Source organism: Diabrotica undecimpunctata, chromosome 8 (genome assembly GCF_040954645.1).
Source record: "Diabrotica undecimpunctata isolate CICGRU chromosome 8, icDiaUnde3, whole genome shotgun sequence".
NCBI classification, from domain to species: Eukaryota; Metazoa; Arthropoda; class Insecta; order Coleoptera; family Chrysomelidae; genus Diabrotica; species Diabrotica undecimpunctata.
This window is the reverse complement of record NC_092810.1, coordinates 36285173-36357261: the sequence shown is the minus strand read 5'-3', so window position 1 is coordinate 36357261 and position 72089 is coordinate 36285173.

Sequence of the window (72089 nt, the reverse complement as noted above, 5' to 3'; positions counted from 1 at the left end):
ATGTTGCCATTTTTTTTTTATCGCTGTTATTTGGAATTTCTATAGAAAACCTACATAATACAGTTGCTGCGACATGTATTTTAGAATATACAATGACCAATTTTGTTTTAAGCTCGATATAAAGCAATATAGACCAGAGATAATATTTGTATATTTAAATATACATGGTACCATAGAGGGTTAATAACTTATATGATATGCCTCTTATCTGAACACCGATTAATTTCAGTGGCAACGATTCGAAAAAACAAGAAGGAGTTGCCGCCACGTCTACTTTTTACAAAAGATTGGAGTGTGCCATCTAGTATGATTGGTTTCCAGAATGATTTATCAGTAGTGAGTTACATGGGTAAAAAAAAACAAATGTCATTCTTTTTTCGACTTTCCACCATGATTATTCCATTGATACGAACACAGGAGAATAAAAACTACATAGTTACTTTTAACCCTTTTGTAACGGGAAACTGATATATCCGCGAAATCATAACGAGTCCGATACCCGGGAGACGTATAAGTCCGCAGGGACAGAGGATGCACTTTGAGATGAAAAACGTATTAATCAGCGCATGGATAACTTGACTGTGATCATTCACGTAACAGAGCACCAGACAAATATCAATAGTGAGAATTGCAAACATCGATTCTTACTAGCTCGGATACGGGTCGATACTTGTTGATTTTGCGTCAATGAAGTCATAACTTCGTAGGCATACGCATTATATTTGCCCCTTTTTTTCACAATATTTTTCGTAAAAATGGTTTATCTGAAGAATAATTATTAGAACTTGCTTTTAACAGTGATTCAGACGAAAACTTTGATGCTGAATCAGAGAAGAGCTACGGGTGGGAAAATATTTGCGAACCGACGTGCAGTGATAGTGAGAAAAACCATGACAGTTCAGAAAGTGACATCGAACTCGTTGTTCCTGATATTCCGCAACCCAAAAGACAAAAAACAAAACAAAAAGAATCGGATCCTTTCGAGTGGCAAGAAAAAAATATTGCTCCTACAATACATAATTTTTCAAACGATGCCTCTGGATGTTGTATTGAAGCATTGTCGGACGCTCCATCTATCCTACAAGTGTTTGAAGTCTTTTTTACACAAGAGAGAATGGAAAAAGTCGTTGAACAAACCAATATATTCGGTGATAATGCCAATTCTGGAATGCCTGGCCCTTCTCACAACGGCAAAAAACTGGCAAAGCACAGATATTGATAAGATGTATGTTTTTATTGCCGTATCTTTTCTCATGCCACAACTAAAAAAGCAGAGACTGTGTGATTATTGGACCAAAGATGCTTTACTAGAAACACCAACATTTCAACAGAGTATGCCTCGAGATAGATATTTTCAGCTATTGAGAAATATCCACTTTTCGGATAACAATAACTGTAACTTTAATGACCGTCTTGTGAAAATTAGAAGCATAAGTGACTATTTTAGGAATATTTTCAAGAAAAACTTTTATCTATTTGAAAATATTTCCATATATGAAAGCGTTATGTTATTCAAAGGACATATCTCGTTTCGCCAATATCTCCCAAAAAAAGGCATCGTTTTGAAATTAAGTTTTTTGTTGCCGTTGATTGTAAAACTGGTTATATATTAGATTTCATAATATGTACCGAAGCGGATACAGATATAACTCAGTATTCTGACAATCTTGGTATATCTGGAAACATCTTTATGACACTGACCGAGCCATATTGGAATAATGGCCACAAAATTTACATGATCAACTGGTACAGCAGTCCATTACTGGCTGAAGCTTTATTCGAAAAAAGACTAATTTTTGCCGAACTGTAAAGCAGAATCGAAAACATATGCCAAAATTTAAAAATAATCTGAAAAAAGGTTCTATACAATACTTTTCTACTGACAAATCTTTGACACTCAAATGGAAAGATAAAAGAGACGTTGTAATGTTGACAACCATGCATGAAGCTAATATATCTAAAACCAAAAATAGCAGAAACCAAGAAGTTAAAAAACCTGAATGTATTATCGCGTACAATATGAATATGGGTAGAGTCGACAGAACAGACATGCTCCTAAGTTCTGAATCCGTAAGGAAAAACGTGAAATGGTACAAAAAGGTCTTTTTTCATATACTTGACCTGGTTGTACTAAATTCACATGCTATTTACAAAGTCAAAACTGGGAAAAACATTCCTCTCTTGGATTTCCAGAGGGATTTGGTGAAACAAATTTTACAAAAATATAAACAAACACTCCTCGACTGTCACAAAGTAACAGACCGAATGCTGGTGATCATCCATTACGGTTGGTAGAAAGACATTTTCCTACGCTGTATCAGTTACGAGAAAATAGGCGACTTTTGTCAAAAAGATGTGTCGTTTTTGCCAAAGTACCTGTGTCAAATGTGTAATATGCCTTTGTGTGTAGTAAGTTGTTTTGAACGATAGCATACAATTTTAAAATTTGTTTCTGTAGAGTTATGTATTGTTGAATTTGTTTCAAAATTAGAATTATTGTTTTTTTGTGCACATTTTTTTGGTTATTTTGCTTCTTTATGAATTTTTAATTCAAATAAAAATGATTTTTTTAGTAACTAACTTGTTTCTTTTTCTAATAACGCCAATACGAACAGAAAAATAAATAAAAATGAATATATGTAATTACCACCATAATATCTGATTGTGACAGGGAAGCGGATTAATCAGCAACTGCTGACTTTGCCCGTACTGGGAAACTACTACGTTTCACCTGATGCCGGCTCGAAAGGGTTAATAATCTAACAAAGGGAGGTGTAGACATTATCGATCAGCTATCAGCAACATATGATGTATCCAGAAATGCTTTTGAAGTCCATTGAAGGTTTATATAACCAATTCCTTTTTTTTTAATCAGAAATTTTAAAGAATATGATAATATTTATATTACTCAATTCTTAGTATATACTTAATTCGCAATAAACATACAGCCATATTAATATATTGTTATAAAAGCTATCGAATTACGATTAAGTTTGCACCTTGTGATTTTTTTAAAGTGGTCAAGTTTCCAATTTCTTTATTTTCTTCTCTTTGCACTACAAACTATGTCTGCCTATCAGCTATTGTTCTTAATTATCTGATTTTGGTGGCTTTAAACTGTTCCTAAACATAATTCTACCATCTTTAGTGTCATTCGTTCTCTTTCGCCATTTGTTTTAAAGAAATAAGTATTAAAACAGAAACAATAAGGTACGGTTAATCAGGAAAGCAACAAAACGGTGCTCGCCTGTGAACTCCTCCTAAATAATTAATACTTAATAAAAATGCACACTTACTCACTCGTAAGTTAGTTCCTCGAATAATTTTGGTAAACTGTAATCATAAATTTATGTTCGGGTTCCTTCCCACCGAATATTTTCAATAAATAAAACCCACTCGCCCAGACCAAGACCTCGGCCACGGGTCCTCAATAAATCCACGTATATAATCGAGGGCCGCTTCTCGATTTTGGTGACAATGTAAATAAATATGAGTATAAATAATGGCGGCAGCATAATGCAACTCTAGAATTATTATTTGCCTACCTACCTATTATTAACTTTATTTATTACCACCTGTACCTGCCCTTGTTAAGATATATGTATGTTCGCCTAACTAGCTGTGGTCATTTTAAAAATAAACATAGCAATACAATGTGTAGAAGATTTTATGGCATTTTTTCATATGTTCTCATATACATAGTTGAATTTTAAAAGCGACAACTAAATAGAAGTTCATCCTTTTTTTAGTCAAATTATGTTCAATGATTCTACGATTGTCCACAATTCTGATCTATTTCTTGCCTTTTTCTAATTGGTAATCTTTAGAGTTTTTAAGGCTACATTCAGACACTTTTTGACGATGAATAACCTTGTTCTTCACCATCCACCAGTGGCGGCTGGTGTGGTAAAATTTTGGGTAGGCCAAGCCAGCAAATTACATAGCTATGGTCACGGGGTCATGACCCCCCCAACTAATTTTTTAATGATTTCTCTGTTCATTTTAACTTCTGCGTTGTATCTAATTTTTGCGATTTTTGATTTTTCATCTAGCAAATCGCGAACAGAAAACGCCCTCTTCTGTACATCCTTAACGGACAGCAAATTACTTAAATATTCCTTGCAACTGGAATGTTTTTTTAAGGAGGCAGACATATTTTTTAAATCAAAGTATCCTTCCCAATTTTATACATATTTCTTATTAGAAAATAACAAATACGGTCAACAATATAGTCTGTTTTTCGTAATACTTCCAGATAACCATTTGTAGATATCATACCAAGAGCAATTAAAAGTACGCACCTTTTTCCCATCTTTTTGGTCAATTCGAAATGTTGGAGTAGGCCTTTCATTCATAATAATTTTTTTTTCTATCAATTTCAGTTCTTTTAGATAATGGCGATTCCAATAGTGAAACAACAATGTCCAAACACTCACTATCAACATTACTATTACTGCAACCTGGTAAAGCGTCATAAAAACTCATTTTTATGTATCAGTTATAAAACAATCTCACATATATAAGTTGCATACAATCAGGCGATATAGAAATCACGCAAATGTGATTTTTTTCTTCGAATTTTACGAATTTTTTAAATTTATTTGGGCAACCGTGCACTTGTTTGCAATTGTGTTGTTTATTTAAAAATATGTTACAATTATAGATTATGTTACATATTTTTTTATCATAATTTAAAAGAAAATTTATATTACAATTCGATAATTACGTTACAAGTGACAACGATGGTCATCGTAGGCCCGATCGTCTGGTGCCTAAACAGCAAGCATAAGCACGACAATATAAATCGTTGTCCGGCAAGCTGCTTAACTTCAAACGCTTTTTGTACGGGGATCTTATGTGAGCTGGGTCGGCCAGTTCCGATCTCAGTTAATATTTAAAATGCCTGAATACGATTCGATGCTTCTGTGGTAATATAATAACTTAGTTGTTTTAACGGACGCTAATGTATTGAGTGATTTAGTATATTTAAAAGTTATTGACATACATTAACATAATTTTTAAATATATGTTTTTCAATTTTAAAGCTCTTAAAAATTATTGGGTAGGCCCGGCCTATCCTGCCTACCCCCAAAAGCCGCCACTGCATCCACGGATGATCAAATAAATGAAAAAGGTCAAAAAATAACAAAAGAAGAAGATATTTATGCAGTAAAAGCTCAGAAGAACGGAAAAGCCACCGGTCCAGACAATATCAATGTCGAAATACTTAAATTAATTGCAGACAACGAAAGTAAAAGCCTCGACTTAATAGCAGCACTATTCAATAAGATATATGACACAGGTAAAATACCATCAATAACGGAACCAGCATAGACAACATCAGGTACGCTGATGAGACCGTCCTAATAGCAAGCAACGCACAAGAACTACAAAGTATAATAAATGCGGTAGTTCGTCATAGCGAAATGTTCGGTTTACATTTAAATGTTTCCAAAACTAAAATTTTAGTATTTCAAAGATACCAACAAACGTCCATTTGTATGCCAAGGGACAAATACTAGAACAGGTAACTTCCATAAAATATTTGGAAGCAAATATCAAGGGCTAGTGTACCCAGAACAAAAAGAAATTCTATAAAGAATCGATCAAGCGAGAAAAACACTCATGAACATGAAAACATTTTTTACAAGATCAGACCTTAGTCTAGATCTCAGAATTTGAATGATCAGATGTTACGTTTTCTCTGTTTTGCTGTATGGCTGTGAAAGTTGGACAATGGACTCTGAAAGACAAAAAAAAAAAAATAAATGCCTTAGAAATGTATATATGCAGACGGATGCTGAAAATTCCATGGGTACAAAAATTTACCAACGATGAGGTACTTCGGTGCATGTGTAAATAAACAGAATTACTCAGCATAATCAAAGAAAGGGAAATACAATACTTGGGTCATGTGTTGAGAGGCGAAAGATATGAATTACTCTAAATCATATTGGAAGGTAAAGTGCAGAGCAAAAGATCAGTTGGAAGACGCCAGAACTCGTGGCTGAAAGACCCGAGGAGATGATTTGACCGCTCATCCACAGAAATCTTTCGTGCAGCAGTTTCCAAAGCTACAAGTGTAAATATTTCGTAAAGTATAGAGGGAGCAATAAGAAAAAGAAAAGTTTTCAGATCTGTTCCACAAAACATAATGGACAAAAATATCAAATAATATTTGAAACTGCAGAGATATCAAAATTGATATATATATATATAAAAAAACTATTTGGAGAGAAAAAACTGAAACAATAAAACGAACAGGAAAAAATGGAGCTGCAATTACCAAAGGGGAAATTGTTTAAGCACTAAAACGTATAACAAATAATACAGCCATGAGACCGGATCAAATACTTACAAACATTATAAGAATACTAATAAAGAACCACGTCGATGTATTAGTAATATTTTTCAATGAAATCTACGATACTGGCGAAACTCTAATTTGTCTTACTTATTATTGGTTTCGTAGATGCGGAACCTTTTACTGAGTTAGAACTCGGCGAGGCTGTTGGACGGATGATCCGAAAGACACCTGGCATAGATAGAGTCATGCCGGAGACAGTAAGACTCGCCGCACTAAGATACCCAGAGGTTTTCCTGAGATTTCTAAACAAACTGCTTGAACAACAGCAGTTTCCAACAATGTTGAAAGAAGCTAAGGTTGTCCTTATCCCGAAAGGTAGAGGTGAAGAGAAAGAGGTACAATTTCGGCCAATTTGCCTTCTTAGTTCGATAGCTAAATTGTACGAACAGCTTGTAAAAGGCCGCCTTAAGCGAGAGCTAGAAGAAAAGCATGCGTTGACCGACCGCCAATATGGTTTTAGGACCAAAAGGTCTACCATAGATGCGGTCACAAAAGTAACCTCTTTAGTTACGCAGGATACAAAGAGATTGGTGGCTCTCATCCTGCTTGACGTCAAGAATGCCTTTAATACGGCATTATAGGAAAAATCATGTCCAGGCTGAGCGAATTGGGCATTAGTGAGTACCTGGTCAATGTAATTGACAGATATTTTACTGACAGGTCCGTAAGAGAAAAAAGATACCAGCATCACTTTGTCACAGGGTATTCCGCAGGGTTTAGTACTAGGTTCCATCCTGTGGAATGTCCTGTACGATGGGGTTTTGAGGCTACAGATCCCAAGGGGATGCACTCTTGTAGCTTATGCCGATGATCTCGCACTGGTTGTGAAGGCGAGTCAGAAAACGGACATGGCTAATGCGGCTAACACAGCCCTGCGTCGCATTAGTAGGTAGATCAGAGAGAACGATCTACAGCTAGCGCCTCAGAAAACTGAGGTTTTAGTTCTCAAAGGGAGCATGAAAAAATCATCCTTTTGTACCGGTTAAATCGAATAAGTATCTGGGAGTCTGGTTGTCGGAAGGACTAAGGTTCGGAGTACACATCTAAAAGACGGTAGAGAAGGCGAACCGAAATCTGGAGGCTCAGATAGCACCAAAAAAGGGTGCTAAATAAAGTTTTCCAGTCGGTGGTAACCTACGCTGCCCCCGTGTGGTATAGCGTACTGAACACTGCGAAATACGCTAAGCTGATGCAGACTTCGTAAAGGCGAATGGGTTTCTAGCGCATATAGGACGGTTTCAAATGAGGCTCTACATGTCATTGGAATGGTGATACCGATCGTTTTGTTGTGCAAAGAGCGAGCGAGGGTGTATACGAGGAGGATGGATGGAAATATAAATAAGAAAGAGGAGAGAGGAAGAACGATAGTAGAGTGATAGAGAGAATGAGCCAATGATAGTGGAAAGGCAAGGTGAACGAAGGAGCTTATTCCCGATCTGAGGCCGTGGGGGAAATGTAGGAAACTAGACTACTTCCTGACGCAGTTTCTGACCGGACATGGTAGTTTTGGCACCTTGACAAATAGAATAGGCAAATCTGACTCAACAAACTGTACTATTTGTGGGATACCGGACGCTCCCGCCCACATTTTTAACTACTAGTGATGAGTAAATGAGAGGGGAGATTTCGAGAGGCGAATGGATTTCGGGCTGGATGAAAGAAACGTTGTAAACATAATGTTGAGAGAAGAGAAAGAATAGAGAGAACTACACTGTCTGATTTCTAGGGCGATGAAGAAAAAGGAGCAGGAGGACAGAGAAGGAAATTGAGCCAGGGATCTGAAATTTCTGGTTAATATTATTTATTAGTTTATGGCCTAACGTCTGAAACATTTTCTGATTTACGGTAATGGGTATGGTTATTTATAAATTTTTAGTTTTTTATTTTAGTTGTTCATTGAATGTGGAATAGTGGTTAAGATTTTAGCTGGAACACGATTAACTCGGCACTACCCTGGGGTCTTCTGGTCTAGTATCCTACTCGGCCGAAAGATGCCAGGGTGTCTTGTTCCGTGACGTAGATATCCAAAAAACATTTCCCCCACCGTTGCCTGTCAGAATTCATTGGATACCTTCTTAGGTTCTTATTGGAATCTGGCAATACGGCAATTAAAAAAAAAGATTATAATTCATTGTTGATTGATTGATAAAATTAAAAATTGTCAAAGATGCATGTAAAGAGCAATAACCTGCAAATTATTTTACAACCACTAAAGACTCGTGTAAATATTATGTTATTAATATTTGCAACAAAACAGTCCTGACATTATTTGCCGATTTCAAATTACATTGGAGCTAAACCAGTATAGCTAAAGTCTGTGTATCCGTACATGAAATGTAAATAAGGTTAACACAATGTTACAGTCCCTATATAGGCTTTGGGAACGAAATTTTATTCATTCAATTATCATAAAGATGTCTATTAGGATAAATTTCCATATGCCGTAATGTTTCTTTACATAACTTCGGAGGAGAGTTGGAATTTTTACGGATTATGAATTTTAACGATGTAAAACATTCGTGTTGGTTGTATTTTGACAGTGTGCTTTGAGCATTGTGTGCAGAGGTGTTGGTAAGTTATGAAGATACGTCAACTATTATATTACTATTAGACTTACGCAAACATGCAAATCAAAAATGAAAAATATGCGCACAAATGTGCGCTGCTGTAATAAAAATTTTAGAAAATATGCACACAATAAGTTATAAAGACATAAGATATTTTGAAAGTGATACAGTGTTATTAATATCAATAAAAATCTTAACCGGCCATTGATCATAGGTTACAAATTCATAGATCTAATTTATTTTTTCTTGCACAAGACTTTGTAAGTATTGGAGATTTACTTTTTAATTTGATATCAAATTCTGATTGACTTATTTTTAGTTTACATTGTAGTATATGAAAATTAATATGAGAAACAAAGAAATATACTTCTTCTTCTTCTTCTTCTTCTTCTTCTTCTTCTTCTTCGTGCGACTAGGATTACTCCTGTTTGTCTGCCTCTTATTCTGCTTCAGTCCTTGTTGTCTGTACATTATCTTTTCACCTTTTTGGCGGCCTTCCAACGGGTCTTCCGCTATACGGCTTGTTGTTTTTACAGATTTTCGCTAATCTATCTGGTCCCATTCGGTTTATATGTTCGTTCCAGTTTTTTTTTCTTGTTTTTATCCACCTGTTAATATTTTAAATTTTGCATTGTTCGCCTATAATTCTGTTGGTTTGTCTGTCTCTTAATGATATGCCGGCTATTGATCTTACTTTCCTACTTTCATTTCGATATTGTTGATTTGTTGTTTCGTCTTTTTTGTATCGGTCCTTGTCTCCGCTGCATATGTTAGGATTGGTCTTACTGTTGTCTTGTATACTTTCATTTTGCTTTCCGTGGTCAGATATTTGTTTCTCCATATGGTTTCTCGGAGGCAACCACTTACTCTTGCCGCTTTTGATGCTTGCCTTGTGGTCTCTGTTCTTATATCCCTGTCACTAGTGACCTCTACGCCTAGGTAATTGAATTTCATTACTTATTCTACAATTTTGCCGTCTATTTCTAGTTTGCATCTACGCGGCTCTTTACTGATCACTATACATTTAGTTTTTTCTACCGATATTCTCATATTAAGTTTGTTTGCTGTGATATTGAAGGTGTGGAGCTGCCTTTGTAGGTCCTCTTCGTTATCAGAAATTAGTACTGCATCATCGGCATAGCATAGTATCATGATTTTATGCCTTTAAATAAAGAAATATACCTTTAAATAAATTTAATATTCTTTTAGAACAAAACGTTATAAATATTTTACAAAATTAGACATAATAAGCTCAGTGGAAAAAATATTTACCAACCCATGAAAAAGAAGAATATAGAGTATTAGGTACAATTGAATTGAAAAAGTCTAATAAAATTAAACATAACATAAGCAAAGGCTGTAAGAACTTAAAAAAAAATGAGGACACCATAATTATCCTACCAGCAGAAAAGGAACATGCAACTGTGATAATAGATAAGATTCAGTATGAAAACCAAATTAAAGATCAACTAACAAACGGACCTTATACGAAATTAACAAAGGATCCAACGAAGCCTTTGTAAACATAATTTATAGAACTTTATGTAAGTTTAAAGATTATTACCGAAAAAGAGATAGAGCAAAGAATCGTGAAAGGAAAAAGGGTGATAGGACCTAAACCCGATGCTATGGTCAAAAGAACTATCAAATCAAAGAAAGCATCTCCTCTTTAACTGCATCTTTAAAAGTATAGTGCTCTATGGATGCGAAACATGGCAACTTACTAAATCCCTTGAGCGACGCCTACTTGTATTGGAAATGGACTTCTGGAGAAGATCAGCTAGAAAATCAAGGCTTGATAGAATACAAAATAACCATATCAGAAATATAATGGGAGTCAAGTCAACCATCATTGACGAAATTCAAAGGAGACAACTGATCTGGTATGGTCATGTGAAAAGAATGGACGACGACAGGCTGTCAAACCAAATTTTAAAATGGACGCCAAGGGAAAGAAGGAAGAGAGGAAGGCCAAAACAATCCTGGCTGGGCGGCATTCAGAAGGCAATGTCGGAAAGAAACCTTCACCCTGGCGAATGGAATGACCGAATTTCCGAATGCTGTAAACTGGGAACCGAAAGGCGGAGAACGCTATAAAAAACCGGGGGAAAAAAAATAAAGATTATTTAACAAATTATCAATTATCAAAGAAAAATTACACCCCCTAATAGCAAGACACCTCATTTTATGGAGAACCGAAAGTTCATAAAGCGAACACACTACTTAGACCTATTTGTAGTACCATGAATTCTCCTTGTAGTGAACTGTCAACATTTTTATTAAATATTATTCAACTATTAGTCAGTCAATTTTTGACATAAATAGTTTATTTACAAATGTGCCATTAGATAAGACTCTAAAAGTAATCAAAACAAAATTAGAGAATGATAATACATTGGCAACTATAGTCTGTCCCTCCTTCACTTTACATTACACGAACATACTGCAATGCAATCCTTATGGCAGTTTTTAGCGCGGCGATGCCGATTTTCTTCCAAAGAATTTTCAATCGAACATTACTAATAGTCTCCTAAAAATGTAGGGCCCTAAAAATGTTAAATTAAAACTAACCCGTTACAGTCAATAGCACCGTAGTAAAACAATATTTTTCATTGGTTTTTGTGAGTGATAGTCATTTTCGAAAAGTAATCAGCAAATTTTATAATCGATATGCGTAATAACTGTTTTTGGTAAAGAATGTTAGAATATCCAATATTAAAAGTGGATGTTGTTCTATGGTTGTTAATTTGTATATTGACAGTATAGATAGTTCTGAAGTAGTCAAGAAAAATATAAAATAGATTGTCGGTCAAAATTAAGTAAAGTTTTATATTGTCCTACAGTTGAGAATAAATAAATTATAATTGTTGATGGTCAGTTCACCTAAATTAAATTATAATAAAGAATATCAAATAAGCTTATAATTATTACTGATTGGCTCCTAATTGCAGTTTTTTGTTATTCTTAACGACTGATTTCAAACCTGAAATTAATGTCATTTTAATGTGTTTACACCCTCATTAAAATTTAGTATGAATTCTAAACTTGAAATTAATGTTCATTCATTTTTTAGTTAGTTTATTTGATTCCTTGAAGTTCATTTATTATTGTTAGTTAGTTCAGTTAGTTAATGTTTTAGTCAGTTCTTTTGATTCGTTGAACTTCATATCGACTATAGTTATAATTGTGGTTTTTTGTGTTATAACGATTGAATTTATTAATGGAGAACAGTACTCTGAAAAATCTCCGGGTGAAGGCATTATCATAAGGGGAGAAACAAATCTTAGTCAGCATGGTGAATTATCATGTATATCAAGGATATGATTCACTTTTAAAAATAATACAAACAGTGGCAGTAGAAACCAGCATTTCCGAAAAAACAATTTACTCTGTAAGAAAAGAAAATTCTTCGGCACTTGGATTACAACCAGTAGAGAGACGCTACAAGAACAAGCTAACTTCATTAAAACTTACGATTAAGGAACAAAGAGTGGCATTCGCCGAATAGTGCATGATTTTTACAATACAACTGCAACGTTACATTCTCTATTAGCAGTAGTAAACAAAGACGAACATCTACCTAATTTTTCTAGAACTACACTGCATAAACTAATTAAGGACATGGGATTTGTGTACACAAAATGGGACAGAAAGTCAATGTGGATAGAAAAACCCGAAATTATTTCTTGGCACCATCGATATTTGCGAGAAATTCGTACATTTCGGGAACAAAACTACAACATTGTGTATATGGACGAATCATGGGTAAATATTGGTCACCGTGTTAATTATAAATGAAGGACACTTCCGTATCGTCACATAGGGATGCATTTGTTCGTGGACTCACTACAGGCTTGAAACCCTCTACTGCACGTGGCCCACGCTTCGTTTTACCAAAGAATATAGACGCTTAAGCGTCTATATTCTTTGGTTTTACTGCATGCAGGAAGTAAAGATGGTTTTATTAATGGAGCCGAACTAACTTTTTTGACAAAGAAAAATATAGCAGACTATCATGACGAAATGGGTGGACCTCTTTTCGAAAATTGGTTTAAAACTAAACTTCTTCCAAATATTCTCGAAAACTGTAATAGTAATGGAATGGACAATGCGTCGTATCACTCTAAGAAGTTGGAAAAAATTCCCGAACAATTCCGACAGGAAGAAATAAAGGAGTGGTTGCGTTCTAAAGATATTTATTTCGAAGAAGATTACTAAAAACCGAACTGTTGGTCATTGTAGCTCATTTTAAATCGCAGTATGATGAGCATATCGTAGACGAAATTGCAAAAAGTAAGAATGTTAAGTTGCTAAGATTACCTCCATATCACTGTGAACTAAATACGATAGAGCTGGTATGGAGTGAAATAAAAAGATTCGTGGCAAGACATAACACAAACTTTAAGAAGGAAACAGTAGAAAATCTAATACATGAAGCGTACTTTCAAGTTACTCCACAAAAATGGAATAATTACGCGCAACACGTAGTTAGCATAGAAAAACAGATGTGGAATATCGATAATTTACTGGACAATATCGACCCAGTTATAATAAACCTTTATGACGACAGTAGCAGTGAAAGTGAGGAAGACGGGAGTATAGAAGAAATGTAAAATACGCAGTTTAAATATATATTAATTATTTATGTAGGTACCTACGTATTTATTAAGGTTTAACATATTTACGCGCTTAAATACATTATTATACAAATGTTTTATACAAAATTATTTTTATTTTATTCACATAAAGGTATTTTTCGAAAAAAAAAAGTTTTAGAACCCCTCTCAGCAACAAAATGTTAATAATATTAATTCCCAAGTTATTTATAGTTATCCTATAGAAAAAAGTATATTTGCTTCAAACCTGTAAATTTGGCATCACTGTTGGTCATAAGAACCTGTATTGTAAAGTCAAGGTGGGACAGACTATAGAACAAGAAAAAATGTATCAGCTTTAATAAAGTTATTGACGTTATGTACTGATAATACCTATTATCAACTAACAAATGAATAATATAAACAAAATTTTGGTCTAGCAATGGGTTCTAGTTTATCTCTATTATTAGAAAATATATTTATGCAAGATTTTGAAACAACTATTATTTCTAAACAAAATTTCAAATTCACAGATATATAGATGATGTATTTTCAATACGGCCTCAGGGATCAGAGTTGGTGGACACATTCCTGAATGATATAAACAATGAAGGACAGACAATAACGTTCACCATGGAAAAGGAATACAATAACATACCTTTCCTGGATGTTTTAATCTCAAAGAATGATACTGGATATAAGACTCAGATGTACAGAAAACCAACACACACTAACATATATCTAAATAACAAATCAAATTACCACATCAATATTAAAAAGGGAATCATTAAATCCTAGATACCCTGAGGAGCATTCGCCTTTGCGAAGTCTTTGTCAGCTTGGCGTATGTCGCAGTGTTTAGTGTGCTACACCACATGGGGGCAGGATAGGTTACCACCAACTGAAAATCTCCATTTAGCACCCCTCTTTTGGTGCTATCTGGGTCTCCAATCTTTGGCATCAGCCGTATTAACGCCATCAGACTTCGTTTCGCCTTCTCTACCGTCTTTTGGATGTGTAGTTCGAATCTCAGTCCTTCCGATAGCCAGACTTCGAGATAATTAACTGATTTAACCTGCAACCTCCACACCTTTCACTATAAAGCGAAGAGAGGATTTGTCCCGGCTTCCTTTGAGAACTACTAACTCAGTTTTCTGAGGTTCTAGCTGTGCATCGCTCTCTCTGATTTACCTACTTATACGACCCAAGACTGTGTTATCCGCATGAGCTATGTCCGTTTTCTGTTTCGCCTTAGCAACTAGTGCAACATCATAGGCATAAGCTACCAGAGTGCATTCCCTTGGCAACTGTAGCATCATAAGCTAACACCATATCCTTATATATTAGTTGTTAGCTTACTGTCTTATTAACTATTTTCTTATAGTTCTTATATTCTACGTATATCTTCTTTTCTTGTCATGAAAGAATATATGTGGGAGGAATTTTGTCCACTTGTGTACATAATAAGCTGAATTTCTCTCTTTTGAAAGAAGGTGTTGACAATCGCCATATCTAATACTATTGCTAATTCAAGCAGATGATCTTGAGCTTCATTTCTAGTTCCAAAGCCTAGTCTTCCATGTATCGCTTCATATCCTGTCTGGGATTGGCCCACATGTGCATTAAAATTACCTCCTATTATAACTTTTTCATCTGATGAAATATCACTCAGCATGTCATGTAATTGATCATAAGAAGCTTTTTTTTCATTTTCAACCAGCTCTGTTTGATTACCAGATGAGTATTAACACCGTGGCATATGATTGAAAAATAAATATTCGTTTTTTTAAATTTTCTCTTTCAAGATTTGGTATGTTGTCGAAACAAATTTCTCAATTGATACTATCATATGAATGACGTTTTAAAAAAGCTTTGCCGCGAATAAATGCCTTTTCACAAAATATGATTTATAAAGTTTTGGAATTGAAAGCCATAAATAAATAATAAAGAAATAGGATGAAATAAAATATCTAAAATAGAAATTGTATATTTGATTTATGTTTTAGGTAGTACTGTTTTGTTAGATCTCTAACCCGAAGTAGATATCCTTGAGTGTGTCTTTAGACACAACGAAACAAGCTTTCTAAACATTCGTTCCCAATGGTGTGTTCTTTTTCAATTCCCTATCTGGGTTTCGCGTGCACGTCGTTGCTGATATGAATTTCTATATTTACAGGAGGTTGCGTCACGATACAATGCGCTTTTATTCTCTGTGTTTTTTTGTTTATGATAATCGGTACACTTCTTTACACTGCTTACATCGCTTCATGATTGTATTTGTAAAACATCGTGTTCCATGTTTTCGTTTAAGTTTCGTTAGTCCAAGAACGATAGTAGATACCTGCGCAAATTATTACCGTCCGATTTTTCTTTTGCATACCAAATAAAACATACGATCCACCGCTAGATAGAAAACCCTGACACTTTTTTGCAATTAATGTGACTGTTGACAAGTGTAAAAAATTAGAAATTCATTAAAACATCTACCTGAAGGATTTGCACAAAATAATGAAATGCAAGAAAACTTTTGTAGAAAAAATATTTATTTACAAGTAATAAACGTTTGGAGCCAAATAAAGACTTAATTAATAAATAAATAAAAACTTTTGTAAATCTACCAGGCCATTTTATTTGACAAGAAGGGTTGATGTTTGCGCATACCCTGGAAAAAGATTACGGTGTTGCTGCCTTTCATTATTGTGTGAACACACTTCTAAAAAAAGATTATGGTAATTAGCAGCTCATGTATAAAGTACCGACAAAAACAATCTTTACAAAATGAATAAACGCATAAGTCAGAAGAATATTACTATTTTACTTTTACAACTTAATACTTCGTCATAATATCAATTTACTATTTTATTAGTTGGTAAACGTAGAAAACGTCGAAAAACACTAAATACGCGAAAAATGCTGAAAAGCACAAAAAACACTGAAAAACGCCAAAAACGCAAAAAAAATGCTAAAAAGCGCAAAAAACGAAGAAAAACGTTAAAAACACGAAAAATGCTGACAAGCGCAAAAAACACTAAAAAACTCAAAAAATGCTGAAAAGCGCAAAAAACGCCGAAAAACGCTAAAAACGCGAAAAATGCTGAAAAGCGCAAAAAACACTGAAAAACGCTAAAAACGCAAAAAATGCTAAAAAGCGCAAAAAACACCGAAAAACGCTAAAAACACAAAAAATGCTGAAAAGCGCAAAAAACACCAAAACACGCTAAAAACACAACAAATGCTGAAAGCGCAAAAAACACCGAAAAACGTTAAAAACACGAAAAATGCTGAAAAGCGCAAAATACGCCGAAAAACGCTAAAAACACAAAAAATGATGAAAACCGCAAAAAACGCAGAAGAACGTTAAAAATACGAAAAATGCTGTAGTAGTTGGTACTAAGTCACAAGATTAGCTTATTCCCAACTAGAATCGCAACTTGATATGACAAATTAAATTATTATTAAGTATTAGGTTAAAAAAAACCATAGATTAGTCATTTATTTTTCTTTATTGCAATACTTACAAACTTTTTTAATTTTGCAGTGATCGTTACACACATTTCTATTGCATATTTCACAAATTTGTTTTTGTTTCCTCTCTTTTTTTGGGCACATGTGACACCTTTTCCGTGTTAAAACTGGAGGTTTTTCCAGTTTTTGCTTTTTATTGTGTCCTATTATTTATGTTATATATTATATACTATATTATATTTATTGTTTCACATTGTAGTCCCTTGATTTTCTTTTTATAATTTGAGGCAACACTAGTTGTTCTGCTGTCGTTGTAAGAAAAAATCTTCGCTTTTCATTTTGTCCGTCCAAGTAATAAATGAGGCTACTTCAGCCACGTCTAAAACATTCATAATAAATGCAAAAGGCCAACGGTTAGTTCGTCTTTTGCACATATATTTATGAACCATTTGATCTAGCGTATATACACCACATTTTGTACTATTATAATAGAGTATCATATCTAGTTTTTTGTCAACATCATCTGCACAGTAAGCATTGTGATGCATGGTAGACACTTCTTTGTTTTTTTGGAACATAAGAAACAAGAGACGCTTTTCTAGTGAATCCAAAAATTGAAGATTTCTCTAAACGGTTCTTGTTTGGTAGAAATTCCCGAGGAACAAATCTCTAATTTTTTCACTGTGTCCACTAGAGTTAGTGAATTGGCCAGTAATTGGTGTGCAAGAGCCACATCAGTGAAATAGTTACTGCAAGTCACATTCTTCTTGGAATTATAATAAGGCTCAACGAGTTGTTTTACAACTTGATATGCAAGACCTTTGGCTATTGTATTTCCATTTTTTCCTGTATATGGTATTCCACCTAAAGGGCAATATGTTTCCGAGTCACAGGACCACCATATTTTCATGCCATACTTATCTGGCTGCGAAGGCATATACTGCTTGAAGCACACTTACCTCGATACAGAACAAGTTGCTCATCTACCGTTACGTTTTTTCCTGGTATATAGTATATCTGAAAGTTTTGGTTGACTTGATTCCACACATCGAGTATTGCTGCTAATTTGTCGTCCCTTCTTTGTTCAGACCTCGTGTCCTTATCGTCAAATCGAACAAATCTTAGCAAATTTTTGAATCGTTTTAACCCCGTGATAGCTTTAAATATAGTAGGTCCATAAATCTTACTCCAAAGTAGAGACCGACCGAATGTAATTTTTTTGGCCGAAGCCGAAGCCGATGCCGAAGTTCGGCCTGTAGGATACCTTCGGCCGAAGCCGAAGCCGAAGCCGAAGCCGAAGGTGACTAAAAATATACCTGTTATATTATGTTAATAATTTAAATAATGTGCATTATATTTTTATTACCTGATATGTGATAAACAAAAATATGAAATTATGAGATAAAAAAGTCAAACATTTATACATTATTTGGTAATAGAAGCGATAATAAAAATAAATAACATTAAAAAACATTAAAGTCGAAACATTCATAGTCGATGGTCGATGTTTTGCCATTTATAGGTATCTAGTCAAAACACCAGTAATCGTGAGTTTTAACAAATACAATAAAATTATTATTATCAGAATTTTACTACGTGAGAAATATTCAAATGATGATCTTTGAGACATCTTGGCCTATTGTTAAAATTTATTCCTACCTACTACCTGACCTGAAAGTTTGTAAAACGTTTTAGTTAAGGGTATAAAATAGGGTGTAAATACTATTTAAATTATCAAAGACTCGCCGAAGCATATTGTTCAGAGATTATTTCATTTCTATCGTATAGTATACTGACAGAGCATTTTATTACTCCACCTTCGGCGAAACCTTCGGCTTTGTTTTGGCCGAAGGTTTAAATATTGGCCGAAGGTGGCCGAAGCCGATGGCAAAGTCGATTAATCGGTCGGTCTCTACTCCAAAGTATATATAAAATATGGATGTTGGCACTTAGGTGCCCTGCAGTTAGTAGTCCAATAAAGGCATACAGCTCTGTAGAGTCGCAATATTAATTCCATCCTTAGTTTTAAAAATTACACACTCTGAAATCTGGGAACTTGTAGCTACACATTCTTCTTCATTATAACCCAATACTACTTGCTGATCATCCTCTTCACTTGCTTCCGAAAGATGATCTTCAATTTCAGAGTCACTTTCTACTTCAAGAGATTCTTCATCATCGGAATCCCATAAATTATTAGCAATATCTTGCAGTTCTGCAGCTGATAATGGTTCTCGGGACATTTTATTCACACTATCTACTTTCACTGTAATTCAATACAATTTTAGGAGCTTAGTCGACACTCACATCGATATCAAACGACTGATAGCAGATGCATTATTTATTTCAAAATATGTATAGGTACCGACCTAACAATATTATTGCATTCCAACAATGATGATTAGTTTTTAAAATTCATTTAGAATAGATATTGTAAGCATCTCTCTGATGTTCACATAAAAGAGATGTTTACATTGTTTGTTACACGTTTACTGGATTTTGGGAATCATAAAAGTCGTTTAGATAATCCACAAAAACATTACTTGACTGCCAGATTAACTTCTGTAACAAAGATTTACACTTTAGGTATAAATACAAATAGGGTCTGACGAAACCGTGTTGCCCCTTTTTGTGAGAAAATTCTTTCGACGCAATAATTTCAAAAATGTTAATGAATATTTTGAATAGCTCATGACTATGTTGAAGGAAACATACTAAACAAATTCAGTGATGTATAAAATTCAATAAAATTTTTTTTATCAGTTTATGATAAAAGAATTGGCGTCTCGGGCCTGTTGGACCCACCTTGCCCGGATAAGGGTTAAGTGGCAAGAGGGTGCTTAGAATTCCCCAGTCTCAACTAATAATGTCCCAAAAGTAAAAAGGATCGGTACATGAAAAGCATGTTTCAGCCACAATTTGTTAAAGAATTTTTAAACTGGAATAAAGTTCTATATACTTATTGTGTTTTCCAAAGGCTTCTTTGAATCCTTTGGTAGTTTTGTATAAGGTCTGTTTGTTATTAGGTCTTTAAAAATGAGCAAGAAAGAACAAAAAATTGTATTATGTAAAATACCTTGTGAATGAGATCATTTTTATTCAGGTGAAACATCAAGGCCATTAAATGTTAGAATAAGTGAACATCAATCTTATATTAAAAATAGAGAATTTGATACATCTCAAATATGTGAACATGCATGGGAAAATGAACATAGAGTTCAATGGAACGATTCACGTATAGTACTAAAATAAGCAGATGGTAAAAACACAAAGAAGCGGCTCTAATTATGCTAAATTCCTTTTCCTAAGGCCTTCAGCCTAAGAGGGCTATTGTTATCTTCTGAAATATTGTCACCCTTTTCAATATGTGTTGTTCCTGGGGTACCCAAATGACCAATTTAATTACGTTAAGCATATTGTTCTGTAAGTTTCATAAGACACTTTTAAATTTGGATGTTTTTCGATATACATTTTGTGCATTTTATTAATATTAAGCTCCTCTAGTAAGTATATTTTGAAAGATTCTGCCAGATTGTAATGACCTTTTCGGGTTATTACATCCTGGCCTAGGCAGAGACCTTTAAACGAACTAATATGGTCCGTTACTGCTTCACTTTGTTCTTTGGAGAGTTTTCTAGGTCTTGAAGAATGCTTTCCTCTTTGAACCCTTTTTCTTGGTAATACCTTGGATAGCCATAAAAGCTTTAAAGCAAACCTAAACTTCTTTGATTGGATTCGTTGATTCTACAAGGCAAGATTTTGGACAAGAAAGGCCTTCAAAGTAGAAGTATAGCATGTCAGGGCAATCTTAGGAAATGGACTAGTCTAACGTCAACTAATCTATTTCGAGCTGCTGTGAATAGAATAAGATGGGTCAATGTGGTCGCCAACATCACAAGAAAAAAGTAACTAACTAATCATAGAAAGGTTTCCTTTCTTTCTTACCCAGACTAACTTGAGGAGCCTACACACAACATTTAAAACTTATTTATCAAGTACAAATTTGACTGTCAATCTTCTTCTGCTTCTTCTTTTTACGTAGACATGACTCTGTCTGTTTTTCAATGTGCCTATTCCCTCGTTGCGTAACCATGGTAAGGGTACCTTGAAACGACGCCACCGTGCATAGCGGGGAAATATGACAAAATCGGACCTATCTTTTTACGCATAAATTTTATCAAAAATGGGTGCAAATACATGTTGCGTATTTAATTGTTCTAATACTAATAAAAATAGTAAGTGCAGTTTCTATAGGTTTTCAAACATTACATATAAATTAGAGAAAAGAAAAAGATGGATTCGTGCTATTAATATGAAAAAGTAAATATCACATAATTTCATTTTTATGCAATCGAAATAGGAAAAATTTAAATGATGGCTTTAGCTTTTATATCATATTATTATTTTTTTAGTTACATGCTCTTCCACATGAAAAACTTGATTTTCCAGTACCAGATTTTTCCCTTTCTTTTCCGTTGGGGATGAAAAGATAAATTATGATGAATTTTTAAAAACCCTGTTTTAAATACATTTATTTTGTACATAAACTGAAAAAATATAATTAAAAAACTAATTATTAATAATTAATAATTGTCAATTTCGTATGTATTTAACATATGGTTAACCTCAAATTGGGAAGTCCAAAACTGTCAGATGAAGGTGGTAGGTGTCGCGTCAGTCACGCACGGAGTTAATAGTAAGTTGTCGTTCCATCGTTTTCGTGGCCTTCCTACTGATCGTCTTCCTATTGGGGAGCCGTCTTTACTACTCTATTTTTTGTAGTTCTTCTTATATGATCATTCCATTTTACTCTTGCATTTCTTATCCAGTGCTTCTCTATGTTCTCCACCTTGCATCTACGTCGTATATCTGTAATTCTAGCTCTGTCTCACAGTGTTTTACCATCAATTTTTCAAGTGTTTTCATCTTTGCTGTTTCTAACATCCTTTTGTGTGTCAGGTCGTATTTCTGCTGCGTATGCCACTATTGGTCTGATGACTGTTTTGTAAATTGCGCCTTTCAGTTCTTTTTCGATATTTTTATTTCTCCATTTTGTTTCATTCAGGCAACCTGCGGCTCTGTTTACTCTATTCACTTGATCTTCCACTTCTGTTTCAAACTTTCCGTAGCTAGATATTTAAAATATTTAATATTTAAAATCCATCACTTGTTCTATTATCTGACCTTCCAGCTCCAATTTATATATTAGTAAATTTGATGTTATAACCATGCATTTTGTCTTTTTTGGTGAAATTAACATGTAAAATTTTCTGGCGGTTATATTAAAATTGGTATAGCATACGTTGTAAATCATCTTCACTTTGAGAGAGAAGTATTGCGCCGTCTGCTTAGCAGATTATTTTAAGCTTTTCTCCCATTTGGTATCCTTTTTTAGTTCTTATTTTTTATATTATTTAATCCAAAATAAGGTTGAATAATAGAGGACTCAGGGAATCTCCGTGTGTTATCTCATATCCAGTTTCCATTTGGTTAGATAGTTCTTCTCATACTTTTAATTTTATTGTGTTGTTGTACAATAAGGGGATAACGTCCTAATTTGATTTGATCAAATGTCTTCTTAAGGTCCACGACACATAGATATGAAGGTTTGTTGTATACTAATGATTTTTCTTGCACTTGCCTTATTATAAATACAGCGTCGGTGCATGATTTTTCCGACCTAAAACCTTGTTGTTCTTCTGTTAGTGTTATAATTTTATTCAGTTTTTTTGTTATCACTTTGGTTGTTAATTTTAGTGTTCTTTTTTTTATTTAGAAAAAAACATATAATCCACATCAACCACGAAGGGTTATTAGTGGAGTAACGTACACAAAAGTTCATTTTATTTACATTAAATAGATGTATATAAACGTAAATCTTTTAAATAATTTATTACATGGTCAGTGTTTATGGTTAAAGTGGTTTTGATGTCATCTGAGATTCCATATTTTCTTCTTGTTTCTTCGTGGTACTGGCAGTCAATCAGAATATGCTTCACCGTCAATGGGAGAGAACAGTTTCTGCAGGTTGGAGAAGGTTCTTTGTTGATTAAGAATCTATGGGTCAGTGCAGTGTGTCCAGTAGTCGGTTAATTATTACTTGGTCCCTTCTATTGGATGGATTATTCAAGATGGTCTTTACAAGGGGATAAATCTCATATAGTTTGGTTTCTGAATCTTTCCAGTAGTCTTGCCATATGTTCACACAGTGGTCTTTAATTAGGTTTTTGAGATCGGAATATGGGTAATTTATTGTTTTGGTAAAACTGTTCCTGAAAATAATCCATAATAGGATCAATAGGAAATTAGACGTAGACATCAGTAACACTCAGATGGGATTCAGAAAAGGGCTGGGTACAAGGGAGGCTCTGTTTGCAATGAACGTTCTCTCACAGAGATGCTTAGACATGAACCAAGAAATTTACACCTGCTTTATTGATTTCGAAAAGGCCTTTGACAAAGTACAACATGAACCACTAAGACAAATTCTAATAAAGAAAAATATAGACAGCCGAGATATTCGAATTATATGCAACCTATATTGGAATCAAACAGCAAATGTGAAGGTTGAGGGTAGGCTAACAGAAGAAATTCAAATCCGTCGAGGAGTCCGGCAGGGATGCATCTTGTCGCCACTTTTATTTAATCTGTATAGTGAAGCTATTTGTGAACAAGCACTCGAGGAAGAAGATCTTGGTCTGATAATAAATGGTGAGATGATCAACAATATAAGGTATGCTGACGATACGGTTCTCCGAACGGGAACGCTAGTAGAACTACAACGTCTCGTTCAAAGTCTCAATATATACTGTAACAGTTACGGCTTGAAAATTAATTTGAAAAAAACTAAATTTATGGTAATCACGAAATCAAAGAACATCAGAGCTAATCTTGTAATAGACAATACAACGATTGAGCGTGTGTCCTGTTATAAATATCTAGGTGGTTGGATCACAGACGATACTGATCAAACAAAAGAGATTAGATGTAGAATAGAAATCGCTAGATCAGTCTTTAATAGAATGCGCAAACTCTTTTGCAATCGTGATATCAATATAAAGTTACGAATACGAATGCTGCGGTGTTATGTCTTTTCTACCCTGTTGTATGGAGTAGAGGCTTGGACACTAAAACAGTTGACCACAAAAAACATCGAAGCTTTCGAGATGTGGTGCTATAGGCGCATTCTCAGAATATCATGGATGGACCGCGTCACTAACACGCAAGTACTCCAAACTTTAGACAAAAGATGCGAAATTCTAAATGAGATAAAAACTAGAAAGATGGAATACTTGGGGCACATTGTGAGAGGTGAAAAGTACGAACTTTTAAGAAATATCATGCAGGGCAAAATTAAGGACAAAAGAAGTGTGGGAAGAAGAAAAATATCGTGGCTTCGTAATCTACGTGAATGGTTCGGGTGTAGTTCGATTGAACTTTTTAGGCGCGCTGCTAACAAAGTCGCAGTGGCCACGATGATTTCCAATCTCCGCTAGGAGTGGCACGAGAAGAAGAATTGTTTTGGTTGTGTATTGCGAGTTTATTCGACTTGTGTTTGCTAGGTTGTCCACTTTCTCATTTCCAGCTATTCCTACATGCGACTGTACCCAGATAAATGCTACTTCTTTTCAAGTTGATTGAATTACATTTATCTCATTTTTTATAGCCCGAAATATTGGATTTGTAGGGTATATTTGTTTTACACCTAATAGAGCATTTAATGAGTCAGTGATAATGACACATTTATTCTCACTACGCGTTTTGAAGAAAATTAAGGCTTCCAAAATGGCTGTGGTCTCGCCTGTGAGGATGCAGCAGTTTGTAGGTGTGGATATAGTGTGAGTAGTGTATTTACAGTAGTATGCAGCAGCATGTCCGTCATGAGCTTTAGAGGCATCACTGAAAATTTAGAGATGATTAGGATAATGAGATATCACTTCGGAGTACAAGTATTTAATGAAAATCGGATTTGTAGTTGATTTGGGGTATTTTGTGAGGGTTAAATCAATGGTAAGTGGTTGGATTATCCATGGAGGAAAATTTACACTGACTTGTAGAGATCGATTTAGCTTATCCATATCAAAGTTAGAAGATTTTATTCGTTCTATAAAAAGAGTACTATTTTTAGTTGGTTTTGTGGAACCATATTCGGATGGCAAATTTGGGAGAATACTGGATGTTGTTTCTGTGCTGATATTTTCCCTATATAGTTTAGGGATAATTGTTGGCATCTAATATATAGAGGTGGTTCTCTCGCTAAAACTTGTAAGCTACTAGTAGACCTAGTTCTGAAGGCACCCAGTGCTAATCTCAAAGCTGTAGATTGTATGCCATTTAGTGTTCTGTTTAATAAATTAATTCCTTTGTAATTTTCAGGCTCCGATTTCTCATTTTTGAAGAGATATATTAGGGTGCTTGATCTTCATTTTTGAGGAATTCTTTTTTGTTCTATTGTTTTTTGGATTAGTTTTAATAGTTGTTTGGTCAGATCTGGTCCTCCGTACTTAAGGAGTTCGTTCGGTATTCTGTCATCTCCTGGTGATTTTCTATTTTTTAATTTCCTTAATGCTTCCTTTACCTCTTTCTCCTCAATATTTATTTCTTCATTTGTCGTCATCTTTGGTGTTGGTGGTTCATTATCGTCACCTTTAGCAAATAGGGATCGAAAGTAGTCTACCCATGTTTCCTTCTGAATGTGTTTCGCTATCAGTTTATTCATTTCTTTTTTTTTTGCCCTGATCATTCTTCATATTTCTTTTTGTGTTCCGTAGAAGTCGTGTTCTGTCTGTTTTGAGAGACTCTGGAAGTGTTCCCTTTTTATTTGTTTAACTAAATAAAAAGAAAATACTGGCAGAGTATATATAAATTATCAAATACACTTCCTTAATATAGAGTGCCCCAAAATTGCCTCATTGCTTTAAAAAACCTGGATTTTTGCGCATCTGTTTTCAAATCATCCTTAAAAAAATTATATATATTATATTAAAATATTATTCAAATAGGAAAAAAATATGTGTGGATAAATCATCTAACACATGGCCCATACTAATAAAAAACGATGACAAATTGTCGAAAAAAACAAATAATTCAAGGACTAACCATAAATCTGCCAAACTTGATAGTGACTAAATACAAATTTTTAGTAAAAATTAAAAAAATGATACATCACTTTAATCCGTAGCTAAATTGGTTGTACAAATAAATTTGAAACTGCAGGTGATGTATTCGGTTTTAGTGCTTCTAACGTTCGCTCGGTGACTGGCACACCTTCGCCAACACCAACCAACAGCTGCGTGACTTTCTTCGCATACTTAAACTATAAGTAATAGGACTAGAATCTAAACAACTTTGAAAAAATCCCTATATATATTGCTATCGTGCTATCGTAAATAAATCTAAATAATCAATAAACTCAAATGTTTAATCCTGTAAGTGAAATAATATGGTGTACCACAAAATTAAACACTTTTATTACTTTGACGAAAAAGCTGGTCCCCAAATCAGATTAAGAAATTTTAAACAATAGTTATCCGTCCAATATGATCAAAAGTGATCTATGACAATTGCTGCATACAACATAAATTTGAATAAATATTTCACATAGCGCTGGTGCCTATAAAGAAAATTACTTTTAATAACTCAGTTTCCATTCTTTTCGATTTAAGGCACCATCCTCTATTAAGTTTCTTGCCGCCATAGCCTAATTAACTTTATCTCTCCAACAATCATGGCCTTGAATTACTTTTTTCTCTATTGTAAAATGCTGAGGCGAGCGTTACGGAACTAGCGCCACGAGAAGGCGTCACGGGTAGCGTCACAAAATAGCGGTTCTTTACATCGATTCACTACTCTCGATCAATTCGTTTCTAGTCATCATATATTTATTCTAATCACGTTTAAATTAAAAACTGCGTGAAAAATAACTAATAAAATACAAACATTAAATGAGAAGTTAAAAAATTTAAAAAACACCTCAAATATTAGTAATATAACCAAAAAAATTCAATTCGTAATTGTCAAAATATAAAAGTAATAAACTTCATCTAATTAATAACAATATTGAATCGTCTGTTTAAATTTTTGATATTTCTAGTTTTAAAATAATTTCATATAAATATAATTATATATTTTAAACATCTTATTTAGTTTATATAATAATTAAATTTACTATAAAATGCTATATTATTTATATTTTATTTAATATTTTGTCTGAATTTGACAGGTATGTCAGAAGTAAACAAGGTATGCTTTTTTAATACGTTAGCAGGTGGCGTTATAAACAAACATAACAATTTATGAAATATTTTAATATAATATTTTTTTAAATTTTTGAATTTTTGAATTTTTTTAAAATATAAGTAATAAAATAAATAATAATGTTACTTTATTTAATTTTAAAATTTGATTTAAATTTTAAAAATACAGAAACGATAGCATGAAGCTTCGCGCTAGTCTACTGTACCGCCTACTGTATCATCTTTTTTTGACATAACCTAATCTCAAAGCCACGTTTATTTTCAATCTTATTTAGATTTATAATTGTATGTAAGTAATTATGATCTTTAAGATAAGATGCATGGGTTAAAAGAAATGACCAGAGGCAGAGATCTTTGGAGATTACAATACGCGATATCACAATGGCCAGTACACTCCCTCCGGATCCAACTTGTTCGAGAGAGGCTTCCCTAAACTACATGGTTGACCATAGGGAGCAAACTGCAGTAACATGGCCGCCACTATGAAAAACTCAACATCTACTTGAAATGTTCTTAAATGAAGAATTTGGTACGAAGTGATAAATCACGACTTCTAAAAAGCGACTTCATCTTTGCGAACGCTCATATTGCTTTCCCTATGCGTTATTTTATTTCAGGTGAGTGATCCCATTAGATATCTACATATGTTGGTACCAAGGTATGTGTAGTTGTTGACTCTGTCAGTTGGCTGTTGGTTAATCAATGTATTTAATAATAAATCGTGCTTACTGACTACAATGCACTTTGTTTTTTTCATACATAAGGTCCATCCATATTCTCTAATAATATCTGATATATGCGTCATTATTGTTTGTAAGCCATCCATTGTTTGTAAAATGTTATGTATATGGGGTGGAAGCTTGTGCTCTGAAAGCCCAATGTGGCTAAATAGGCGTATTCTTAAAACTCCTTGGACTGCAAAAGTCTTAGATGAAGAAGTGTTAAGACGAATTGGATATGACAGAAAGCTTATGAACACAATTAGAATAAAAAAAACATCGTATCTAGGCCACATAGTTCGAAACAATAAATACTCTCTTCTACACATCATCATGCAAGGAAGAGTAGAATAAAGAGAAGGCTTAGGAAGAAAAAAGAAATCTTGTCTGAGGAACATCAGAGATTTTACTAACCTAAGTGTTAAACAGATATTTTACGTTGCAAAAAATAGGGAAGCGTTTAAAGAAGTGATCGCCAAGCTTCGTTAAAAGGTGGCACAATAAGAAGAAACCATCCAAGCTATCTGCAAAAACTACTGCCTCGTTGGTATATCTAATGTTGTTTAGACGCATTTCGTTGACTAATAAACCTTTCTGTAGTTCTCCCAGAGCTTGCTCGAAGATATGTTCAGAGTACATGTTAAATAACACCGTGAATGAATCTTTTAATAGAATAGATCCTTTAGATACCTCTTTGGAGATTACCTCTGTCAACTGGGTATCCACTTTAATATTTAATATAAATTATGATTTTTTATCAAATGTCTAAATATAGTTGGTATCTATTTTATTTCCTGTTCATCCATAAGTTTCAAGAACTCTGCATAAAACTTGTCAGATCCTACAGCTTTACCATCTTTAGTTTTTCTAATAGCTCACGTGACTTATTTGATGGTAATAGGGGGTCTTATTTGCTATTTTATGTTTTCAATCATCTGCAAACTTTTCTTTCACATATTTCTTTAAAGTGTCTAGCCTCTCTTCCACATTTAGTAGTGGTTTGCTTTGGTTGTCTGAAAAACATCCTACTCTATTAGGCTAGTACAAACCTGCAGCTCCTTTAACTTTTGTGCATATTAAATGAATCGTGTTTATGTTGTAATAGTCGTATTTTTGCACATGGTGTTTTAGCCGTGTATCCTTAGCCATTCTCATTGCCTTTTTGATCTCTTTGCCTATCCTGTTGTATGTATAATCTTGTATTTTGATCTTTTGCCTCTACTCATGGCCACAACTAAGGCAACCATACAAGGATGAAAATATCTTTAATGGCGATGAAACTGGTGTATTTTATAAATTAACGCCAGACAAAACTTTAACTTTAAAAAATCAAAAATGTGTCGGTGGAAAGCTTTCAAAACAAAGAGTCACGGCTTTTGTTTTTGCAAACATGACAGGTATAGAGAAAAAAAAGCTTTTGGTTATTGGGAAAAGTTTACATTCTAGATGTTTCAAAAATATAAAAACACTACCTGTAAACTACACAGCCAACAACAAGCGTGGATGACTTCTGCTATTTTTGAGGATGAATTGAGAAAGTGGGACCAGGAACTCTCTTCAAAAAAAAAAAAAGAAAAATTCATCTCTTAGTTGACAACTGTGCAGTCCATCCCAAGCTTAATTTGACCAATATCAACCTAGTTTTTTACCAGCCAACTGCACGAGTGTCTTGCATCCTATGGACCAAGGAGTCATAAAAAGTTTAAAGTGCCATTATGGGAAACAGCTTTTGAAAAGGATGATTTTTGTATGGACAATAGTGTTCGCATAAATCCATTCGAACATGTAAAACTATTTATAAATATTTTTAATTTAGTATTTAACTCCACTTTTGACAAAAATGCACCCACTCTATAAATGTCATAAATGTCAAACGATTGTCAAATAATTTGTCAACAGTTTTTTAGTAATATAGTTTTCTTGTGCACTTAAAACTCTTCAAAAAACAGACTCCCCGAAAAATCAGGCACCCCGCCTACTCTCAGAGCGAATTTAGACTTGGACGAAGAAACATCTCTGTTTGGCAGAAGTCCTAAAAATCCATCAAGTATTTAATCCCTAAAAAGTATACAGTGCTCTCCAAATCGGTCAACAATTTGTCCGGCTGTTAGTATAACAGCAATCGAATATAATCACAGATTTATACATATTGATTATAATACAATAGTGCCCGTTTTTGTATACCTACACCAGAAGTTTTAGAAGTTTTTTTCGCATGGTTCTCTGGGTGGCCTTTGACACATGGTTACCATATCTCTACATCTTTTGATCCAGGATCTTCGTGATAACGATTTGGATAGACAATAGTGCATATACACTTTTGAAAGACTTATTAACTAGTAAGTAGTATTTAGTAGTAGGAATTTTGTTTAGTTCTTTATGTATTTGTACTGATTTTATTTATGCTATTTGTTTTTCTTTCTTTTTCTCTTTAATAAATCGTTTTGATCCTTTGGATAGCTTTTTGAACCGTTAGTGTTTAAGACATTCTTATATTACAGATAAGAGCTCTCATATTTTGTAACCAGCAATCTATATTATACTACCTATCTCATTTTAGGACATTCTTCATGTTTGTCCTATTGTGTAGATACTAATTTTATCTACAAATAGAAAACCTATGAACATTACCATCCTTGATGCAGTTCAGTTTTTAGACAATGCGTGGAGTGCGGTTACGTCAGTGACAATTTGTAAGTGCTTCCGTCAAGCTAAATTGACTGTAGTTTCTCTCAATGTCCAGGATTGACGAGGATGACAAAATGCCTTTGTCAGAGTGGATACAAAAATTTAATGTACACCAGAGAGAGTTCGGAACTGATCTCGACTCTTATACTTCAGTAGACAATCAGGTAGACTCATTTCAAGTTTTAAGTGATAAAGAAATTTTGGAACAAGTGCAAAATGTCGAAATGGATGTTGATGACGATGATGAAGAAGAGGGCTTTAAATGTCCTACCATCCAAGAAGCAATGAAAGCTGCTGAGACCATATCCAGGTTTTACCAGTTCAGGGAGGCATCCACAACTACCAAAGAAGCAGCTCAGATTATTAAGGACACTACAGAAAAAACTTTATTTTTCGGAAAGGGTTGTGCAGATGAAAATGACTGACCTTTTTCAGCATTAGAGAACTTTTTCATAAAAAATTTTACCTCGTTAAAATTTTATTTTTTTCTACCTCATTTATAACGTCGCTCTGATATAGCGTCACTTTTTTACTGGACCCTTCAATGACGCTATAACCAAGTCCCACTATAACTACTGACCATTTTTATATTGTTAGGATTTATCTTCAAATGCTCCTCGTATTAGCTTAAGTTTTTTTTATTTCTTTGTTAATTGTATAAATTTTGAACTGTTAATCATCCTAATGGGATCTGTCATTTACACGTTAATTTAAATAAAACAATTATATTGTCCGCGTGATAACAGTTTTGAATTGATGTGTTGAAAGTGCGCGGTTTTTAATTGACATCCATGCACTTGTGAACAATATTGGCATTGATATTGACATTTATATGACCCATGACAAACTCATCTGTGGAAATATAATTGTGAAATCCTGCTACGTATATGGGAGAAGACGGAAAGAATGACCATAATTATGGAATTAATTTCAAATAAAAATAAAATTTAATAGGATTGTGAAACCTTTTAACTTGGTTAATACATTTGTTTTTGTCTCATTTTCATACCAATATACGGTTCACACTTTTTGATTGTTCAATATTTTTAAAATTACCATTTGTGTTAGCTGCGGTAATATTTATAGTACTTGAATCATCTTTTTACATATTTATATTTACGTTTTATAGGAACCTGGACTCTTATTTGTATTTTATTCAAATAAATTGCGGGGAATATACATTTAAATGGACGATATATACAAGACCGGTTGTCGTATATTAAGGTTTATTATTCTTTAGTGCTTTAGCAATTTCTGCATTTTTAGAGACATATACATTTGGCCGTCTGAAATTATTGTAGGCAGACTTTAAGTGTTATTGGATTTTTTGAAGAAAACTGGTTTTCCATTTCGAGGGAAAGAGAATTGCACCATAATGTTTCTTTATCCCCGGTAAATGGTGCTGTTAGAATATGGGAATTGTGCCGATACACAGTCAATGGAAATAAATTGCAGAATTATTGTAAGAAGAATGAAAACCATTGCCTATTGAATAAAAAAGTCATCAGAAGTCAGAATTGATAAGATATAAGCACATACTGTTATATATATATATATATATATATATATATATATATATATATATATATATATATATATATATATATATAAATATATTGTTATGATGTATTGTTTGTGAATGATGAGCAATGAGTGTTTTTTAATAATATAGGGTTTTTATAGCGGTTCTCAAAGAATTAGTTTGTAAGTACTTTTTTAAATTATCTTTATTATATCTATGATGAAACACACATATATATCTAACATAACCAATGTAAAATTTAAAATAAACTATCTTTAAATTAAAATTCTTATGAAACTAATTAAATTCTATAGACAATGTAAAATTTAAACAAACTATCTTCAAAATTGAAATTGTTATGACACTAACTAAATTATATTAACAAAATTTTGTACCTTTCTGTCACTGAATGCCTAAATGAACTGTTTTCCACTATATAGATTCTAATCACCACTCAATGTCTTCGTGCTTCGGTTATCCTTGTTTTTGTGAAATTACTTTTTCCAATTATCAGCTTCCACCAATTTAAAATATATTTCTTCTTAAGCATTTATAAACCACCAAGCAAACTAGCAAACAGCATTTATATTTATTCTTCTTTTTAATATACCAATATCCAATCACCAAATATATTATATAATTTCAATTTTCAATTAATACTTCTTGCATTATCCAATCACCATTTATACATAACATAATTTTTAATCTTCAATAATATTTTCTTTATACTGTTTCTTAATCTTCATTTAACTCACTATATTGAACAATTGGACCTTCTGACTGACTATAATTGATCTGACTTCTTCTTACTAACTGAATGGCTTATTTCATGCTAATTCTAACTAACTTTCATACTAAACTGGCCATCTTGAATCCAAATCACCGAGTATTTATACCTTTTCAATCTTCCAGAACCATCTGGTAAGAAATCATGTTCGATTTGTTCCATCTCCTACATGTCTGAATTTTCTGGAACAGTCCATTTCGCAAACAAAGCCATCTCCGGTGATTTAGAGAATTCCTTACTTTTCTATCGAGAATTCTGTTGACATTTAGGCTTTTCAGATCAGAATATACACTTAAATTAGTAACTAACACTCTAATTTAATAAACTACACATTTTAAACAACATATTATTATAACCACACTTTATATTCGCAACCATTCCTTAAACGTCACTTCATTGTATAGTTGGTTGCCTATGCACATGGCTCACTTAAATATATCTACAATATTATAATTATTAAAATACAACTTTTTACAATTATTATATGCTAATTTCTTAAAAATGCCCTCACATAAATATATTTTTATAAAATTCTCTAGTATATAACTTATTAAAATAACCAAATACTTTTTATATCTAATATTATCTAGAAGTGTAACTTATAAATTATTTTCTATAAACACCAATCATATCAATATATATATATATATATATATATATATATATATCAATATATATATATATATATATATATATATATATATATATATATATATATATATATAACCTGGAGGAGAAAAGGAATCTGACAATGCACAGTATAAAATTAGAGAATGGACACTTTATTTATTTTTGATTTTTTTTCTCTTTCTTATTTATTCTTTTTATTGAGTGCCTGCTTAACTTTGTCTTGTCGAATCTTCTAAATATTTACACATTCTATTTTTTGTCTTTATGTGTTAATCGGATCTAGTTTGCATTGCATTCTAAAAAGCCGGCATCTCACAGCTCGTGGAAAGGCACTCTTCGGTGGTTCACGTCAGCAACGAGAAGTAGAATATCGATATTAACAAAAAAAAAGTACACAGTTGGCACCCTATGTTGGTGTAAAATTAATAAATATTTACTTTTTGATAGCTACCCCAATAGAGCGTGTCCCCTCGATATCGAGGGTTAAGGTTAGAAATTCTCCACAAGTGTTGCCGGAAACATTTCATTAAGTTAAGTAATTTATATAATTCTACGTTTAAAAACGTAGAATAGCCATGTCTAAAAGTACGTTTATGAAAATTAAGTCATTTTTTCGCAATAATCATCTCAGTTTAGAACTAAGACAAAGAATGGTTAAGTGCTATCATTTGTCCGTACTTTTGTATATTACAGAAGTGTGGACGCTAAAAGTATCGATCATGAACAAAATTGAAGCATTAGAGATGTGGGTTTATACACGAATGCTAAAGATACCTTGGGCAGCAAGGAAAACTAATGAAGAATTACTAAGGAGCGTCAACAAAGATAGAGAACTGCCAAAGACTGTTAGACATGTTTGCTTTGCACGGGCAATGGGGATAAAAACTGTTTCGCTTCTCCTAATGACTTTATAATCAGCTTTAATTCCCAAAGAATGTGTCTACAATGAAAGCTATTGAAAATTGATAAATATAGATAAGCTATCAACAATGAGTTTTTAATATATTTTACTTTTTTATAGTATTTTTCTTCATCTTATTGTTTAGTTCGACAACGTAACTCTCTAATTTATACATCAATGATTGAATCATGCTTTAGTTAAAACAATAATGATAGTTTTTTATGCAACCGTAGACAATTGTTGTGTGCGCATATATTCCAGTGCTATGATTCTTAAACCCGGTCCTGATGCACTGCTCGGGGTAAACCGGCAACGTGGTTCTCCTGTAAGAAATATATTGCCTATCTCACTTGCACTGTATTCTGACTGTGGCTTCCACTATAGCGATAATCCATAACAGTCCTAAATTCGTGAAATATACTATACATGTTTAAATAACCAGCGGATAGACTTTATTTAAGTTTTTGTTGGATCAAATGTAATCAGTTGACTAGTGTATTCTTTTCGTATCCGTTGTAAACTAATAATAGTCGTAGACTAATTTTCGAAACCAAATTCAAGAATTCCGCTTTAATCTGAGCCTTCTAAGAATTGCAAGGCAAAACAGACGTTGATAAAGATGTTAAGAGAGACATGGGGAATCTAAAAAGTGCATTCCACAACATATCTCCTCAACTAAGCAAAATTCTTAGCGAATTGGTTTCTAGTACTCGTATAGAGTATATCGAAATAAAAAGGAAAAGACAGTTAAGATTTGATTTCACGTACAGGGCGCTTACGCATCCGCTTATACGTATTTCGGCCCAATAGGCCTCAAGAGGCCCATTGAGGCCTATTGGGCCGAAATACGTATAAGCGGATGCGCAAATCTTAACTGTCTTTTCCTTCTTAATAATAGTCGGTTTAATAATATACGAAAAGGTGCTTAACAAATAGTATGCAAATTAGATTAAAACAAAGGCTCAAATATTTCAAGGTAGAATATCAAGTTTGCGATAAAATCAGGATTAGACTGCACTCTTAGATATTTCGCATTTTTATTTAACCAAAGTTCCAAGTAACACGTTCGAATTTCGATAAAAAACGCAACTCGAGTGTAAAATATTTGGTCTAAAAGAATTTTAATAAATCACAAGAGACACCAAAAAGATCCTTTTTCGTCTTCATTCATTATTCATGTGTTTGAGCTAACTGCATCTTTGTTCGAATCCAGAAATACCTACTAGAGTTGTTCGTTATACGATATTCAAGAAGATGCAAATCCGTCTTCTATCCCATCCGTTTACATTCCAAGCAGTACTTGTTTGGTAGTACCTAATTTGCTATTAATTTAATTAGTTGGTAACACTCAGGGACTCGTTGACTAATTATCTTTTGCTTCTTAGTAATGCCGATTTAAAGTATTTAAATTCTAAGTTTTAAAGAATTCTCATGAGTATTTATTAGACATTTCCGCGCAGGGTCGGTTTCGTAACGCAGGACCGTAATTATATAATGATTATGTAATTGTTTAAATTTACTTTTTGAGTACTAGAGGTATACCTTACTTCACGAATTTTAGATTATCGCCAAAAAGTCGACAGTCATTGGTCCATTCTACTGTACAGCATAAGAAGTACGGAAGTACATTTCTCTATAGCAATTGCTTGTAGTAGAAAAAACCTTTTATAATCCTTTTTTACAGTAATAATAAGAAGTTATTTACAGTAAATCAATTTGATATAATTCATGTGCGCTACATATTTTATTTATTTATTTATTTATTTAAAAATTTGCAACTTTAACAGCAATACTAACTATACAACAATTTATTTATACATAAAGAAATTAAACTAATGAATTCAACGGTTTATTTTTTTAGCAGAAAAATGCTGCAGACTGGTTACAAATAGTTTAAAACCTAAGCAAAATTTATAAATACAAAATAAAATGTTAAAACACCTTACAAAACGAAAGAACTCAGGCTACATGTAGTTTCAACAGACTTATAAACTTGCTAAAAATTAGGTTAAAAAAATTAAGATTATCTACATGAAGATTTGCAATATGTGGGGTTCTCTATAGGAGAATTTTCTTGATAATTCTTCACGTTGCTGCTCTTCACGACAGCAACCGTACGAACAACATACAATGAGAGATTCTCAACAATTCCGTCACAAAATTAGATTGTTAGTATGTATTAGAAGAAATGGAATTTAAGTAATTACATGGATAGTAAAAAATTTCTTTTTAATGACTGTCATAATGAATAATAGGATTTTAATAGATTCATAATTACTTATTAGGAATAGAACATTTCACAATAATACAATATAACTTTTTCATTGACCGGTCGCTATTAAATTTTCATAATTAGAACCTAATCTTCAAAACCTATAGCATGAAATTTTAGTTTTGAGTTTTGGCAACAAATGTGAAGCATTTGAAATATGCTTAAAAAACGCTGAATTTAAACTCTCATATTACAAACGAAAAGGTTTAAAATTGCTCTTTTTAATTATACTAATACGTTTTTCAAAAGTACTTAATTTCTACTATAAATTACACCCAAAACCGTGTTCTTGGTAAATCGATTTTTTTGCGTTTTTATCCCCCTACGAGGATAACTTTAGGGGAAGCCCTGGGAATAAAGTGGTAAACATATTTGCATCATTTTTGAGGTCCCAAAATTGATATTCTCTGCAAAATTCAGCTTGTTCGTATGATTTTTAGGAGTCAAATTTCTGACGACTGGACTAAATTTGTTTGAAAACTGCAGAAAGCGTTTAAATTGACGTAGAAATTTGATTTCAATTGAGAAACAGGAGATAATTTTATGGCATCGTCGTTACCTACGATTCATTCGTCAATAGTGTGAAGAAAACTACAACATCGTCAATTAGGTAAACATAGGAAACAACGTAGCCCCGTCCATTAAATCGCATGGAGATGCATTCGTTAGTGGCCTGGCTACAGGCTTAAAAGCCTCCGCAGCTAGTAGTCCTCGTTTTGTCCTCCAACATGCAGGATGTGAAAATGGCTTTGTTAATGGAGCAGAACTGACTTTTTTGTTAAATAAAAACACCCAAGATTACCATGACGATATACACTTCATCTAATTTACAAACCATTGTACGTCATCCGCGTCATAGCCCGTGGAGTCACATGATACCAACACGAAATATTTAGGCGGTAGGTGTGTTCTTTTTTAGAATCACTTAGCCGAGTACACTGGCATTACAGCCACTAGACATATTTTATTATATACGCGTAGAAATAATATTTAAAAATTTCTATTAATGTTAACTTAAAGAAATACCTAATAATATGTTTCATTTAATTTGTATAAATGCATTATAAATCGTTTTTATAAAGAACATTTGTTCAGAACACACTGTAACTGTAATCGAACGAAGGTGATATTTTGGCATAAATTGGTAACACTTATTTGACAGTTGGGGTGGTGACTAGAAATTAATAAGTAATGAAAAAAGTGTTGATTTTGTTTAAGTATTCCATTTTACATCTTTATATGACGCATACAAGCTGCTCAAATTGTTTTTAACAAGATTATTTTTTAACTTTTGTTTTGTTTCTATTTATTTACATTAAATATTAATTTGTTTTGTTGTATAATCCACTTTTGCAATAATTGTGACCTATTTGATTTAAAATGGATTCAGGATTTTTTATACTTTGACAACGATGTCCAACTATGTCACAACTTCCATATCTGTCAATGATAATGACGTGCATCGGTATTTAAATTAGATGGACTGTAGATGGTCCACTCTTTGAAAACTGGTTCAAACATAACCTAATTCCTAGTTTACCAGAAACAACAGTTGTAGCGAGGGATAATGCTTCTTATTATAGCAGGAAAATGGAGAAAGTTCCTAACAAAGTAAATTGTTTAATTTACTAATGTTTGTATTTTGAGAACGATTTCCGAAGTGGAAATTGAAACGTCAATAAACGTATTTTAACCTTTAATTGTGGCTTATTCCCATTTAAATAGTAATTAATTTAAAATGCCACAAGAAAATAGCTTCAGAACAATATATTTTCCCATATAAAAAAATGCAACAAAAAATGTCCGTACAAATTTTTATATTAGCCTCGTATAAATAAAAAAAGATTTATAGTGTGGACGTTTTGAGCTATTTTATTATGAATCAATTTTCAAAACAATAATTCAACCTTGGAAGAGGTTTAATACAAATGTTTTTGAATGGTTACAATTTTTACATCTTGAATTATTGTTTCCAAAATGGCCTAACATAAAATAGTCTGAAACTTCAACACTATAAATGTTTTTTATTAACATTGTTTTTTCGATCATTCTCGAGTGAATTGAAAGAAAAATTAATTATTCAGTACCGTCAGAAAATTATTAATTGTTTGATGAGCGTCGAGAAAAGAAGCTAATTCATGAAAGTATTAGGCAGGTACTTGTAGGGGATTGCTGTTGACTGCTGTTGAATACAAAATGAAGATTTATTTATGATAATTCACAGAATTTATGATAATTCACATTGAATCTAACGTTTGAAACGTAGTACTGATATGTATGAATTAAAACCAACATTGGTCCGCCTAAAGGGCTGAAGAAGGTGATGATCTTGTGTTCCTAACTGGAACTTCCACCAACATTTTAGAAACCAATGAAGGGTTTGCCTAGTCTCTTCGCACTTTTAACGTTCGTAATGAGAATGTCTCTAACAATGATGCAAAATCATAAGAATAAAGGTAAAAAATAAAATTATTTTATTCTTAAATTGTGGCTTCATCCAAATAAAAATAGTAATTGCATTGAGATGCCATAAGAAAATAGCTTCACAACAATAAATTACACATGTCAACGATGAAAAAACTTTTATATAAAATTACCTCTATCTTATGTATTTTAGGTGCTGAGTTCGAAAATCATGTTAAAAATGCTGTACCACCCAATAGTCTTTCACAATTTAACATTTAAAATTGCATAATTACATTTTATTTTGCTTAACAAGCACAGAAATGAAATGTTACTTGGTTGGTAACACTGTTAACGAATTATGCAACACTATTTGCTCTTCTTCCTCTTCATTAACAGCTGTATAGTTCCCTTATTCTAATAAATATAACTTCACTTTATAGTGTTTGACTCATAGGAGAGAGATGTGATAGTTGATCCCGGTGGGATACTTGATCCCCATTTGAATTTGGTGCCCAATGATATTCTATTACTGTTCTGTTGACCCACTTGGGTAGAGGCCAAACTATTTACTTTGTTTTGACAAATGGCTGCTACTTTAGAACATGACATTTTAATCAAGATTATTCTATTTTGTGACATTGAAAGTTTATTTTACGCGTGCGAGGTAAGTTATAACAACTTTAATTCGTTTAGTTTATAATTATACTTCCCAAATAGGGGAAACATTTGTACTTTTATCCACTAAATACTAAAACATTGATATTTAAATTGTAACTGTTTTAACATAAAACTTGCACTTGTTAGAAAAATGTCATTGCAGGGATAGTTGATCCTATTAAATGGGGGATACTTGATCCCAGGATCACGTATCCCACTTTGTGTTTCTTTTAATCTCAGGATTAATGTAATTAATTTTATTCATGTGTATTTTTTCAGGTGCCTGTTCAGAAGTACTCAACTAAAATAGGAGCAACCAAAAGAGTTCCACCTGATGCAGAAAATGTTAAAGCGGCTGTAAATGCGGTAAAAATGGAGGAAGCTACAAAGCATCCGCTAGGCAGTTCGAAATAAATGTCATGACATTGAAGAGGTTGTGCAGAAAAAACATGATATTTCTCCCAGGCTACAAGGTGCGCCAGGTTTTTTCACTTGACCAGGAAAAAGAACTTGGTATGTTTTCGAAAGATATGTCCAAGATGTATTACGGTCTTACTGTGGTACAATTGCGCAAATTGACATACTCCTATGCTGCAACAAATAGGATATCATATCCCCCTGCCTGGGATAAAACAAAGCAAGTTGGCCGCGACTGTTACTGAGGTTTTCTTGATAGAAACCCTACGCTGTCATTAAGGACACCAGAAGCCACAAGCTTGGCACGAAGCTCAGATTTTAATCGTCACACAGTTGGTACATTCTTTAATCAATTAACAAATGTTTATACACTGTACCAGTTTCCTCCTGAGCGTATATGGAATATAGACGAAGCAGGCCTCACTACAGTACATAAACCTGCTAAAATAATTGCTGTGAAAGGGTCGAAGCAGGTGGGCAAAATTACATCTATAGAACGAGGCAAACTAGTTACGGTGTGTGCTGGCATCAATTCTGCAGGTGGTCACATGCCTCCTTACATGATATTTCCCAGAAAAAACTGGCAGGACAGATTTTTAATCCATGCACCTCCTGGCAGCAATGCAACAACATATCCCAGTGGATGGATGACTTGCTCTGGTTTTCTGAAGTTTTTGGAACACTTGCGAGAGACAACGGCATCATATTTCTTACAATTCCGCCGCACACCTCTCATAAGTTTTTGGTCCACTAAAGACCTACTACTCCCAAGCAGCTTCCAATTTTATGCTCAGATTTCCCGGGATTATTCCCATTTACGACCATTTACGACAATGCAAAACTGCTGCAAAACTGGAGATGCGATCTCCTGAGCCATGGCTCCTTCAAATATCATAAGTAGGTTCAAAGTATCTGGAATATGGCCGATAAATCAAAACATATTTACTGACGACGAATTTATGACTAGCGCTCTCACGGACCGTCCAGATCCAACTTTGATTCAGGAATCAGTTCTGGATCCAATACAGCCAACGCCTAGTGCTAGTACATCAATTTCTATAGACTCAACGTTGTCTGGGGCCCTAAAATCTTGCACTCCAACATCGGATATAATGTTAAAACATTTTTCTCCACAAGACATCATGCCCTATCCCAAGGCAGCACCTCATGCCCAATCTTCTCGAGGTAGAAAACGGGGGCGCTCTCGCATCCTAACTGATACTCCTGAAAAAGCGGAAATTGAAGAACTTGCTCTTAAGAAAGCCACAATCAACAAGAAAAGAGCAGAAAAGCTTCCAACACTTAGAAACTTAGAACTTTTCGATTCGACTAATGAAGAGGAGGATGATCTTTCCAGCCTTCCAGATAGCAGCGGTGGCTTTGATTTCCTTTTAGATGATGAGCTTATTAATGATACGGATCCTGAGCCACACGACTATGTTTTAGTCAAGTTTTGTACTAAAAAAACAATGAAGTTTTATGTTGGAAAAGTTTTGTGCCTGAAAGAAAATACATTGGAAGTTAAATTCTTAAGGTGGAAGGGATTAGAAGGAAGCTGTTTCACTTTTTCAACAGTAGAGGACGTCAGCGAAGTGGACCGGACAAACGTACAAAAGCTGCCGCAGCCGTCCGTCAACAGAACGGCCAGGACTTCTAACATTATAAAATTTAACCATAGACTTGATGCTAATGTTTTCTAAACAATTATTCTTTTTTGGCTCGATTTATTTTTGTATTTTATGTTTTTATTTAATAAAGTAGGAAGTTTAATTCGTTTCATTGTTTAATTTAATTACCCTTCATAATTGGCAATATTTATTTATGCTATGCATCATAGGTGGGATACTCTATCCCAGGGATCAAGTAGGCCCTTCACGGGGATCAAGTATCCCTCACGGACAGGGGTTCTTGAACCGCACTAGTCTTTTACAAGAACTGATCTACCTTATTTGTTATACAAGAAAGAGATTCTAGGTGAACACCCAGTGGAAGGAGATAACCGCATTATGAACCTGTTTAATGATATTAAGAAAATAACTATTATAATCTTTAAACACTAAAACAGGGATCAACAATTGCATATTTTGATGTGAGAATTGGTGACCAAGACAAAGGTTGGGCTCCTCACAATGTATGTTATGTTTGTGTTGAGGATTTAAGGATGTGGCCGAAGAAAGAAAACAAGTTCTCAGATTTGCAGTGCCTATGGTATGTAGAGAGCAGAAAATTATTAAAATGATGGTTATTTTTGTACTGTCGATGTTTCTGGATAGAACTCCAAAAATATTAAAGTGATTGTTTATCTTAACCTCCCGTCTGCTATCCGTCCGGTAGAGCATGGATCTGAACTGCCAGTCTCTGAGCCTTATCTACGTATTGATACCATTTTAAATACCAGTGAATCAAATTCTGATGAAAGTGGCCCAGGAAGTGATGGCAAATTTTAGTATCTTTCAGAAAATTTACAATCACAGTTGTTTGTACACAGTCCCCCTCACAGGAGGGGGATTTGGTCTACTGTCATGATGTTGGTGGTCTAATGAATGAGTTTGTTATTGATTATAATGAGGATGATTGGAGGGTTTTTATAGACTTTTTAAAAACAAGTTTAAAAACTGTACTCTTACACAATGGAAACATTTTTGCTCCACTTCCTATTGCTCATTCAGTCCATGAAAATAATAACACAATTGTACAGAAAATCAGCTATTCAGCTCACAATTTGACGATCTGTAGATATTGAAAAGTTGTTTGCATACTACTTGATAAACAAAAGGGGTTTACAAAGCTTTTATCTTTTATTTAAGAATGGGATAGTAGAGCAAGAAATAAACACTTGTCGACAAAACAATGGCCCCTAGGAAATGTTTAAATACCTGGCGAGAAGAACATTTTGTACAAAACTTTGGTAAATATAAAAAAGATCTTCCTTTCACATCTACACATTAAGTTAGGCATAATGAAACAATTTTTAAAGGCCCTGCCTAAAGGAGAATTTTTCAAGTACTTGAGAGGAAAGTTTCTTCCTATATCAGAAGCCAAAAGAAGCTTAGATTGCATTCGAAAATGTTGTAACCAAGTTTTTAGGTAATGTGAAAGACCCTAACTACGAAGTTATAATACCTAATTTGTTACATAAGTTTACCGATTTGGGATATTTAATGAACTTCAAAACCCAATTTTTGCATAACCATCTTGACTTTTCCCTGAAAATCTGGGTGATGTCAGTGAAGAACAAGGTGAACGATTCCATCAGGATATTAAGTTGACGGAGAAACGATACCAGAGACATTGAGACATGAACATGATGTGTGATTACTGTTGGTCACTTTATCTGAAACAACAGAGAGAAAAAGCTACTTGTGAAGTTTTACAGAAAAAGGAGAAAGAAAATACAAAAAACATTGACTCCTGAAATGATTGTACAGACCTATACTATTATTAGTTAAGAATTAGATAAAATATATTATTCTAATAATGTATCATTTTAATGTTTTTCGGTATTTTGTCCTTTTCAAATTATTATAATAAAAAATCGGTTGCCTGTAAAGTCGGTTTTACGGGCGAAGATTTTACGTGACAACGTCTTTTTCTCGGTAGAATATTTATTGATATGAATATTATTAAATTGCACAATAGGAACAAGGAATTGAATGAAAATAAGAATTGCACAAATTTTAACTATAGAAATATATTTTGTTTACTAAAACATTGTACATGTAAACTTAAACTTAACTAATTTCTATTTGAGTGATTTTGTTGAGGATAGGACGATGATCGCACAAGCACGGAAGCACGCACCGATTCAACGCGCCTAATTCTCTAGTGCTGCGCGCGCAGCGGACCGATCATGTTTGAGTGGGAGAGAGACGCAAGGCATTCGCCGGTCCGGCGGGCCTCTCTCTCGTTCGGTGACTCACTGTAACAGACGTGAGCGGGCGTTACACTTTTTCATGAATGACTCCGAGCCACAACCTAATTTAAGACGTTGTCACGTCAAAATCGGTTGCCTGTAAAGTCGGTTTTACGGGCGAAAATTTTACGTGACAACGTCTTTTTCTCGGTAGAATAATATTGATTTAAACTAATAATTTACTTAACACTATCAACATTTGTCAATAGTATGACATAACCTATAAACTCAGTTTCTCAACTTTTGTGTCAATCTAACAATTAATCAATCAATCATAGTTTACGATAATGAAATATTAGTGTACAATTATTTACCTTTATTGTTGTAGTTGTTGTAAATGACGAATCTAAGCACTCCACATTTTCACTACAGACACAGCTGACGATACTTTCAACGATTTTCAACTTTAGCGATTCAACGCGCCTAATTCTCTAGTGCCGCGCGCAGCGGACCGATCATGTTTGAGTGGGAGAGAGACGCAAGGCATTCGCCGGTCCGGCGGGCCTCTCTCTCGTTCGGCGACTCACTGTAACAGACGTGAGCGGGCGTTACACTTTTTCTTAAATGACTCCGAGCCACAACCTAATTTAAGACGTTGTCACGTCAAAAGAATATACCAAGCGTAGACCTCGACGCTTATGGAATGAAGGAATTAGAAGAACGACGGAATAGAGAGGTTTGGACGAGGAGCATGCCTTGGGCCGAGAGGATTGGCGAAGGAGAACGGGAATACGGCGATTAAGTTGGATCCTGTAATATATATATATATATATATATATATATATATATATATATATATATATATATATATATATATATATGTATATAAAAATAAACCAGGGTTATATTGTGGGAACACTGTGGGTGATACGTAAAATCTAATTTCAGATTCTTTTTTAAATCTCTAAGAAAAGTTTTATAAATCTTTTTTTTTGTTGGTCTGTGTTATTTCTTGCTCTTTCGAACGTTTCCTTCCAATCAATGAAAACTAGAAATGTTTGTCTATTATACTACAATGCTTTATCAGTATTTTGCTTCAGTCACATTAAAATTATTTGAATACTTAAATTCAATATACAAAATATACAGATCTTATTTACAGATACAGAATATATAGATATTTATTCGATAATTTCTAACGATAATTTAATAATTTGATCATATTTCTAGATATTTCCAGTTATTTTAGGATCTAAAGTTTTGTTTTTTTCTTACTAAGTCATAGGTTTCTTTAAAATCTACGAAAATATAATACACTGAGGCTTTATGTTCATAATAGGGCATTTGCAATTTTTTTAATGAAACATTTAGTGGATAATTGATCTATCACTTGTGATACAATAAAACTTAAAGGTATCATTGTACAGAAGGCGTAATATTGCTTTGAAAATATTTTTGCTGGTAGTCGTTTTAAGGAATCAATTGTTATCGCCGTTTACAGTCCGAACCTGAGAGCCAACCACTCATGAATTTATACAGAAAAGGTATTACTACAGCGTGCACATTCCTTAGTTTGTCGGACTTCTATTAACTTTTTTTATTATTGTTACAGGTCTTTGGTGACCATCGAGGTAGTATTAAATGTAATGGCCTCCAAGTTGGTACCACTGTGATTTTAAATACACCTCAATGGACAAGTATCATTAAATGGTAACAAATAGACTAGATCTTATCTGTTAGTGCACAGATTTCTTGATAAATTATGTGAAAATTAAGGCGAAGAATTTCTCTTAGTTGTACTCGTCGCTGATGCAGCTTTTAAGGATATGTAGCTATTTTCAAGAGATATTGTCTCTGGTGATTCTTATTACTTTTGTGACGGATGTCGACCACCCGTACTTAAACATTCCATTTGACTTTTTTTAACGACGAAGACATGTTTCTAAGTAATTTAAAGTAGTTTATACCAAATGTACACAAAATCTAATGTTTATAATGGCTTTAAACTTAATAAAGAACATTACCTACTGGTGAGCTCCATAAAATAAAACAAAAAGTAGTACAGTAGGCGGTACTGAAGACTAGCGCGAATCTTCATACTATGTTTTTTGAATTTTCAAAATTGAAATAATATGTTTAAAATTAAATAAAGTCATTTTATTATTTATTTAATATTTTTATATTGTTCTGAAGCTATTTTTTTTTCGTGTTAAAGTAATTACTATTTAAATGGGAATAAGTCACAATTAAAGGTTAAAGTACGTTTATTGACGTTTCAATTTCCACGAACGATTTCCGAAGTGTAAATTGAAACGTCAATAAACGTACTTTAACCTTTAATTGTGGCTTATTCCCATTTAAATAGTAATTAATATTTTTATGTCATACTAGTTGATTATTGTGTTTTTATTGCTTAGTTACCAACTACGTAATAGTCACAAATCACCTACCTCTAGATGCTTCACGATAATACTTTAGTTAGATATGAAACTAAGCGCTTCAAGAGACTTGTATCGGAACCATCGAGCAAAAAGACAAAAGAGGGAATCTAATCGTTATGAAAAGGCGACCAAAAAAGTGGCCTCTGATGGCGGACATATCCGGAAATGCGAATGCGACAAATTTAAATTTTCCGACACTTATTAACAGTAGCTATAAAATAGTTTTCAGAATGTCTTAGACGAGAAAATTTTAATCAAATATTAACGATAACAGTCTAAAATGTGAAACAATTGTTAAAAAACTTCAATATAAATAAGGTTTCATGTGACAGTTGGGACACATAATAACATAACCCAACTAAATTTGATTTCTTAAACAAGGAAAGACTCTCTTTCCTTGTTTAATTTGGCCTCTCAAGATGGCACTTCCTGTCTAACAATATTTTTGCCCCCACTACCTTTACATTCCCTCTTTTGTCTTTTTGCTCGATGATCGGAACTAATTCAAGCGGAAAATTACGCGGGAATTTCAAAATTTAATTTTGGTGGGACAATTTAAATAAAGCTTAAAATATTTAAATATAATTTGGTATATTTGAAAAAAAAATTGCATTTGAAATTTTAAAATGTGCAAATTATTTTTAAGTTCAAATATACACCATACCATTTACGAAAAAATAAGACAAAATATAATTTATTTTTTTATTTAATACATGTAAAACGACTTTGTATATAAATTTAGAATACAATAGAAATATCTTTACCACTGAAAATTGTACAATTTTATGGACAAAGCTTACAAAAAGTCAGAAAAACAATTTAAACAACAATTAACAATTAACAATTTAAAATTCACTGAAATTACATAACCGTCAATATCACAAAATAAAAGATAATAAAATACACAATATATTGCAAATAAATTGCAAATTGCATAGTTTAAGTTTCTGCATGTAATACTGAAATATATATTTATACAAATACTTTAGTTACTTGTACATAAAGCTATTCGTTCAGAAACTCTTCTACTGAATAACATGGTCTTTCAGATAGATAGGTTTTTGTCCTATTACGGAACTTAAGGAAAGAAGTTGAAGATTTAAGTTGCAAATTGAGATGGTTGTACAATTTTTTTGCTGAATATAATATAGATTTCTTTACTAACTAATGATTAGGTTTTGCTGAAAAAAGATGTTTACGAATTAAGCAAACACTTTCTAAAATATTTAAAAACGGAAGAGCTAAAATCCCGTGATTTTTGAAGTAGCTTTTTCAATATGTTATTCTACTGAGGCCCAAAAGATACTGTATTGCTCTTTTTTGAAATTTAAAAACAACATCAGATTGGGACAGCTGTTCTAGAACTCCAAAAAAGAAGAATATGTTATTTTGGAAGATCCTAAATTGATTTCTTTCAAAATGCTACAAAATTGGTATAAAATAGATGATTTCCACTGTTTTCTTAGACCTCTTACCATAAAAACTAGAACGTGATCTGTTATATATGAATCTCTATCATCTCCCATGTCTTCAAAACCATCTATACACATACTATGCTCATTGTAACGAAGACTTGGCATAATCGCCATTTCATCATATATTATAGCTATATGCTTATCAATTCCTTCCATTTTTGATATTGTTGTTTTAGTGACTTAAATATTACCTTACTAATTCCTGAGCCCCCAAAAGTTTGAGCTAAAAGTTTGTTTAATGATGACTTACTAAGTAAGATAGATAGATTGGAAAGAATACTATATGAAAGAGCACTTGCTTTTCTTTTTTTTTACTAGGTGAAAAACTATTTACAAGTCACACATATTCTTCTTTTTCACCCCCAGTGCACTCGTTATGTGCCCACAAATGGCATATGAAGCACCTGACCCATATTTCACCAAGATTATCCTCTGAAAAAAGTGCTTTGCAAAACATACACGTTACGTCAGCTACGTCTTGTGGTCGCTGTGTAGAAGGAAACTCATTGTAATCGCTCTCATCATCTGCAGGCACATATTCCTCCTCATCCTCGCTACTAGAACCTGATTTCTTTTTTTGGTTCTTTGTGACTTTGGTAACCTGCTTACGTTTTATTTTTTTTTATTTCTTTCCCTTTTCTTTTTTATTTGCATTTTCCTACTTCGTTTTGCTCCCCTTTGTCTTTGTTAAGAGATTGGATCAATTAATTTTTGTAAGGTGAAGAGGTTATCACTGAACACTTAATTTGCTCACGTCCACGATTGGAGGCTTTTTTCTTTAATAATGGCACAGAAGAAAGATCATATGGTATTAGCAGAGATGTTCTTGAAGACCCAGATGTGGAAGGAGTTGATGGAGTGGGCTTATTCTCAAATAATTTTCTTTTTACACCAAGTTCTGCACAAGGTCTTCTGGCAGGCGTGGCAGACTTTCTGTAAAAGCTTGTTGTGGGAATAGCGACAAGCTGTGAACTAGTTGAAGAAATAGCATCAAGCTGTGCATTAGTTTTAGGAATAGTTTAAAGCTGTTTATTAGGCCCAGATGAAAGAACGGGAGAATTAGATGATAAATTATTGTGGCTGGAACGAAAATCTGGTGTGCTCTCAGAATTGATACAGTTATCGTCAGATTTTTTAGGTTCATTTAAATTGACAGCAGTGGTTGAAACGACGATCACCTTATCATCTTTATCAATCGCATCATCAGGTGCGACTGTCGAAGTATTTTCTGCTTCAATTTCAGCTGTCATGAAATCGACATATGTAAATATGTTTTTATTCAAGAGATAAATTCCTTTAGCTCTAAATCCATTAACTTCAATCTCTCCAGTTTGACATTTCAAATGAGCTCTCCCAAAGAGCTCTGACACATCAAATGCACTTAGTGGGCGATTGTTGTGGCGCAATCAGACCCTGATCTCTTCGATGTAGTAAGCCTTAAGAACACCCATGTAAGTTTTGTCCAATGGCTGAAGTTTGTAGGTGCAATATAGAAGGCAAGACAATTATAGTGACATGATTATCTCTAGGTAAATCTATGACTTCTATATTACGTGTATGGCTGTAATGACCATCCATAATAAGTAGGACTGGTGATTTTTCTGTGGGTTTCACTGTGTCAATGAAATGTTAAAACCATCTTGTGAAAATATTGCTTTGTACCCATCCACTGGGATGTACTGCCATAATGGAACCTGAAGGAGCTCCTTTCATCAGTTGCTGGTTAATATTTATACGTGGGAATATAATCATTGGTGGGATGAATTGGCCAGCAGCGCTCATCGACATCACGACGGTTATCAGAGAGCCCCTTTCAGCAGAAGTTAATGATGCAATTTGTCGTTTCCCTTTTCAGCCTGCTACCTGTGCAATCTTGTTTTGTACAACCGTAAGACCTGTGTCGTCCACATTGAAGATATATTCAGGTGGGTAAAACCGTTTGTCATATTCTCATTCTAGAACATTGAAGAAAGATGCGAAATTTTCTTTGTTAAAGCCTCTTGCTCTTGAATATGATGTTCCCGTTGGTCGTCGTACTGATAGCTCTTTATGGAGTTGCAGGAAAAGCTTAGCCAGGCTTTGCCTGCCGTATTGCCTCCAAACGGATGTTTGATATTGTTCCTGGAAGCTAAGACGTACGCTATCCTCCTAAGATCTTTTCTGATTAATTCATGAAATTAAGCTTCCATTTCCAAAATATAAAAATAACCACATAATTTTTATGAGCATTTTTTTTCCCGTACAGCTAAATAACGTAAGTTGGCATTAAAATATTTTGGATAACTAGAAGTTATCTTTAGATTTAGATAACTAAATCTTTTCACTGGTACAAACAATAATAATGACATATTAAGTATGTAGTAAAACTCTGTTAGAGTATCATCAACATTTGACAAACCCAAATGGTCTTCCCCAGGTATCATTGAAAAATAGTTATTGAGACCTTCATAGTCTGTGTTTACAAAATCATGATAAAATTTAGTCTATTCTAATGACTTATCTTGACGTTTACATAAACTAATATTGTAAGTGTAACTTATGTGGTGAAAATCATCATCATCATTGCTACAGCCCTATAAAAGAGCCTCGACCTTCCCAAGTCTATTACGCCAGTCAGTTCTATCCATTGCCAACTGTTGCCAGTTTGCTACTGAAATTAAGCTTCCATTTCCAAAATATAAAAATAACCACATAATTTTTATGAGCATTTTTTTTCCCGTACAGCTAAATAACGTAAGTTGGCATTAAAATATTTTGGATAACTAGAAGTTATCTTTAGATTTAGATAACTAAATCTTTTCACTGGTACAAACAATAATAATGACATATTAAGTATGTAGTAAAACTCTGTTAGAGTATCATCAACATTTGACAAACCCAAATGGTCTTCCCCAGGTATCATTGAAAAATAGTTATTGAGACCTTCATAGTCTGTGTTTACAAAATCATGATAAAATTTAGTCTATTCTAATGACTTATCTTGACGTTTACATAAACTAATATTGTAAGTGTAACTTATGTGGTGAAAATCATCATCATCATTGCTACAGCCCTATAAAAGAGCCTCGACCTTCCCAAGTCTATTACGCCAGTCAGTTCTATCCATTGCCAACTGTTGCCAGTTTGCTACTCCTATTTTTCTACCATCCTCATCTACACCATCCCTCCATCTGAGTTTTGGCCTACCTCTACTTCTACTTTCCATAGGCAGTGACATAAGGATTCTTCTAGGAGTGTTGTTCTGCTGTGATCTTGCCAGATGTCCTGCCTATCTTCGTCTTTTATAAGGGATACTACGTCTTTACCCCCAAATATATGTTTATATCTGTGATATATCTCGTAGTTGTACCTCCTTCTCCAAACACCATTTTCACAGATGCCACCGAATATTCTTCTCAGGATCCTTCGTTCAAATATAAGCAGGAGGTTTTCATCCGCCTTGGAAATGGCCCATTTCTTCTAGCTTGCGTGTTGTGCGGGGAACTAGGTCAATATCATCTGCATATGCCAAAATTTGGGATGATTTATTAAAAATGTTTTCTCTGTTGTCTACTTGGGCATCCTTGATCACCTTTTCCAGAGCTATGTAGAAAAGAAGACACGCCAGCGCATCTCCCTGTCGCCAATCTTATCAGTTTATCGGGGATGTGGAATTCATCCATGGCTTCCTACAATTTATTTCTTAGAACATTATCATAGGCCGATTTAAAATCTACGAAAAGATGGTATGTGTCAATATTGAATTAATTGGTTTTTTTCCAGTATTTACCTTAGCACAATGATCTGGTCTGTTGTTGATCAACTAGGCCTAAAAACCACTTTGATATTCGCCAAGAAGCTCCTCTGAAGGCGACCTAAACGCTATTATTATATAAAATACTCGAAAATATTTTATATGCTGTATTAAGGAGGGTTATTCCCCTATAGTTTCTACATTCTAATTCATCGCACTTTTTGTCTTTTTGTGTAGCGGGCAAACGATCCCAATACACCACTCTTCTGGGATTTGTTCCTCATCCCAGGCTCTCAGTATGATTTATATATATATATATATATATATATATATATATATATATATATATATATATATATATATATATATATATATATATGATTAGTCAGAGTAGCACCTCCACATTTAATAAGTTCCGCGGGTATACCATCACTTCCTGGAGATTTATTATTTTTTAGGTGTTTTATTGCATCCCGTACTTCTTGAATTGATGGAGCTCCAATGGTGTATTGTTGCTTGCTCCTGGGGGTGGTTGATTTGGATCTTCTACTTCGATAGTAAGTAGTTCTTTATAGTGTTTCACCTACCTTTTCAATACTTCTTCTTTTGTATTGAGTATATGCCCCTCCTTATCCTTACATAGTCCAATCCTTGGTTTAAATTCTTTTCTTGCTTTATTTAGGTTTTTATAGAATTTTCTTGTTTGATTTTCCTTTTTTAATGCCTCAAGTTCTTCCAATATTCTATTTTCATAAGTTCGCTTTTTTCTCCGATGGATGTACTTCTCTTCTCTTCTGAGACCTTTATCTTTTTGTTCTTTTTCTCGGGTTCTTCTTTGCTGCATCAGTTTATATGCATTGTTCTTTCTTCTTGTAATGTCCTCGCACTCAGCATCGAACCACTCATTGCGTGCTGGTGGTCTTTGAGGCCATAGAATGTTATTTGCTGCGTCTTTAATATAATTTTTACAAATTTCCCATTGTTCACTAATTGTTAGATTCTCTTTAGTTATGTGTTTAGTTTCGATATAGTTTTGAAACCTTTCTACCGTTTGCGGGTTTTTGAGAAGTTCAATATTAAGGCGCCTTGTTCTGGTACTTCTCTCCTTCTTCGCTAAGTGGTGATAGCTATTTTTAAAAATCAGATCTGAAGCTTTTGCTACTTATAAATCACAAACATTTGTAAATACTAAGTCTAAAAATACATTTCTTTCATTTGGAATATTAATCATTTGAAAAAATCCAAGAAACCATAAAACTTAGCTAAGTACAATGCATGAGAACCTTGAGAACAATTCACCAGGACACCTGATTCATTGTTATCCCATGAAGCTTCAGGAAGATTGAAGTCGCCGAATATATATGTCTTGTGATTATACCTTTAAAATATATCTTCGACTGATAAACAGTGTTGTTCATAATTCGTTCTACATATTTTGGGGGAATGTATAACTCTCCAATTATAAAATTTTCTTCACCAAATGAACATAAAAGAAAAAGCTGTTATAAAAGAAAAAGTTGTTAATTTATATAATTTTCTTTTAACCAATACGTCAATAATAAAGAAGACAAAATAAGAAGAAGAATACAGACAATCTTGATATACCCACGCAAAATACCATGGAATGTGCCTTTGTAAACAACACATTTTTCTGAGTATACGCCTAGCAGTTTGTCTACTCAACCACTGGTTTCGGGATTCGAGCACACTATAATTAAATAAAACTGTCAGACGCTGGTTCACTCAAATTTTACCTTGACCATTAAATTATGGTATTCTTCACTCTTTTTTCGTTCGTTCTTATGTGTTTAATATATTAGCTCCAAACCAATAAATAAAACAACACTGATGGTCTAACGATGTGAATATGTGAACAGTATCTCAAAATGTCAAAGGTGTACTGCGATACAGTATAAAAAGGGTATCGGAATAATTTTTGAATTGTTAATATATATTTCGTAATAGCGGTAAAATAATTACACATGTTAACATAAAAAATTAAAAGTCTTTTTTTATAGTCAAACACTGTCGCATCAACCTCTGAGGTTATTAGCGACATATAAACATACACATGAGATAATTGACTTAATAATATTAAATTTTGTTGAGTATATTAATGTCTTTAAGGAATTTTATTAATTGTTCAATTTTTCAAGTCGAATAACAACGACTTGATGAGCTCTGTTGGAAATTTGACTCCCAGTTCTCCCAGACTCCCAGTTCCATGACTCTTGGTTCTCTTTTCCATTCGATGCCTTCATTTCTTCTGAAGCTTTGTATATTAGGCCTTTATGCCAAACTCTGTCGAAGGTTTTGCTTACATCCAGAAACGCTGCTTCTGTGTACTGTTTGTCATTAAATCCAGCTGTTACGTATTCTTTCAGTCTAAGTACTTGTAATTCGCTGGAGTGTTCTACTCTAAAAACAGAATTGAGCTTCTGCGATTAGTCCTATTTCGTATGTTTCAGCTTGTAGTCTGCTTAGTATTACTCTTTCTACGATCTTGCTGACTGCTCGCAGTAAGCTTATCGGCCTGTATTCTTAAAGCGGTTAGAAGTTCACCCAAATTCTAGTGCAGTAAAGAGTTGTCCTACTGGACAACAGCAATAAAGTGAGAGGGCTTAAAGAAACAAACCTTTGGACTTACCAGATAGATTTAATTTGTAAATGGTCAGTCATTTGGTTAAGTTTAATTAGAAAGTTACCAGCACAAGCAGGTAATCTTTATTGAAGTTATACTTCTATACGCACGGTCGGCGTTGGAAATTTGCATGAGAGTGAATCTGTGAAACCATTACATATGTAAGATAATGAGTAAGAGAGAGACAGAAGATATATTTTCTCTCTCTTCCTCTCTCGAGAATAAAAATGTTCCTTTTGTATATATTTTAATATTATATATTATATATATAATATTATATATAATATAATATGTATTAATATTATTATTTACGTGATATGTTTTGTATTATTTAAAATTAAACGTTTATAATTATTTCAGGCTTTTCTATTTCAAAATAATCACTGTTTTACTAAGAACTGTCAATTTTGAAATCCGTTAGTCATGTCTAATTGGCAAATCCTTTACGTGTTTGGTTCATACGCTGGTGGTTGTGAGTTCGAATCCCAATTATGAGTTTCCTTTTTTATTTTTGAAATATTTAAAAATCTCACGTTAATCTTATTAAATATATGTAATATACGCAAAAAACATAAATTTTAAAATAAAATGAAAATTTACAACATAATCCGAGTTATTGGTTTTTTATTTTTATCTTCGTAAAGTAAGTTATGTATATTGGCAGCTTTAAATACTTATGAATATTACATTTTAATTTATATTGTATTATTATATTGAATTATGTTGCAGTGTATTTATTGTATTGTAATTTTTATATTAATAACAAAATAAACAATGAATTTTACTGCAGAGTATGTGTAATTTTTTTTTGCATTAAACTTCTTTTATACATATATAAAAATAAAAATATATATTTTCATTAAAATATTGATCCAATCCTTCATTTACTATACTCCTATTACAGGTCAAATGTTTATATACAGCATACGATGCACCATATACCTATATAACTAATTCTTTTTCTCTTTCTGCTCTCTCTTACCTACAGCATTACATATATAATGATTGTGCAGATTGACTCCTATATAAATTTTTTACGGCGAACGCGTATATAGAAGTATAACTTCTACCAGCAGTCTCACTGGACTGCCACCCCGTTTTTTTTTAATTAACCAATTTCATTACCTTCCAAACAGAACAGATTACAAATCTTTACTCGGGAAAAAATTATGTTTTCTGATGGAATTGCAGTTGCTGATATCTAATGGAATCCATTTTCTAGACTTTTCTTTTTCTATAATACAAATTATTTATTTCGATTACCTTTTTTGAAGTTCAATTTATTTATTTCGATGGTATTAATGAAGAAATTTGTGATAAACTTTTCTTGGGCATCAAAGAGGTTGATATCGATTATCAGAAACCATAAACCAGGATTTGAATCTCTTTTCCAGTTAGCTTATCTAAACGTACCATTGTCTTTCACATCAAACAATTGCTGGAGTTTATGGAGCTGCTTAGAATTACCTGTATTGTAGCATAGCTACTAGTAGATTTTAAGGACTTAAAAAAGGCAAATAAAATCTCCAATTTAGTACTTTGAAAAACCAGATAACTGCAGACCTATATCTTTAATTTTTTGGAGTAACTTATTTATAACAGAATCGCTAGCGGAATCTTCCTGAAACTACTTAAGAAGCCCTTAAGATCAGGTACTAGTACTAACATCGTATATCAAAGCAGGCTTTCAGAATAGTTTAAAAAACGTGGCCTTTATAGAATTTACAGCAACAAGCATTATGTAGTAAAGGACTCATAAAGAAGATCTTACAAATAATACCTTGTAAAAAAATTACTCGATTAATCAACCAGATGCAATGTGATAAGAGATTGTAAATTATCATTGGTAAAAAAATGGGCAAAAAAAAATCGGTTGCCTGTAAAGTCGGTTTTACGGGCGAAGATTTTACGTGACAACGTCTTTTTCTCGGTAGAATATTTATTGATATGAATATTATTAAATTGCACAATAGTTGTTTGCAGTTGAAACGCGCTGTTTCTTCTCAATCGACTGAATTACGATTGATTGCAGAGTGATTTAAACTAATAATTTACTTAACACTATCAACATTTGTCAATAGTATGACATAACCTATAAACTCAGTTTCTCAACTTTTGTGTCAATCTAACAATTAATCAATCAATCATAGTTTACGATAATGAAATATTAGTGTACAATTATTTACCTTTATTGTTGTAGTTGTTGTAAATGACGAATCTAAGCACTCCACATTTTCACTACAGACACAGCTGACGATACTTTAACCACACGTGTGAACTTGTATTATGACGCTTTCTCGGTTTTCCAACGCCAAGAACGCTCGAGAAAGACAGAGACACAAGCACGCACCGATTCAACGCGCCTAATTCTCTAGTGCTGCGCGCGCAGCGGACCGATCATGTTTAAGTGGGAGAGAGACGCAAGGCATTCGCCGGTCCGGCGGGCCTCTCTCTCGTTCGGTGACTCATCGTAACAGACGTGAGCGGGCGTTACACTTTTTCATGAGTGACTCCGAGCCACAACCTAATTTAAGACGTTGTCACGTCAAAAAAGAAAATTGAGCAATAAGCACCAGCAGGACTAAGTTATTGCAGGATTTATTTTTAAAATGTTTATCACGGATTTTTCATGTAATAGTTAAGAGTAATTTTGCTTTGTTGACGATATAACTGTAAAAGAATATTTATAAAAATGGCGGCTGTGTCCTGGTGCTATAGTAGAAGTCAAAGTTAAAATGCAGTTTTAGTCTTACGGCACGTTGCGATGCCGCTCATGTCAGCACAGTGGTAGGTGTGAGGTAGTTTGACGATAGACTGAGAAATCATAAAATACACAAGATCATAACTGAAATGTACTGTACGTACAAGACTAAAAAAACAAATGAGCATTAAATCTGAGATACTTCTCATATTTAATACAGGAGATGATTCAGAGGATGAGGACGGTTTAGATATGGATTGCGATTATTATTGTGAGAAATATGATTAACAGGTTCGCTGTCAACAGACCACATATGGTCTGTGGACTAAAAGCACTACCAGTTCACAGACCATATGTGGTCTGTTCGTCGATACAATTTTAAGGTTGTTTATAAAAGTGAACGTGGGGAGCATGGCGTTTATTAGACGTGGACTTGACAGAATATATCCCATATATTATAAATAGTGGGACAAAGGGAAAACATGTGGAATTTTATCGTAATTTTAATACAATGTAATATCGAAACTAAATATCTATGCTTATTGCGTTTTCACTTTTAGCGAATTAAATAATGGATATGTAAGATAAAATAATATACAATGTAATGAAAAGTAAATATTTATTGAAAAAGAAAAAGTATCGAAAAAAAAAGTTACATGCTCAATGTACCTTTGGAAACATTGTAGACAATACGGTTTGATACAGATATTGCATATTTGTGAAACTCTTTTGGCTTTATTAGTGACAGCTGCTGATGTTTCTCCTTTTTGACGAAATTCATTATAGCAGCCGGCACACATACGTCTAGTAATATTTCCATCTTTTCTATCCAGCGGTTTAAGAAAATGCTGTACTTGTGACGTGGACGGCGAAGGTATGGCAGGTGTCTGGACAACGTTTGTGCCCAAAAGATTTTTCACAATACTCATTTGGACCTGCAATAATGTACATTTATTTTGCTGGTTTAATTTATTGAACAAATAAACTGCATTTATGAGACCCACTCCAAACAGAACATCGACAGCAACTTTTTTGTACCAGGTCAAGGTCTTGCAAATTGGTGAATAGTAGCTAGCCAATTCGTCAGAAAGAACGATACCCTTTTTTCGATTATTGTATTCCAATATCATATTAGGCTTTGGACTAAGCGACTCAGCGACTCAAACGACCTCTAGAATTATTTGCAATAAGTTGATCAGCGTATAGGTTGGTTTGTTCTATCATCAACTCAAATAAATCATCATCAACCAAAAGACGAAATATTGCAAACACATCTGCATTTTTTGGAATGTTTTCAGTATGTATATAATTTTCCGAGTTACTAAAAATTTGACGATCTATCGGCTGAATGTCGTAATTCCATCCATTTTTCTTATCATGTTCTTTCATTTGACGCTCTGTAGTTGGTATTATGCCAGTTCTTAGAGCTGTATTTACTTCAATATCTTTGTTATCATCAGAATCGGAATCTTCCATACGTTGTTCAATTGCATGCTGAACGTTGATATTTTCATTCATTACCTGATTATCTCGTAGAATTAAACGGTTAGGTGACAAATCGTCATGAATAAAATCGGGATCTGCTACACTGTCATCATCGTCAAAATCACTACGGTCCTCGGTCACATTTTCTTCATCACGACTAATTTGACTGACTATATTGTTCGTTATTACTCTCTTCTAATATTCTCCGTAACTTTTCTTCTGTATAGCCTCGTCTCTTACTCATATTGCAGCAACAATCTCAATTCACAAAAAGCACAAAAAATACAAACACGTCTATTTTGTTTTGATTTTCGACTAATTACGTAATAAAAATCAATTAAGTAGCTATTTCACGTATGTTGTTGTCTTAGAACATAAACATGATCTAAGTTTATTGTAATTGATGATTTGTCTATGCCATTTATTATTTGATAAAGGGAAATAATGGATAAAATGAGAAAAATACGCACATACCACATATGGTCTGTGAACTCACGAGACAATTTTTGGTCATTTTTGTTAGAGTCCACAGACCATATGTGGTATGCTTTAAAACAAACATCTTTTAATTACATATTTATATATTTTACATTATTGATTTATTTATAGCCCCAAGATATCAATTTTTACAAAAAAATAACTGGACGTATGAGCAATTTCCAATCTAAAACCTGGATAGTGAACCTGCTTCACCGCTTCAATATTTTCCTGCAAATTGTCTACCGAAATCAAATTTGCGGGAGTTGTATAAGGCGTTATTCAAAACGACAAAGTTTTCTTTGTCTTTTGGCAAATTTGGAATTAACGTCTTCTCAAACCATTCTTCATATAGATCTCCGTTCATTTCGTCGTGGTAATCAGTGGTTACCTTCTTGGCCAAGCAAGTTAATTAGTCCCATGCCACAAAATCAGTTTCGCTTCCAGTATGAAGAACAAACCAAGGACCTCTTTGGGTTGGAGCTTTCAGTGCAGTAGAGAGCCCTTTTATGAAAACATTTCATGAATTATTAATGGTTTTTGAAAAAGCTGGTAGGTCCTCATCATCCTTTGCTCTGTATATTATGCTGTCGACGGTTGGTGATATGTTTTCCAAAAAAAAACATGAACAATTTTCCTTAAGATTTTACTCCTTCATCGTAAGTATTCTTACGTGAATTGGTTGATACTTGGTTTTTCTTCCTGTTTTGCACAGGTTTCAGTTCGCCTTGCTGGACCTCTTCGCGGATGTCACAAATTTTGTGAACACTTACACCGCATATTTTTGAAACTTTTTCCACAGTAATAGTCAAGCTGTCGCCATTTTTTAAGTTTAGATCATAGTTCAATATATTTAAGACCACACGTTTTACTTGCACACCAAGAGTCATACCCAGTTTAAAATTCACGACAGATACTGGCAACGGCTCCACGATCTAGGTACTTTCATCCGCTTGCGAAAATGAAATAGAACTGAGCTTTCATAGTTTTTGCCAACAAGTTTTTGGTCTAATGGTTATTACCCAAACCGACAAAGAGACATGTTTGCTTTGCATGGACAATTGGGATTAAAAAAACTGAAGTATGCTATTTTATTGATCACTGATGAATAGATCCGCGATGGTGCTGGCATATTCTGTAGCGGATTATTTGTGCTATCACATTGATGAATAGCCTTTACACACAGTATGTCGATACCCAACGTTACAGTAGCGCTTAATAATCGAAGTATTAAGATGCACTCCACTCCAGTAGCTTACTATCCTATAAGGAATAGATGCAGAATGTGACTACGGCTATGAAAGATACACCATAAGACACATTTCTTTTTGAATGCCCTCTCAGATGATGTCCAGGACCAAAGAGTGATTTCGTTGAAGCCACACCGGGAGAAATCAATTGGATACGTAGTCTCGACATATATGTTTTAATTTATAGCTTATATTTAGAGTTTATGATTTATAGCATTTTCCTAAATTTGTGTCATATGGCTAAACAATAAAGACCTTTAAATTAGACATTTTGCGAACCATTTGAACTGTTTCCTTATGCCCTTTATAATTATGGGACATCCTGTATATATTACAGCTCTGTATATGTTAAAGTTTTGCATATGTATAATATGAACACATTATGTCCCTGTATACTAAGCAAATGTGCCATTATTGTATGAATACTTACCCATTTGCTGATCAAATTCTGAACGCTCTGACAAAAATCAGCATCAATTAATTTCTCCATAATTGCACATACTAAAAAGTGGCACTCGAATATTTTTTGCTTTCACCCTATAGCAAGCGCTGGTTTCCCGTAGAGTCTAATAAATGGTCAGACATCAGTACACTCCTCCATATTAGTGTAGTGTAAAGGCAGTCCCGGTCGAGAAAAAATATAAGTTCAGCTATTTGTATGCCGGGTGTAGATGATCAAGGCCTTCTCAGCTAACACGTATTTCATGTATACGTCACTTTTACCTTTTATGGTTTGTAGTTAGTGACTTTTCTCCATTCTCGTCCTACTGAGACTAATTTTGGGATTTTTGCTGTCTTCGCAAAATCAGAAAATACTAAAAAACTAATTGGCTTGCGATTCATTAATAAAGCAGCTGTTCGAACGTCGTTTCTGATGTTTTTAATGTTTCCGACGATAATGTCGAAAGCTTGCAAATACATTTAAGTTTGGTGAACTCTAGTAGTAGTACGAAATGTTAAATTATATCGCCAAAAAGTTATCTACACAAATTCTTGCGATGGAACATCCGCCATTTTTAAGTAATAAATACTCGGATTGACATCGCGATATTCTTGATGTACGTTTGGACATAAAAATACCACTTTGTTAATACTAAAGAAACAACATGAATTATATAATGAAGTTAAAGAAATAATCGCAGAAAAGCGAGGCAAATATGGCAGATAACATGGGCATCCCAATATAATAATAATAATGTTTATTTACTCCCATTATACAATATAAAAAAATGTTAGAATATAATACTTCAATATAATACAATTACAAATTAATTATAAGTTAAATATTTTGTATAAACAAATAGTTGTTAGCAAATAAAGAAAGACGAAATTCCCTGATGAACCAGAGGTTGTGCTCAGTTATTACACTCATTTACACTATTCAAATATTTGTTCTACAGTACCATCAGGTTGACAATATAAAATATTATTACACAGTATAATTTAGTTTAGTATTAGTTATTTAAGTAAAGAAAATCGCATCTCAAATTTCTGTCCCAGTGTTCTTAAGAAAAAATCCTTTATAAAAGGTCTTCTTCTTCTTCCTACTTTATAAATAGGCAAAATGCCTGTTTTACTTCGGTTTTTAGCCTCAATTGACGTTGTCTGACCATCTTTTCCTCGGTCGTCCCAATGATCTTCCTCCATTTGGCGATTTGTCTCTTACTATTCGTTCTATTCGATTTTCTGTCATTCTTTCGATGTGTTGATTCCATTCCACTTTTCTTCTTTTGGTCCACGCGTTTATTTCCTCTATACCACATCTCGCTCATATTTCCTCAGTTCTTACTCTGTCTCTTAGAGTTTGGTTTGTTATTTTTCGTAAGACTTTCATTTCTGTTGTTTCCAGTAGTCTTTGTGTTTTCGTCGTATCTGCTCTTGCTTCCGCTGTGTACGTCATTATCGGTCTTATTGTTGATTTATATATCCTGGTTTTCGTTTCCGTTGTGAGGTATTTGTTTCTCCAGATTGTGTTGTTGAGACATCTTGCTGCTCTGTTTGCCATGTTCACTGGTTTTTGTAATTCTTCTTATAAAATCTTCGGCAATGTATTGTTTGAAAGACATTTTACAAACGATTATGTTATTTCATATCAATGCGGATTTACTGCTGAAAAGTCAACTACACATCAAATTCAAGCACATAGGCAGATTCTGGAAAAGTCACTTCTTCTTCTTCTTCCTATGCCGTCCCCATTAACGGAGGTTGGCGACCACATTTTTAAAAGCTTCTCTGTCTTTTGCAACGTGGAATAATTCGTCTACAGTCATGTTTGTCCAGTCTCGAATATTTCGCAGCCATGACTTCCTCTTTCTACCTATTCCCTTTTTGCCATCGACTCTACTTATTATTTCTCAGTATGTGTCCAAGGTATGCAGTCTTGCGTACTTTTATAGAAAAGTCACTATAATATAAAATAGATACACACCATCTCTTGATAGTGTGAAAAGAACTGCATTATATAATGTAATGATAGACTTTGGGATCCCACCTAAGTTAGTTAGGTTGACCCAACTAACTGTGCAAAACGTAAGCTCATGCCTTAGAATTGAAGGAGAAAACTCTACGTTCTTTGACATTAATAATGGACTATGACAGGAGGACGCGCTGGCGTGTCTCCTCTTTAATATTGCCTTGGAAAAAACAATCAGACAATTAAATATTAGAATGAATGAAACTGTGTTTAATAGATCGACGCAAATTCTCGCATTCGCTGACGATATAGTTATAGTGGGCAGACATATGAAAGACATTGTGCAATATTTTACAAGGCTTGCGAACGCAGCAAGTAAATTAGGACTTGTGGTAAACGAGGAAAAAACCAAATATATTTTGGTTTGTAAAAACCCCCGAAATGTCCAGAGAATTCAAATTAACAACTATACCTTTGAGCAAGTCAAAGAATTCACATATCTTGAATCGCTAGTAAACGCAACAAACACGACAAGCGACGAAATAAAAAGGCGCATATCAATAGAAAACAGAACGGTTCACGGTCTCTAGAAACATTTAAAAAATAAAAATATAAAACGTGTAGTAAAGCTCAATATATACAAGACCTTAATAAGACCAGTTTTGGTATATGGGGATGAAACGTGGACCTTATCTCAAAATGATGAAAGACTTATTGGTATTTTTGAGAGAAAAATTCTTAGAAAGATTTTTGAGACCGTAAATGAAAATGGGCTATGGCGTCGAAGATACAACTTTGAACTATAATCAGTTATACACCGATTCAGATATAGTGAAATTCGTTAAAGTGCAGAGACTTAGATGGGCTGGACACATTGCTAGGAAGTCAGATCGCAAATACACGAAGAGATTAACATTTTCAAAACTAGAGAACTATTCTAAAAATTTTCTTATCTAATAAATGTTTCTTAAATTTTGTAATATAATTTGGAAAAATTTTTTTAACACAAAAACAATTGAATTTATAAATAAGTTAGAATAGCGACCAATTACAAATAAGCCTCAATGTCATAAATGCCAACTTAAAATTTTTATTCTTGACAATTATACTGCCAAAAACTAAAATTTTATTTAAAAATTCTTTTTTATTTAGTAATAAAAAAGAAGATTTATTCATCATTGATAGATGTCTGAAAAAATGTAATCAAAACTAACTAAAACATAATTTTGTGGTAATTGGAAATTATTAATAAAAGAACTTAAACCAAATTAATCTTTAATGTAAAAATTGTTATTGTTCTGAAGCTATTTTCTTGTGGCATTTTAAAGTAATTACTATTTAAATGAGAATAAGCCACAATTAAAGGTTAAAGTACGTTTATTGACGATTCAATTTCCACTTCGGAAATCGTTCTCAAAATACAAACATTAGTAAATTGTGGCTTATTCCCATTTAAATAGTAATTACGTAAAAATTGTTGTTTAAATTATAAGCATTAGTTAAGATGTCTGTGAGGAGCTGTGCTATTGGTCCATTAGGAGGGCATAAAGATGAAACTATTGGTCTCATAGATAAAGTTGGTTTATGTATTTTAGGCAGAGCATAAAACCCTGTAGCAATAGAATTATATATTTTAAGCTCTTTTGCTTTTTTATTATCAATAAATTTCTTTCTTTCTGTTTAATTTAGATACTAGACAATTTGCTTTTTGTTGCAATGTACAAACAGGACTCCTTCTAAGTGTAGTGTAATACTTAGTATCATTTAAGAGTTCTCCAGTTTTTTGTAGGTAATCCTCTTTATACAACAGTTACGTTACCTTTATCGCTTTTGACAATGTAAATTTCAGGATGGTTTTTAAGAAAAAGTTTAGTTTGTACATAGTATTTATTTAAAAAATGATGTTTGACTTCTTTATGTAAAAAGTTTGTAATAACGTTTGAACATTTAGATCTAACAAAATCCTTTTGACTATCATTAAGTGGTCTGATTATTGATTCAATATCAGAAAGTAAATTTGGAACTCTATTTGATTTAGAAGGACATAAAGAAAATTTAGGTCCTAGTGCTAAAATTTTTTTAATTTCAAAAGGAAAATTAATAGATATTAGATTTTTAAACCATTTTTCTTGAAATGTTATCTTATCAATAGCTTCTATTTTTAATTTATTGAACTTAATTTGTATTTTTTTGATTTTATTAAATTCTGTATTGTATTTAATTCTTTGTCTACGATTAAATTCATTAAATGTGTGGAAATTTAAGATATTATAAGTCTTGGTACGTAACTAGATAATAGCAGCAAAAGTGATCTTAATCTCTAAATTAATAATATTTCTTCCAAACCTGTCACATAATTTTCGAGCATCATGATGAATATTCTCAGTGCGATGATGTAAAAAGGAATTAACATTAACTAGGCCATTTGTAACATTTCCAGGGAAACATCCATTAGATCTACATTTTAACAAAAAAAGTCTTCTGGTTGTGTAAAGCAGCAAGTTTGATGGTAATTCTAGTCCACTCCTTCAGAATTCTGACTGCGGATAGCCCATAATCGTTTAGTATGTATTTATTTTTCATACTATATATATATATATATATATATATATATATATATATATATATATATATATATATATATATATATATATATGAAATGTTCGCGTTAATAATCTTCTAAAAAAATATTGTTCAATTATTGCCTTCAATTTTCGTGCAATAAACAAAGAATAAGAGTTTTTATTAGTTGTTTGAATATTTTAAAAGAGTTCTTTAATATTGAAATAAGCTCCAGTGGGAAGGTGTAGTATATTCTTCGATAAATTGAGCATTTTAAGCTGTTATAATAAAACCAAAAACAAAATGACTCTCTTGATATTTCACAGTACATTTAAAGAGAAATTAATACGATGTAGAAGAGAAATCTCGATAATGCGGGAATTGGAGTATAATGTGAACGACTGGTATTTTCCCCATCGAAGCTCGCCACAACGATCGTACATTTTTGGGGAAACATGAGATGGCACTTATCGAAAGCTACCGTCTATAGAAGCTGCAGAAGTGATAGTCGTGTTGTTAAAAAATACTTTAATACGGGCGTTGGATGAATAAAAACTTAAAATTTCTAATATACATAACTAGAGTCCGGATTAAAAAGCATAAAAAAGTTATTTCATTGCCATTTATAGTTATAGTTAGTCTGGGGACGTCTATATCTATCTTTGTTTTTGATTTTGTTTTATTCATTTTTATGCCGACGTATTGGAAGATGTCTGTGAGTTCCTTTACAACAGTTTGTAATTTCTCGAATGAGCTCGCTACAATCACGATTATAGTCACAGAATCTGAGGTAGTTTAACTTGTTAGATTAAAAGAGTTGGCGATATTAAGTCGCATTGTCTAACGCCTCTCTTAATAGGGACGGCATTTATGCTTTCGTCTAGTTGTATCATCACAGTTGCGTCTTCATATATATTGTGTATTAGTTGTCTATATTTCAAAAATATTCTACAATTATTAATAGCTTGTTGTATAACCCGCAAGCACCCGAGCTTTAGTATCGCTAAAGCAAGGGGCAGGTTAAGAACCGATGTTAAAATAAAGCAAAGAGGGTATGAATACTTCGTCATAGTCTTCATAGTGATAGTCTTCGTCATAGACTATGACAATTTAAACTATATGGCACGAAAATTAATTGAAGAGTATGATATATGGGGTCTAGAAGTAAATAAAAAGAAAACCGAATACCTGTGCATTGGAGCAGAACAAAAAGATCTCATATTAGACGATAACACTACGATAAAGCACTGCTGTGACTACAAATACCTAGGTATCACTATTTCACAAGATGGAACATTAGACAAAGCCATAAGAGAGAGAAATACGTCAGGGAGAAAAGCCATCACAATGTTAAACACCATTTTATGGGACCAATCCATCAGCAAAGAAAATAAAAAGAGGATATATGAGACTATAGTAAAAAGTATCACTTTATACAGCTGTGAGGTATGGCCACTGAAAGAAAGAACACTGTCAACGCTGAAAGCGACGGAAATGGATTTTTGGAGAAGAGCCGCAGGAAGATCTAGAAGAGAAAGGATTACCAACGAACGCATTAGAGAAATAATGGGAATCAAACGAACAATCACAGATGACCTAACAACAAAACAACTTATCTGGTTCGGACACTTACAAAGAATGGACGAACAACGAATGTCAAAAGAAATACTAAAGTGGCAACCAGAAGGAAAGAGAAAACGAGGTAGACCGAGAAAAAGTTGGAGCGAAGGAATAAATAAAGAACTGAGAGAGAGGGCCATAGAAGAAGATCTATGGAACAACCGGTCTAAGTGGCGATTGGAAGTCGGAAAACGGCGGAGAACGTTATAAACCGACAAGTAGTAGTAGTAGGGTATGAATACTTTAGAAAATTGCTACAGAGGGGGATTTACAGGACTGTAAGAACTATAGTGGGATACAGTTAATGTCGCACACAATAAAATTTTTGGAGAGAACTGTAGAGTGAAGGTTAACGAGAGAGACTTCGATAGGAAAAAATCAATTTGGGTTTATGCCAGAAAGGAGGACAACGGATGCCTTGCTTGCTTTGAGACAGTTTATAGAGAAATACAGCGAGAAGAGAAGAGAGCTACATTTTGTATTTATAGATTTTAAGAAGGCGTACTACACAGTTCCTAGACCAGAGCTATGGAGGTACATGAGAGAGAAATGGGTTCCTGAGAAGTACTTAAGGTTGTGAAAGATGTGTAAGAGCGAGCACACATCAAAGTAAGTACTTGCGTTGGATTGACCGAAAGTTTTCCAGTGACGGTTGGTTTGTATCAAGGTTCTTTACTGAGTTTCTACCTGTTTAATCTTATTATGGATTTACTGACAGAGAAAGTAAGGGAGTTAACTCCTTGGTTAATGCACTTTGCCGAGGATATCTTGTTAGTAAAGGAGAGCAAATCAATGTTAAAGGAGAAGTTGGAGGGTTGAAGAAGGGCTATTTAAGAAAGAGGACTTAAGGTTTGCAGGTCGAAAACGGAGTATATGTGTTGGGAGGAAGAGGAATGGTTGAGGACGTAGAATTGTTTGGAGAAAAACTAGGACGAGTAGTGTAATTTAAATATCTTGGCTCCTACATAATAGAACAGGGGACACTAGATCAGCACTTAAGCTGATTAATGGTGTTTATCTATGACATATTCGCAGTATTTTTTCAGAGTATACATGGTACTGTTTCTGTTAACTATTAGTTATCACAAAGAGAGGCGGAAAGCAAGTCTGTTTTCTGCCGAACTTATATCAGTGGGAGTTGCGAAAAAAGCATCTGTTGTCTACGAAAGTCACCAGTCACGATTTAAGATCGAAAAAACACGTCTATTCGTTACAAACATCAAGATCAAAAAGGTGCGAAAAAGACGTCAGTTCTCTACGAGCACGAACAGGTAAGAGCGAGCGATTTTTGTTAACTGCTCCAAAAATGTCTGTATGTCTAAAGGAGTGCGGGTAGAGTCAAAAAGAGTAATTATTACCAAGAGTTGGATTAAATAATGGTTTTTAATATTAAGGTTGAGAATATAGGATTTGATACAACGAAAAATATAATATTGTTTTTTGCGTGTGAAAAATTGAATAGTTGTTTTCTTTGACTTCCTTTATTAAGTTCTCGGTACATTTTTTGATGTCATATGTTAGTTCTCTTCTAATCGTTTTATTAAGTTCTACGTATTCTTGAGTACTTAAAGCACATAGAGCACAGAGAGCAATGGAGAGGTCAATGAATATATCCTTCAGAGACAGAGTTTCAAATTAAATAGTTAGGAGAAAAACTGGATTTAGGGTGCTCAAGATCAGATGAAATGGAGTTATTCATTATTATTATTGGAAGAGCAAAACGGCTAATGATGATAATGATAATTCTTGAGTATGACGTTCGTTTTCTGCAATTAGTTGTCTTCTTTCCTTCATTAGCTGCTCAGATTCGTTGCTTATTTTGACGTCTTTACTTCTTGTTTTCTTTGCGACTTGTAGTCAGACTTCATCTTTTTGCCTCCCTCAATAGGGATTTGTAATATTATTTACAATCTGAAATACTTATATGGGGTTTAATCTCCTTGTTTCTTTGTGATATTTTCTGGGGTTTGCTACGATACACATTTTTTGTCTCGATAAACATTTAGTTTTTTCTTTTTTCTTGTGACCACCACTCTTGATTTTGGTTTCGCACATATATAAATAATCACTCTCAGAACGACAAAGAACAGAGTGACACTAATATGCCCGTATATATAAAACGTCTTGTTGTAAAAAAAGAAGAGCCAGGCGTATATGGCAGAGAAGTCGCAATTCTATAGATAAAAATGAAAATAATAGATTAACACGGCAACTTAAAACTGCTCTACAAGATGCGAGGAATGACACATTTGAACTATTCATCAACAGCCAACTCAATCATTCAAGAGGCCCACACAGTACATACCACCTTTAAGGAAAGCCGATGGAAACTGAACAAGAAAAGGCATCAATATTTGTAGAACATCTCTCACACCTTTCTGGTGCACCTGAACTTAACAACAATAACAACGAAGAACAAGTCAAAAACTTCTTTAATACCCCCTGCCTAATGATGCTACCGATCAAATGCTTTACCCCTAATAATGTTAGAGAACAAATTTCTACATGCAATAACCACAAAGTACCAGGTTTCGACATGATCACCGGGCTAATATTAAAAAAATTACTGAGGAAAGCAAATGTCCTATTGACCACGATAAATAATAATATCATAAGATTGGCCTAATACTCGATTATTTGGAAGGTCGCGCAAATAATTATGTAGTAAACCAAATTGACCTTTTTTTTCTTCTTCCTTCTTGTGTAGGCTTTAAAGCCTGTTTCTTCTTCAATATCAGCCTACTAAATTGTTTAAATTATAGCACCATCTTTTTCTTGGTCTGCCAATATTTCTTTGTCCATTTGGTGACTTATCACGTGCTATTCGTACTATTCTATTCTTCGCCATTCTACTAATGTGTCCGTTACACTCCTGTTTTTGTTTTGTCACACATCTATTTAAATGTCTATCTGGTTTGATAAATAGAACCAAATAAAAAGGCTTCTGCTCCAACTAATTTCAGAAGACATCGAAATTAATTCAGTGATACCAGCACACCAGTTTGAATTCTACAACAAAGTCGTAGGATTGTTAAAAAGATTAATGTATGTCTGGAAGAAAAAAAAATATGCACCCCTGCCTTTCTGGATGTAGAACAGGCATTCGACGGTGTTTGGCATGAAGGACTCCTATATAAACTTAAGTCATCTACATACTAATTAAATCATACCTCACAGGACGTCACTTTCAAGTCAGATTCCTTATAGAAACCTCTCATTACTATCCCATACAATCCCATGTCCCTCAAGGAAGTACCATTGGTCCCCTGCTATACCTTATATACATGGCTGATATCCCAATAACAAATACTACTACAGTAGCCATGTTCGTAGATGACACCGCCATAATATCCATCGATAATGACCCTCAAGTAGCATCAGGAAACCTTCAAATGCACCTGAGTCTACTCCAAGACTGGATAGATAGATGGAAATTCAAAGTTAACCGCACCAAATCTAATCAAATTACATTTACAAACAGAAACGCCATATGCTCGAGAATCACACTAAACGATATATTACTACCAGTAAAAACAGTACGCAGTCAAATATCTAACATAACTTAAGGGAATGGTTTGAATGCAGTAGTGCAGAACTTTTTAGAGCGGCAGTCAACAGAGTCCGCATAGCCATGATGATTTTCAACCTTCGATAGAAGATGGAACTTAAAGAAGAAGAAGTCATATATCTGGGAATGTCACTTGACCAAAAAACTCACTTGGAAAGTACACATTTTGGCAAAAAACCATATCAACATGAAAGTACGCCAAATGAACTGGCTAATTGGCCGAAAATCACAGCTATCTACAGATAATAAACTTCTTGTATATAGGTGCTTAATAAAGCCCACATTGACATATGGAGTGCAACTATGGGGTTGTGCCAAGCCTTCTAATACCAAAATTATTCGGAGAATCCAATCCAAGATATTCAGACTGATTTTCAACGGACCGTGGTACATTAATAACAAAACATTACATGACGACTCTGGTATAGGGGAGGCCTGGGAGACTTTGGACACAAGAAGAGAATGGACACGTTTAAATTTCCCGGGAAATATGATTAGACTTCACTGAACTACTTAAAGAATCGTTGTAAATAAGGATTCATGTGTACCGAGTGAGAACTCTAATAAAAACATACTGTTAAAAATATTACTACTATGTAATTTCAGATGGTATATATGTAAGCTATGCTTCCAATATGAAAAGTATTTATAATCTTGTATTTTGGCGAGAGTTTGATAAACACATATAGTTTGAGGTTATATCTCAATAACCGTCTATTTCTGAACACGTTTCATTATGTGGCGAAAAAATGTTTCTTGTATATACAGAGTGGACAATGGACATATGTCCATATGCCTATGAAAGGATAAATATGGCTTTTTATTTTGTAGGATATTCCGTTAAAAATGCCAAACATTTACAACAAAAAAACTAATAGAGCGTTTAACCCCTTTATTATAAAACAAGCCGTCGAGGTTGTAATAAAAAATAACTTGGGTATCTGAAAGAGCTCTAAGCACTATGGGGTGACCAAAAGCCGCTTAGCAAATTACGTCAAGAGCGCAACATTTATTGGAATGGAACAATTGAACTTTAAACCAGATTTTCATAAATCACAAATTTTCACAATTGAGATGGAAATTCAATTAGAAAATTATTTGATTAAATTCTCATCAATGTTCTTACACCCAAATTAACTAGAAGCCTAAGAATACGATGTTGGAAATAAAAAAAAATTCCAGAAAAATGGGAACTGAGAAAATTGGCATCAGAGTGTTGGTTTACAAATTTTATGCGACGATACCCACGTCTATCAGTAAGAAAACCAAAAGAAACTAGCTTAGCACGTATCACTAGTTTAAACAGAACAAATGTAGGGATATTCCAGAACAAATTGGAAGATGTGCTTACTCGCTATTCCTTTACACCGGCTCAAATTTATAACTAAGATGAGGTAGGTAGGTACATAAAATTGTTGTCATTATATTTAATATCCAATTTTTTCAGACAAGCGTGACTACTGTCCAGCGTGTTCAAAAGGTACTAGGCAAAAATGGTGAACATCAAATAAGAGAAGTAACATCCAGAGAAAGAGGGAACTCATGACCCATGTTGGTAGGTATTATTTGTGCAAATGGAAATGCTTTACCACCAGTTTGGACTTTTCCGCGGCGAAGATTT